The sequence below is a fragment of the Haliotis asinina genome, chromosome 5 (genome assembly GCF_037392515.1).
Source record: "Haliotis asinina isolate JCU_RB_2024 chromosome 5, JCU_Hal_asi_v2, whole genome shotgun sequence".
Taxonomy (NCBI): Eukaryota; Metazoa; Mollusca; class Gastropoda; order Lepetellida; family Haliotidae; genus Haliotis; species Haliotis asinina.
In genome coordinates, this window is record NC_090284.1 from 67,202,623 (window position 1) to 67,263,570 (window position 60,948).

Genomic DNA, 60,948 nt, shown 5'->3' on the forward strand with positions numbered 1-60,948 from the left:
ATCTCACCCAACACATTTACAAATGCATAAACAATATTGCCTTGGTGAAATGACCACGCTAAAAAGGTTATGAGAGAATTTTAGTAGATCTAGGTCATATTGAGTATAAAAGAGTGGCGTGCTTGTTTCAATTGACACATGGCAAAAGCGATAGCCTACTAGACTTAAACTCAAGCTGTCTGCTCAAGCGCAACAGTCAGGTGTTGGCGATAACTAGTATGCGGCGATACCTGGTCGCTAGCCTGTAGAAATAAAAACAAGGCGAGTATTAGAGAATGCATCTTTGGTACGATTTTCGCAATAATTACCATAGTACCCCGGGGACAAATATTAGCATAACTAACAAAGGATAATTGTGTTGTTAGGAGGATTTGAATAGGCTGACTCCCGACACGCCATGTTTGTAGGCCGCAGCACAATAACTTAATTGACATCGTAGCCGACAGCGTTACGAACGGCAAGTTATAGCAATCACTTCAGTCACCCAGCAGCAGTTGTGCGCATCAGGAACCAAACTATTAGTATCAAGTGTTTGGTATAGTTACTCGATATTTCAATAACGAAATCCAGGAAAACAGAATTGTTTGCTGAACGAGCCAAAAGCACTTTCTGACATATCCGACACATCTCGCCGACAGAGAGATCCTAAATCAACTAATTGCGTAGATTTTATAACGCTTCGAAGAGGAACTGGCTCTCATTACTTCCCCTCTTTCACTCCCCAAGTATTCAGTGAAATGAATTAGATCGACTGAGAATAATCGATTCTTACAAATTACAAGCAGACGTAGACTGACATAAAACTGATTGAAACAGAACATGTAATGCTTATCCTTTACAAATTCCGAGAATACGGTATCTCTCCCAGGTCTGCCTTAGGAGGCGAATGTAATGGATGAAGCGGTCAGCCTGTGTGTCGTCGTCGTGACACGTTGCTCATGATATCAACCACTAGTACATGGCGACTTGATAACTTGCGTCTTAAGAAGACAATTGTCAGATATTTTGGTACGATACGAGGGAGTGAATTTGGAATGTTCAGATATCTTGACGAGGTTTATGCGTGCCATCCCTTTACCACGGTAATAAGACCGACGAGTATGGATGCAGCACTGACATTTTGAGCCCACTTTAGGAGACAACTGGGTTATCCATGTCTCATAATTGTCGGGATAATATTGGAGTTATGTGCATACTTGCACAACGTGCTCTTTTGAAAATGTGTATAGTATGTACACATTAAAAATGTATATAAATATGTGTCTCTAGACACACGTGCAAGTATATAAACGTTGTCAGTTATGGGAAAAGGACATGTTTAGGATCTATGCATAGTTTTACATTGAACACTTTGATAAAACCACAAAGACAAAAATAACGCTGGAGTGTTATATATGGACTCATCACTATCACTCGGTGTGGCTGTGTCTATCTTACGTTATCGGCGTGAGGAGCATGTTGGTAAGATGCCCATTACGAGAGTCAGCTTGTTTATAGACATTCAACAACTCTTGGATTGTACGGCAGACATATCATAATCATTACCCTTTCTATCACATTATGTCTCAGCCTGGTTCCCTGGGTCTGATACGCCTGCGCTTTGTGTCGGAGCGTTAGCGCAGGTGCATCAAACCCAGGGAACCAGGCTGATTATGTCCTGTCTATTGACCCTAAAGCGACAATAGAAATTAAGGTGTTTGCTGTGAGACGTTTAATCATAGTCAAATCATAATCTCTAAAATCGGAGGCTAAAATCCAAGAAGTGTCAGAAACAGAAACCTGAAAAATGTCCTACATAATTTGCCTAACAATCCAATGTTTTTTTCTAGAGCATTGTTTGTTGCCCACTAATACTAATCATAATATATGGACATTGTATGCCTATGTCAACACATTTCTGGGATATCTGGCTGTAATTGCGCCGCGTCGATTGTGCGCCCCCGGACAATTCCCCTCACAGCCGTCAACAATATTCCAGGAAAGTGACTGCTGGGGACACCAGGAATGGGCTTTGTACCCATGAGGGAAATCGAACCCGCGTCTTACGCGTGACGGGCGAACGCTTTAACCACAAGGCTACCCAACCATCAACAACAGACGATTGGTAATCGGGAGAAGCTATAGTGTGTAGCAAACGTGAGAGTGATTTAACGGACCTTTTGGCAATATTCCAGCAGTATCATCTGGGCTTCAGAATTATCAATATGACGAGTAGACGCTTAACGACCGGACTACTATATCGCCCACATATAAGGAGTAGTTAACATGACAAGGTGGCTGAACCTTTTCCTTGGGGTATAATTATGATATAAAATACATGGAAATAACTGTCTGTACTTTTTCTTTGCCTGTACCTTGTCAACAAACTGGTTTTTGACTGGTTTCAGGAGTAGAAGAAATTTTTTTTTTTCGATTTATCACTGTATCATCACTGTATCATCACTGTATCATTACTGTATCATCACTGTATACCTCCGGAGGTTGAAAGACAATGTATGGACTTCAGTCAGATGTATCCTAATCCCATTCAATAGCAGAACCAACTTTTCTAAAACTCCCATGAAACGGTGAACACACATAAACAATATTTTTAGACAAAGGGATTCAAACATTGCCTTAGATTCAATATATCTCATATCTCAAAGCTCCACTTCAGAGGCACTTGAACACGCAAGGGAGTAGATCTGACTCAGTATACTTGATGTCCGCGAAGGAACTGTGGCTAGAATATGTCCCCAACCCTGTGGAAAACCTGAAGGAGAATGAATACTCAATACTGTTGTTTGCAACCCTGTTTTGACCCCGACTAAATGTGGTGTTCAGCACTTTGTTGCATTTAGTCGCTTGCGGACCCGAGGAGATCGGGTACAATTGTTTTTCAGTAACCCATGTTTGTCGTAAGAGGCAACTAAAGGAATCGGGTGGTCAGACTCGCTGACTTGGTTGACACATGTCATCGTATCCCATTTGCGCAGATTGATACTAATGCTGTGTATCATTGGATTGTCTAGCCGGACTTGATAATTTACAGACAGCGTTCAACAACAAGCAACCAACCAACCAATCCATCGCTTCCAACGCCGTGGGAACCACAAGTTATTCAATCCTAGTTGCTTTCAACGACGTGGGTTGAAAGAGGTTGTCTGACAATTCGTAACTACTCGTGATATTCCGTTCATGACTGAGCCTTGTGTATGCGCACACCGGCACGGAGATACAAATAGTCTGGTTCTAGTTCCAAGGAAAGTGTTGTGGCAAGAATCACATTTGAGAAACACTCTCACCAAAGTTCTAGTCGTTGCAGCGTTGTATTAGTACATACGTTCAATCGTTGTGTGCAAACCGTTCCCAAGAGGTTCAGAAAAAAATCTCTTTTCTGCCATAACACAACGTGTGTTGCTCTCAACATGTCGGTCTTTCGTCTGGTTAAGCTCATGTGCCAGAATGTGAATGTTTGTAATAATGCTTTTCACCACATGCACACTTGTACAGATGTGCTTACAATTGTAAAATATCAAACGTAACTTGTACTTTCAATCATGTAGAGAGGTTAAACTTAGTGTTCTGCGAGTACAGAAAGTTAACTTTGAATGTTTGAACATGAATACAAGAATATCCCATGTCCCATGGGAAAACATGAATACTAGAATATCCCATATCCCACGTTTTCACATATCCCATTGGAAAACATGAATACTAGAATATCCCATATCCCATATCTCATGGGAAAACAGCTATGCAGTCATTTCCTTCGTGAAAATGTTTCAGTGTTGAAAGTTGCTGATCCTTTAGCTCAAAGTTTAGTTCAAAGTGCTTTGCACAGTTTAGCGAAGTTTCAAAGTTCGGGAGCCGTCATTTTTATGCTCCGAAACGCCTTTTACTGAGCGCGAATTGATTGGTTTACCACAATTCTGAGCAATAATAGCTTACTATACGAGTTTTCCTGTAGGCCACGGAAAGAGGCGAGTAGTTACGAATAGTTCAGTGGCTTAAATGTGCGAGATTCACTTAAAATGAACATCTTGTCTGATCCAGACTCGATTATTTACACTGGCCCAGACAAGATTGTATAATATGAACCCTGGTGCGGACCCGATTATTTACACTGGCCCAGACAAGATTATATAACATGAACCCTGGTGCGGACCCGATTATTTACACTGGCCCAGACCAGATTATATAACATGAACCCTGGTGCGGACCCGATTATTTACACTGGCCCAGACAAGATTATATAACATGAACCCTGGTGCGGACCCGATTATTTACACTGGCCCAGACCAGATTATATAATATGAACCCTGGTGCGGACCCGATTATTTACACTGGCCCAGACCAGATTATATAATATGAACCCTGGTGCGGACCCGATTATTTACACTGGCCCAGACAAGATTATATAATATGAACCCTGGTGCGGACCCGATTATTTACACTGGCCCAGACCAGATTATATAATATGAACCCTGGTGCGGACCCGATTATTTACACTGGCCCAGACAAGATTATATAATATGAACCCTGGTGCGGACCCGATTATTTACACTGGCCCAGACCAGATTATATAATATGAACCCTGGTGCGGACCCGATTATTTACACTGGCCCAGACAAGATTATATAACATGAACCCTGGTGCGGACCCGATTATTTACATAAAATGAACCTTTTGGTGATTATGTTTCATATCTGGTTAGGATTATAGAGTTCTAATACCGAGTGCATGGGCAGGATATGCCATAGAGACTTGGAGTCCTTGGCACTAACCGATCCATTCGCCGAAACTATTTCCGTATATGCTGATTCGTTGAATGACAGCGTATAATAGCATATTGCTACCGGCGTAAAGGTCAGCCATTCTAAGTTTGAATAACATTTCCGTTCTCATTAATGGCCGTAATGTTTGTAGACGGTTTGTTAATTGGCTTTTTAAAAATACTTTTATAGGAGCGTTTTATCTCTGACGAAGTGCTAAATAAATAATAACGTATTTTTTTCGCTTGGTTTTGTTACTCGAATAACGCTTGTCTGTGTGGATATTTGGGGATGCAATGAATCTTTTAACAAATGTGTTAATGCAGTTTTTAGAAAATGATTATACTCCCGAAAAAAAACAAAATATTTTTTTCTGTGCGTATACATGGCTGCATTCAAATGCATACAGGAATGTGTATTCAAACCCTAAAATTACATTTTATAGAAAGTCTTTAATATCCAAACACAAACCAACGTGTTTCTTGTCTTATTGTGTATGTTAAAAGGTTGTAAAACTATTCACATGTAGCTAAAAACACTTGGCATAGTGACAGGCTGGGAGTGTATGAAGTGGGTGGGATTGTGGAAAGGGGAAAAAAAGCAATCGAATTATACACCTGCTTCTTACTCCCCCTTACAGTATGACCATGTTAGATCCGATGCATATTTAGTTTCTCCAAAGACTTGGTTGACGATATGGGTAATTAGATCTTCTCACTTTGGTCATGCTGCTAGAAGCCCAAACTGTATGGATTCAACAATGGAATCTGTTGATCAGAGAATGTTGATCAATGCTCAGAGAATGTTGATCAATGCTCAGAGAATGTTGATCAATGATCAGAGAATGTTGATCAATGATCAGAGAATGAACACGTTTTAAAGCTCAACATGTCAACATGTATTAAAATTTATATCTTGACTTTCACAAATTTGGGGTTAGTCTGACACTAAGAAGATGGTTCCTGGTATATTTGGCTGGGCATACAGTACAAATACAAATTGGGCCCAACATTTATTTTGTTTTCAGACTTGGTCTCTCTGCTCGGTGTTTTGTTTGACCGTCAAGGAAAACACAACCCCACTCAAAGGTGATCCAAATATGTCATGGTTATTTCAGATAATGTTGAATATGCTTTTGACACACGTCCACTCATGTTTACTCTAAGGAATGGGCTAGGTGGCCGACTTGTAGGTCACTTCACTTAATTGAATATAACGCATTCTCACAGGAAATGCCTTTTTCAAGGACACGTCTGTTGAAAGTGTCGCCAGGAACCAAACCGTGATGGTATTTTATGTGTGTGTAAACGGGGAATACTAGAAATTTCCAATAACTGACTGTGTGAAAGATAAAGTTATTAGGAATATGTAACCTAATCTCTCAGGCAAAAGTGTGTCATTCATATCTTAATCGCGAAAACAATTTGTGTTTATCTAAGATTCGGCCAAGTCACATGACGTCATATCTGACTACAGTCAGCCATATAGTATTATACCAAGCCCTACAGTAACACAAATCGTACTGTTTCTGTCATGTTCGATTATTTTAAAAAATGACATTTGCTATGATGATGTAATGATGTTTTATGTTTTCAGCGATAGAGTATTTACACCACGGTTGTCTGTAATATACGGATTCAGACCAGGGACACCAGTGCCTGAAAGAATGAACAGTGATCGCCCATACTGGTTATGATAACATCGTCCACCGGGACACTAACACCGAATGACTTGATGTGATGCTGGTCCGTTTTCCTGAACCTGGGCAGATTCAACCAATCTGCCAATATGGCGCTTCCCAGAGATCAACATTCGCATCCCTGTATCTCATCAAGTATGGTTTCAATTGTGTTATGACATTATCATCGATCCAGTTCGTGGAGGGATGATGATACAAAATATATGATTTTACTGGACGTATGTGCTAAACATGTACCAGTCTACAAACAGAGTGATCTTTCAAAGACCGTAACTCCTCACAACGATGTAAGATCACCGTAGAGCAAAGACCGCTTTGTGAATCACAGGTACATGTTTGGAACATTCGTCTACCAATATGCCTTTTGATCCATCCCTCCCTTGACGGGCCAATGAACATATTTCGTCCTTTAATCCACATGAGGTGAGGTACAGAACTTCTGCACTATCCGGTGGCTGGACAAGACCTACAAGTCGGATGTCGATATCCTTCATTATGCAAACATTCATGGCGTTACTCACTAATATGAATGTCCATGTGCATGTTCATCATTTAAGACAATTTGTCACAAAAGAATCTTTATTAAACATGTCAATCCTTTTACACAAAAATAAATAGTATACAATGGGGCACGGCAATCAGTTCATCGGTTTGAGAAGAGACTTTCCATAGCGGTCGACACATAACGTATTGCCGATGTCGAGGTTGTACTGGCACACGTCGTAGCCCAGGTTGTGGTGGTAGGCGCAGATATGTGCCATGGGGCACACAGTGCTAATGTTGCACATCTGGTAAGGCATACAGATCCCGTCTACACAAATTCCATCCGGGCAACCGAAGTTACAGTGCGTCTTGGGATAGCAGATCTTGTGGTATGCGCAGTACTCGTGAATACAACAGCCCTCCGAACAATATCTATACTGAAACAGGAAGCAGAGATTGTTTGAGTATTGTTGTAAAAAATATACTACTCACAAAAAGGTTAAGCTGAGCAAAAGATGATTTATGATATTTTACTATGGAATGTACTCCTCTTTTGTCCTTTGTTTTAGCATGAAGAGGATATGGAGCTGGTGAAAGTTTCAACCTTGAACCTTAATTCTAACGAACCGGATTCAATCTCAGTGAAAAGGAGGGTTAACTTGATTAAATCTATGAGGAATATTTGAAAACATGTTCACGAAAAGGAGCGAATATACAACGGCGATCAGAATGTATGTCTCACCAAGAAAATGATGCAAATACAGTTATTTTTATGTTTCATTTTTCTACACATTATCTGTCCCCCTCAAGCAAATTGGTTATCTTATGTTTCAGTCTCACGATCCCCATTGCGTTTGACCTTTTATCGTATACTCTAAAAACTTGCAATAATATTCCATCATAAACTTCAGGAAACAAAATATGCAAGAGACATTTTGTGAGTCTGTGATAGATAGAAGTCCGCTAGAGTTAAACTTATATAATAAAGCGCACAATAAAGTAATTTGAAACTACAATCGCTTGTTACGACTCCTCTCTTCATGTTTGCTGAAAGAGCTTGTTTGGAGACAATATCTGGACACAATGTTTTTGAAAGATTAACATAGGCGTGTCCTTAATAAAACACCTCCGATAAAAAGTCATCCAACACTACACTGAACTTATTTCATATATGTGATATCATCTGAGTGCATATCGTTATTCAAGAGGTACCAAATGACGGATCGTTTTTCATTTCCATTCGTCAACAATGTGCCCATGAGAGTGCCGTCTGTCGACTTGTTGGTGACTGGGCACATGAGAAGATCATGGATATCCGAATGAGAAATTCTGACATCAACTAGTTGATGGGTGAGTACACAGGAAGATCTCAAGGCAGTGGATAAGCAAATATGAAGATCATCCGTCTACAAAGTGATGGATGAACGCATGAGAAGATCGTCCGTCAACTGGACGGGTGAGTTCGCAAGATCGTCCGTCAACATGTGAAGTGTGCAGTACTACCCCGACCACGTCATCATTGTTATTTTGATCTGTTATCTGCTCTATAACGATATCAGTTTTCTTTCTAATGAAGGAATGTGAAACAACTCATGTAAACCACTAGCAATTTTCTTTGTAAAGACAATAACAGGATGGGCATACACATTGGGTGTGAGTGACGATTTTTCAGTTCCAGGTTCCCAGTTTGGAAATAAGGAAACTTGCCACATGTTTGGTCATAATTGTCAGGGAAGTAGACGAATTCGGCATGGCTCTTCATAATAAAGTTATTAACTGCATTGCTTCCACTTTACCTAACCTGTAAGCGATCGAAGACTGCGAAACCTCCTTGGTTAATGTTCAGTATTATAGATGTTAATATATTAATATTATTGATGATAAACCGTCCACGCAAATCTAATGTTACTTTCAGGACACCTAAGTCCATGCATCACATAACCGCAGTCCAATATGGTTGTGGCATTTACACCAGTGCACCAACACTACTGCCCGCTATAGGTCACTATAGCTACAATACTGATGAGCTCGCGTTTCTAGAACATGTCACCAGATATCGAAGCGCATCCAAGTTTGCTAAGGTATACACAGAAATATGAGGTTTACTTCATAATGAAACCAACCTGCAGCACCGTAAGTATGGTAAAATTGACCATGAACTATACCTCTTGCCAGGAGGGTCTGCCTTCCACCTCATTGTAACGCCACCCTGGTTATTATCACATATACCCGCTGGAAGATAGGTGCATTATAACCAGGATGGACTGTATTCAGAACCATTCGTAACTACTCGTGTCATTCCGGCAAGCCGGATGGCCTTCTTGTAAGTCACGGAAAGAGGCGAGTACTTACGAATATATTCAAAACATCACCAAAGACATTCCATTGCACCATGGCGGCTGCTGGTTTGTTTCAAACACTAATGCCGAAGGGTCTACTCGTAATTACGGTAATCAGCAATAACAAATACCACACTCGTAGTTCCTGTTACATCGTTATTGACATCCGATACTATCTTAATTTTCAAATGAATATAGCCTATATACCTACTAGAACCTTCATTTGTGATACACTACTCGAGCCATTCATCAGAAGCTCTTTATCATTTCGAGCGAAGGAGCTATCGGATTTCCCCTTTATACTTACTTTAAAAAGCCGATTCTCAAATGTCATTAAATATGATACTACTGTCTTTATTGGATTGCAGCTAGATGAAGATATCTTAGTTTCTCAAACCAAATCTCATTTTGAGTATTTGAAGTTATTTTCATTTATAGGAAGAGTAATTGTAGTTACAATATCAACTGTCATGACGGTACCGGAGAGAACCAGTTCAATGCCGCTGACAGAAACAATGCTCTCCGTCACTTTGAAACTGTTATGTCGCCATCTCGGCAATGGTGTATTACTATATATAACTACACATCAGGTATGTGTTAGCTGACCCTCTTGTAAACAACAAATGGTATAAACAGCCGGCAAACTGATTATTCGTGACTGAAAGTGAAAGGAACAAGAAATAGATATTAAGCGGCGATGGATGTAGCACGTGCACGGGGAGGGGTGGGGGTGGGGGTGGGGGTGGGGTGGGAAATGCAACTGTTCCTCCAATACAATTACAGGAAAAAATGTGAAGGGGTGGGGGGTGTTGGTGGAGGGGGTGGTGAGAAGGATGAAGAGGTGCACACGGTGAGGAACCGGTTATGACATGTATACTATTATATCTGTGGCCTTGGATCTGAAGTTTTGCTGTTTTTCGGTGACAGTCTCCAGCCTAGTATCGTTTTGATGACTTATATGATAGTTATATGTCAGCCCGTATTTTCGCTGCTTTGTTTGCTGAGTGCTTTCGTTCTAGCGCCATGGATTTGTATCAGTGTGACAGAACGACGTCATCAATATTCAACGACACTTAGCAGCAACACTTAAACCACTGGATGAGAGGATCCACTGGCCAGTAATCTCAAACACTGTGCATGTCCAGCTCCGGACATATGAGGATTACTGGAGCTTACAGCTCAGACTCACATGACATGGCCAGATGTCACGATTTCACCTAGATTGACACATTAAAATGAACCATTCTCTCTACTAGGTGAAAGATGAAGTGTTCATAAACTGCTGTACAGTGTAATCAGTAAGAGAGTATAGGCATAATAACATGGAAGTATTTGAATCACTTACCCTAGTGTTATGCGATATGTGAAAGTATCGCAACGCCCGCGACCTGTAAGCCTAACATGTTTGTCTCCATGATTAAACTACGGTTTCTCCCTTTTGTGCGTTTCGATTTGCTATGATCAGTTAAACATACTAATATTATGAAAACTATAAGGTGTTGCAAATACTGTTTCCTATGTGTACATTTCAAAGGAAGGGGAAACCGATCGAACGATATTGGCACTGTGTAAAAATACTTTTTTGTACACCCGTGACAAAAAATTGAACTGACACAAAATCGAAGCATCGATGTTATGATCAATATGGACCTATATTATTTTCGGATGGAAAAACAGCAAATCGAACAGTATCACAGCGCTGTAACTGTGACGATAAGATTATCTCTAGGTGGCAATACATCGATAAATCGTTTAAATCCACAATGAACACTCTATACTGTTGTCTCAATTGTTAGTCAATGTTGCATCAATCAACACATATATGTTCCACAATACAATATATAAATTCAAATCCAAACTTATAGGCTGAACGGTCAACCTGTATAAACCGCACTGCAACGACCAATGGATAGACGACAAGTCATATCAATATCCCGCGAAAATATCGATTAAATACAACAATCAAAGAGAGCTGTCAGCAACATGTGTAGGTACACAAAGGACATTCCCCTGTATATATTTCAATCCAAAGGTCACGTTGTTTGTCTAGACACTTTCATAATGTCAAACCAGAGCTATATCCTTTACTCTCTCGCGGTCATTTCGAGTAGAGTATCAGACAAATGCTGCAACTGACCGAGGGTTGGGGATTCTAATGTCTTTGACTCGACTGATCACGTGGGATTGTATCCCGAATATCGTGGCTCGTTGTTCATACTGTCACTCCTTGGATTGCGAAAGTGTTGGAATATCAAAACGTTGTCCTGTGATCATGTGAATCGCTATGGTACGTCAGGTAAACGTAAGACATCTTAACAGAAAGGATTGGCCACGCTTCAGCACAAAGACGTACATGTACTATGTAGTAATACCACGACCTCTGTACAGTGACATAGGTGTGTTCTTATCCTAACTCAAACATATGGTGACGTCTTCTGTTACTCACCTTCTTTAGAGATACAAATATAACAAGTAACATTTACATACATCTGACGATAACAGGCGATAACTCTCCCTATTATTACAGGTAGATAAAGACATTTGTTCCAATTAAACAGTATTTCAAATTTATTCGATATATTATTTCTCTAATAACATAGGGTGTCCTTGGCATAACGATGCTGTCTGTCATAACAGGACTAAAAAGTAAACGTTTTATGATCTAAAGAGTGGAACTTTACCAGAAATCACTCAGATTTCTTTTTAGTTGAAAAGATATCGAGAGTATTGCTATGCACTAACACATTTCGCCTTTGTATATGTAGTCAAGTGTATTTAATACGAATGTGATTTTATTAGTGTTTTCTTTTTATTTTATTATTTTGCTATTTTCTTGAGCAGCAAAATAACTCATAAATTAGACTACATAATATATTATATTTACAATTAATGTTTACTGAGTACACATGAAAAGACACCACTTGAAAAAAGTCAATATTTAAGTTCAAATGAACTTCAATATAATTTGTATACAACAACAACACTACAGTGACGTCACCCGACATGCCAGGTGCGAGAAATGCGAGAATTTCATGTTAACTGTAACGCTAGGCAGTTTTTCGCAAAAACGCAACATTTTGCACGCACACCACGGGAAAAATGAATTTCACTCTGACTTTGTGCACACATTGCCTGTAAAAGCATGTGAATCCGAATAAATTTTCACTTCTTCACTGACACTTGTGAAACGCCGACACGATGCCACGACTTACAGCCCCTGAACGGGAACGTGCCATGGGCGTGCTTCAAAATGGCGCCAGCACCAGGGAAATTGCCAGACGACAACACTGCGCGCACACAACGATCGCATGACTCCATCAAAGGTTTCTGCACACGGGGAGCACTCGGGACCGTCTTCGACCGGGTCAACAACGTGTGACAACGGCACGTCAGGACCGTCAGATCGTACGGGATCATGTCCGAGACCGAACACCTCCAGCGACAAGAACGGCTGCTCAAGTCCAAGGACGACGTGGATTCATTCACCCCAACACCGTACGGAACCGTCTGCGAGCAGCAGGCCTGCGTGCACGACGTCCTTATTTCGGCCCCATATTGACGGATCGTCACAGAAACCAGCGTTTAAAGTGGGCAAACAGGCGCCAGAAATGGCGGCTACGACAATGGCACGGTGTCAACGTTTCTGACGAGTCACGATTTCACTTAAGGAACGCAGATGGCCGTATAGGTGTTTGGCGGAGACATGGTGAACGTTATAATGCCGATTGTGTCGTTCGGTCGGACCGTTTTGGTGTGCAACCGTTATGGTGTGGGGTGAAATAAGCTACCGTCACAGAACCCCTCTATATATCTGCAGAGGAAGGGTGAACGCCGTCTACTACCAGGACCAGGTGTTGCAGAACCATGTTGTGCCAACACCACGATGTCCACACGTTCCAACAGGACAACGCTAGGGCACATACTGCATGGGTGCACAGCAGAACATCCCCGTGCTTCAGTGGCCAGCTCTGTCACCCGACCTCTCCCCTATCTTATGGGATGAAATTGGACGACGTCTTTCACGTCGACGCCAGATGAACAACATCCGAGAACTTGAGGTTGCCCTTGTTCAGGAGTGGAATGCTATCCCTCAGAACACTATCCAGAGACTCCATGCGACGACGATGCACCCGTTATTGACTTTCCTGTTTGACCTCTACACCAGTTAAGCCTCTCTCGCACATTAACATTATCGTGAATGAAATTTAATGATGTTTACATGTCTTCTTAAATCATTCATTATCTCAAATGCATCATAAGTATATACTTCACACATCAATCCGTGGAGCTATTCCAGATTTCGTGAGTGGTGCGTTTTCATATGGATCGAGTATATTAGAAAAATATTGATGTTACTGCTGCTACAGGAATGGCATTGTGTCTTCGTGTTGATTACTTCAATAACTACTCATAAATATACTGGACATCATTAAGCCTCAAAAAGCTACTCAAGAGGCCTACACACAATTATAAATGTCCATACATTGAATGTACAATAACAACAATAATAACCATGATGACGATAACAATGGTGACAACTATTCTCTTTCCATCATGCACAACAGTCATGATAAGGCAATGATGATAAGAATAATGAGTGGGTGAGTGAGTGAGTGAGTGAGTAAGTTTAGTTTTACATCGTTTGTAAGCATTTTTCCAGCAATATCACGGTGGGGAAACCAGACACATTGGACCCGTGTCGGAAATCGGACGCGGGAACACGCTTTTACCACCAGGCTACCCCACCGCTTACAATGATGAAGACAACGATGAAGACAATGATGATGACAGTGATGATAATGAATATGTCGATGGCAGTGATGACGGCAATGATGATGATGACGACATATAAATTTCGTTCTTGTCCCACACACCAATCGGACATATTCAAATCACATCATCATTTCTACCCACGTCAACGGATCAGTGTATACTCGCCTTTCATCTCATCTCAACCGCCCCCCTACTGCTGGAATATTGGTGAGTGCGGCGTAACACTAATCTCACTCACTGTTAATCTCATCACCATGGAGAGTATACAGCCCAGTTGTGAGGCGGCAGTAGGTTAACCGTGACATTAGTCTAATCCAAACACAGTACCGTAGTTTGTATGCAGATTTGGTGAAGCCATTTGTGATCATGTTTCCCCTGCCCCTGAAAATGCCGCCAGTCCCCGTGTCTGCCATCGCCGGACTGTAGTTAACTATAGTCATTAGGACTGGTGTATCGATTCATTACAGGGCCGAATGTGAAGTGCCAACCTCTGACGTATAGAGTACATGAAAGATTCGTGAGTAAGTTGTATGGATTCCTTGACATTAGCGTGTTGCAATCCGAGCGTCGCCATACTATCGCTTGCAATTTGCAGTTTCTTGTGATTCGTGAGTCCACGCCATCTTGTGTGATGGAGGAAATGGTCTAAGTGCCGACTTAATCCACGCCGTTCTGTCAAATCTTTGATCATAATGGACACAGAGTAGTATTTTTACCATCAAAGCTCCGTGATGCAAATAAAAATACATTATTAGGACTATATAGTTATGAATACATTTCACGGGGAGGTGACATTAAGGGTTCACATCACGTGATTCAACAATCCCGGATGAATAATCCTGTTAAGATTCCATCCATGTCGGATGAATTCTTGCCATACCCTATCTCTGTGTTTGCCTACCTATCTTCCTTGAGTTTATCCAATTAGTTCTTTTCATTACCATCCCTCACTCCCCTACATAACCACATCTGTCTGGGACATACATTGTGTATTGTGTCTACGTAGTATTGATATTATCTAGACTGCATGACAATGTATCAATGACAATGACAATGTATCTCCGGTTAATCCTATCAAGTTACGTGTAATATTACGTGTACTTTCTCATCTGTAGGCTCGTCATTAAGTGTTCGTAGGTCACCGAAGGCTCGGGTTCGATCCCCCACGAGTACATTGATCGCGAAGCCCATTCTGGTGTTCCCGGACATCACATAGCTGGGATATTGCTAAACGTTGTGTGAAACAGTCCTCGCTCACTTACTTGAATCATATACCAGATTTCTCGCAACATAATCTACCATCACCAGAATCACTTGTTTAATTTAACAGATTTCCTCAACAGAAACTATAATCACAAGACATCTCATCTACCATTTTCCTGCAACAGAACCTGCAGTAACCAGAAATACTTGTCTTATCGACCAGATTCCCACAACAGAAACTACAGTCACTAGAATTACTTGTCCTATCTGCCAGATTCCCGCAACAGAAACTACAGTCACTAGAATTACTTGTCCTATCTATCATATTCCCACAACAGAACCTACAGTCACTAGAATTACTTGACCTATCTGCCAGATTCGCGCAACAGAAACTACAGTCACTAGAATTACTTGTCCTATCTATCATATTCCCGCAACAGAACCTACAGTCACTAGAATTACTTGTCCTATCTGCCAGATAGTAATGGAGTAATTACTTGCCCCTTTTTTTCTACCAGATTTTGGCAACAGAACGATCATTCACGGCTATCCCATCACTTCACCACTTTTACGTTGGTTCGGCAACTGACCATTACTTAATCCTCACCATTCCTTGTGTGTATACCATTCAACCATATGACATTATCAACTTGACTCTGCTACCCTCTAGTCTTTATAAGGTTTCACTAACCTAGTGATTACAGCATTAACCCGTCATGTCGAAGGCGCGGGTTCGATTCCCCACGTGCGTAAACTGTGTGAAGCCCACTGGTAGTGTCCCCCGCCTTGGCAATGCTGAAATAAGCGACGTGACGCCTTACAAACACACCCCTACGTACGCTGTGGCATGTGAATAAACCAAACAATCACGTGATGGATGAGAAAAATCAGTGATGGCACCTTCCTGATTTTCTGGAACAAAAAAACGATGTTAATTTTGAAATACGTCTGTGCTGAGTGCAAGTGATTCAAACAGACCAGTGCTCGAGCATGTAGTTGTGCTGAAGCGGTGAAGTGCCATGTAAACAGTGAATATGACATCTATTATTTATTGGTGCGTTACGTATCACTGTTCAGGCGTTCATCCATCCGGCATCATGTCGACGGTATCATCAGCGCGTCAGTCATAGCCGACTTCTTCGTCACAGGTGGAAGAGAGCTCTCTGTGAAATGTAGACTCTGTTGCTAGGTTACCAGACGTCTGACCTGATTTATTCAGCTTCACAGTAGAAGTTTCCTCTTAAATATATGTTATTTTCTAAAATCGACTGGGCTCGCCCCGGGACATTTTGGCATGCACGTACATCGAAGGAAGAAGGTGAAACATCGCTTAATTTCATCCGTACAAAACGACGATTTAAACATATAAAATGAGTTGCGAGAGGGAAGACATTTGTTACAATATAAAATTACTCAAACGGACGCACAACAACCGAAATCAGTTACCGAATGAAAAGTGGTGAAGGTGATACTAGGTTGTCGAAATTTGATTTCCATTACAAGATATAGCCCTGATTCTTGTATCGACACATCTGCATCAGTGGGTGCGACCACTTAAACACCCCCTTAACCATGTTTAAAATCATGCTTAAGAATATTGGAAAATGGGGGATGGGGTGGGGGTGGGGTGTGTGTGTGTGGGGTGTGTGTGTGTGTGTGTGTTATTGATGTCACGGAACTTTGTATATAAATTTTAGAGGAGGGCGGGGGTTGGGGGGCTGGGGCGTGGACCTCGCGTTGTTCATGTTTCCCAAAACAATCATCATCACACCCCCTAGCGACAATTTATGAACGTTACCTTACGCGATGTTTTTAGATTGCTCTTAGAAAAGCAGGGCATTCTCCTTTTCAAGAACACCCGGTGTTTCAAATAATTTTCAAAAATATTTCACAATTGATACCGATCATTTGCCGTCCATGACCTGTATCTGTTTTGTTGGATAATAGAGAATGATTATTCTTTAGCATATATAAATATATTTGTATTGTGTATGCTGCTGATATGAGATCAATGGTGTATGTGGATATTTAAAAACGGATACCCTAAGGTTATAAAAAAGGATGTTGCTAAACCTTTTTCCTGCATATAAATATTTATGCATGCATTTATAAAAAAGGCATGTCAGCGTTTTTATCAGATAAACAGTTACCAAGGTAATTGGAACTTTCTGCAAGAATCTGATGTATTGTTCTGTTGTTCTTGTTCTCTCCTCAATACATCATACATCAGATTAAACCTTCAGTTGAAGTGTCTCTAAACCCGTCCTGAGCATCTGCTCCGTCTCTGATTCGAACCTCCCGTCCCGATCGAGACCATTCATCACCATGGCTCACAAAGAACCAACAGCAATAGTGTCAATCCCGGCCGGCAGGTGGCGCGACAGTACACGGAGATGAAGTCGTATTAGACTAACTACTCGACACACTTGTTATATCCTGTTTGGAGCCGATTCTAATCAACGAGTGTGATGCTTGTGGAATGTGTTGCCCAGGGCGCCGATAGGTGGCAGTGTTGTCAAGTTTATAGGCACTGGTTGTAATGACGTCATGACCATGTTCCCATGGCATATGTCGCTTGGGGTGGTCAGTTTATCACAAGATCCTCTTTTGAGCATATATTGGACCCTAACTTGATCAAAAAGGCCCGGGTTCTTTTTCCAACTGTTGTGGAGCCAATTCGTGACATTGCCAGTCATGATATATTGCAAACACGTGATATAAATTTATCAGCCAAAGGATTCCAATACTAGTGTGTCAGTCATGCTAATAAAGTTTACACATGTCCTCGAATCCCAGCAGCGAAGATTAATGCTCATGCATGATGTTGATCACTGGATGTTATGGTCCAGAGAATATTTACAGACCCACCATACGGACAGAATGTTGCTGATTGGGGCGTATAACAACAAACGAATTTAACAAACAGGAGGTGTTATTAATGGATAGACAGTTTAAGCTGCAGGAAATATAGACTGCTATACTTAACATAACAGATAGTGATCGACGGAACGGAAATTGATACGGTTCATGTAATACGAGACATCGAATTGTTTCTGGCGCCATTCCTATTTTCTGCTGAAAATGAAATAACAAAACCAATTAAATCTGGTAATAGGAACCATTCGGTTAGGTGTAAGTGTGATTACACGGTCTTACTATCTCTCTCCATATTGGTAATAGGATTGTAATTTTGTCATCTATAGTCTCGAAGCGGCAGGAGAAGGGTGCGTTATTGCATGCAGGAATACATTACGCTCACGTTGATGTCGTTACTTGCCTTGACGACGCTAATCACCGAATACGACACCAGCAGTCGCCAGTCAGTGATATACAACATGCGGCTTCACGCGTTGACAGTAACGACATCAGCGACATCGGTTCATGAAACACCAAGGAACTATTGACTATTTGGCGGTGAGAGTGTGTGGTTCCATGTAGCGTATGTACTTACGAAACAATATATTTCATCGCAGTATGTTTTACAGTGAAGACTTCTAACACGGGTCTGTCCACGTAATGTTTCCTGCATGCCTTCGTGGCCTATACATGCATATTCAGTGTCGTGCTCATGCATATGTTATGTTCTTGCATGGCTATTACGAGTCTAGAAAGATCCGCTTTGGGAAATGTGTCCCTAATTATGTACCGACCACGCACGTCCGCCGTGCTCTTTAGTAGCTGGCCAATCTAGCGACTAGTACCGTTAATTTCCATTATCCAAAGTAGTCATAATCTCTCTAAACTGTAGTCAGTATATATGATCAAGGCCCGTTGTAGAAACCAATCGTAGCGCTACTACAGACGAAAGTCTATGTTACGGTACAGGAGGTACGGCAATCGTAGCTCCACGACAGGTTTGTGAAACGGGGCATTGGTTGCAAAGATTTAAGCCTAAATAAGTATCCAAACTGTTCAGTATCTGCTGACACAAAATGTTAGTGGTCGTCCAGGCACATGGGGCTCCAGGACAACACCGAAATTACAGGAACTCCAGGAGCCTACACCCTCGATCAAAACGCTGTCCAGGTTCAGGTGGCCAAAGCATCAGAAATCGTCTGCTGCCTCGGTGACTGCGTGTTGTAGCGTCGTTAACAACTGGACACATTCTAGCCACCCACATGGGTGTTAGAGAAACCACTGAAATAGCTGCTGGACTCGTGTAATGTTTTCTGATGAGTTCATTCCTTGCTTTCCGTATAGGCGTGGTCGTGTCTTAACGAACGTCTTCTTGAGCCATTATGCCGGATTTAGGCGTGGGTCTGTAATGGCTGCATGCGGAATTAATTATAAATAATTATAATTATTATAATTAATTATAATAATTATTGCTGTCAGGAACCCTCTATACCACATGGCAGGGACATGGAGCAATACTGACAAGACAACACATTCCAGCCAAATATGGTGCCATCTGCGCGCTCTGCTGGACTAAACGAGGCATAGTCTTTCAACACAATAACATTGCCTCGTCTATGAGTCGAGACTGTCGAAACGGACCTCCAGCGACAACACATCAAGGTAATGCCATGACCAACGAGACTTACTGCTCTTTCCCGTCTGGGACATGACCGACAAAGACATGACCGACAAGGACATGACCGACAAGGACATGACCGACACATCCAGCCACTACCGGGCCAGAATCTGAGAAAGAGGTGGACGAGACTCTCATCAGGATTTGACCGTTCCATGCAGTATCAACAAGTCTGACAAATCGTAGGGGACATGATCCGCTATTGATCAATTAATATCAGGTTCATTTATCTTGCCGCCACCAGCCTCTCGGTCATTTACTGTGTGGTTTGTTTACATCCTTACAATATACCGGTACCAAGTTTTGACAGAAAGCTCCCCAAACAATATATCAACAATATAATGTAAAGACATAACAACTTTCAGCAGGAAGTCCTTCCGACTTTGATTTGTCGTGATGGTTTAACTATGTAATGTGGAGTGAGGGGTGCGGGGGTAGGCCAATGGTGAAAGCATCCGCTCGTCACGCTGAAAGCCGTGGGTTCGATTCCCGATATGGGTGCAAAGTGTGAAGTCCATTTCTGATGCTCTTGTCGTGTTATTGCTGGCATATTGCTGAAAGCGGCGGAAAAGGATTCTCAATCATGTTATATAAGACTGCATAAAGCTAAACTCTCTTAGTAATATGGAAGAATCCTTAAATTCGTTTGAGTGGTATATTATAAACCGTGATGTCATTTTTATAGGTAAACAACTGACTCATTGTTGATTTTGTTAACATGCATATTTTTTCTATTTTCGAATGCCATAACAACATCTCCCTCTGTTGCCATTTACATGTATATTTATGAGAATCAAATCGAAAAACAAGGCCCTCGTCCTTCAGTCTGTAACTTGCCACTCCGTGTAAACCATTGCCGGCAATTGTCATTCCTGAAAACGTATTGCGTGTACTTATATTCACAACCAATCGATTTAGTCACGAAATGTATAGACTGTTATGAAAGTTGAACTAAAAAAAAAATACAATGTCGTCGACTGCATTATCAGAACATATAGCATGAAAATATTGCTATTCTGCGCTCTATGGTACGATGTTTTTTGAGAAAATAATGAATTAAGAGGTGATTACAAATGCAAATATAATAATAGAGGGTGTCTTACTGTACACAAAACGTGACAGAATTATAAAATCGGGCTCTTTGAACGCAAACAATTATGTTACTTCACAAAATGAGTTAGTAAACTGGTTTCTATGACGCGTTTGCCAATAACCCAGTCACAAAATGGCGTTGTACTCTACCGAGGAAATGTACTAAACTCATCATAGCGCCATGGTGGTAAAACTACATAAGTCTCATAACATTTGGAGACTTAATCACATCCGGCACCAAACATATCCCAGGAGAAAATCAACTGAGGTCAAACATATTATTATTCTGCAACCCGTCGTTAGTCAGTGAAATGTACTTGTAAATAGTACCGGTGGCAGGTGACAAGCTGTCAAAGTCATGTGGCGTATAGCTCCGCTTCTGACAGCGGAAGGGCGGTTTTGTTCCTGCTCGGAATATCCGAGTCGCTTAGAGAAAGCCGGTAGGTCAGAACAAGCCAAGTCCTTCACCTAGCACCTATGGCCATTTATTCCGTAGTAACAAACAGCGCAACGGTCATTGTCTCTGTAATAACGTTTTCGCTTTTTGTCGTGACATCCAATTACACTTTTTAGATACGGGTTTTCTGGAGTTAACGTTTTGACAGAATGCTTCAGTCTTGTGTCCGACGAAGAGGTCTATTCTTTTAATTTGGAAGACATCTCTCGCACAACAGCAGGTGAAAAATGTCGGTTTAGGGGGAGTTTTCAGAAACACATGATAAGCACTCGTTATGTGGTGTCACCAATCCATGAATCCATTAAGCATGTAAAAATCTTTTTGATTAGCATTTTGGAAGTTGGTGAATAATTAGCAAGTAAAGGACAGTTAATCCTATTATGTCTTCTCGTACTTGTAAGTATTGACCCCTAAATACACACCACGTTTGGCTGATGCAGTCTGTTGTGAAATTACATTGTCAGCTGAGAGATAGAGTCAATTTGCACTAAAAATGGATCGGATTTGAGTTGTCGAAATGCGGAATAGAGGGATGTCGGATTAGAGAGGGGCAAATTCGGAGGTAACTTTGGCAGAAAATAACTTCTTTTTTATTTATTTCGGATTTGAAACCCATCATGACCCTTTATGTACCAGTTGGTCAGTGCTACCAGAGTCGCACTGGCCACTTCATCTCATGTCTCAAACTGACAAACCGTGATTTATATTCCGTACGTCTCAAAGGGCGATAACCCAGTACACACACGCACTGTTATGCTTACATCTAACCTGAAAGTACTTGTCACCTATAAGTGTTATATTTTCCAGGGGCCGTAGGGTATGTAAGTGGTGAAAGCACTCGCTGGTCACACCGAAGACACGGGTTCGATTTCTCAGCTCTGTTCAATTGTGAAAACCATTTCCGGTACACCCCGCCTTCTAATTGCAGGAATAATGCTAAAGACGGCGTAAAACTATACTCACTCACTCATGTTTTCATGTTCTACAAACGCAAAATGTTAAGACAACAGTTTTCAATAGGAAACTAATCAATACCTTTGTGCACCAACTGTCCACATCAAAATGTTGGGCAGTTGCACTGTAATATTTCCCTAACAACACAACAAAGTTGATAGTTGTTACAAAGTCATATGGTTATCACAGATGTAGGGCAAACGCCAGTATTAGACGGAGAAGTGTTCCAAAGCGTTTATCAATTTTAGCTCTTCTGCAGTTATTAAAATGCCTGAACAAAGTGTGTTGTAGACTTATAATTTACACACAGCGACCACATCGTAACCGTTATGTCTTGCTGTAGAGTCAATAAACATTTGCCAGGCGTTAGTGTGCAGGTCAAATTGTGACGTTCGGTGTCTTGCTGCTAAGGTCAAACACATTTCATCAATTAGTATTACTCATATTGCTGTCTGTATCATGCTGTTGTCCCAGACACGGTAGCAATACAACTCTCAGGTGGGTGTGACATATTTCCATAGTGAGTCATCTTTCAATTCTGGATGTGAACTTTCATATCTCGCATCTCAAAGGATTTCTTGATGTCGTCAAGCAGGAAATGCTACATCATAATATATAGTTTTTTTAAGTAAACAGTAAATGCGGATCTTAGTTTTAAATGAATATACATTTGCAGAAAGAAAACTCGACAGCTTCACATTGTTTCATAACCACGGTAAATGTAATTAATATTGGATTCGGCAAGGGTAAACAAAGTAATACCACTGACCTAGACAATAGGGTGTCTACCCGTCTTGCTGTCATAATGTCCAAGGCAATAACGATGACCTATCCGTCTTGTTGTAGCGATGTCCAAGGTAATAACGATGACCTACCCGTCTTGCTGTAGAGATGTCCAAGGCAATAACCATGACCTACCCGTCTTGTTGTAGAGACTTCCAAGGCAATAACCATGACCTACCCCGTCTTGCTGTAGAGACGTGCAGGTAATAACGATGACCTACCTGTCTTACTGTCATAATGTCCAAGGCAATAACTATGATTTACCCGTCTTGTAGAGATGTCCAAGGCAATAACGATGACCTACCCGTCTTGCTGTAGAGATGTGCAGGTAATAACGATGACCTACCCGTCTTGCTGTCGAGATGTCCAAGGCAATAACTATGACTTACCCGTCTTGTAGAGATGTCCAAGGCAATAACTATGACTTACCCGTCTTGTTGTCATGATGTCCAAGGCAATAACAATTACCTACCCGTCTTGCTTTCATGTTATACAAATCAAAACGGTGACCTACCCGTCTTGCTGTCGTTATGTCCAAGGCAATAACGGTGAACATGAAGAGGACCTCAACTGTCTTCGTCAGAGTAAACATCTGTATATGGTGGCGGACGGCGCTTGGAGAGGAGAGGAGGCTGGCTCATCCCAGATGACGGCGTCAACTCACGTATCTGTAACATACCATCATCATCATCATCATCATCATCATCATCATCAGACCCGTGAAGACCCGGGATAGAATATGTCTTCAGCAACCCATGCTTGCCACGAAAGGCGACTGTGTTTGTCGTGAGAGGCGACGGACTATTTCGGGTGGTCAGACTCGCTCACTTGGTTGACACATGTCATAGGTTCCCAACTGCGCTGATCGATGCTCATGCTGTTGATCACAGGATCGTCTGGTCCAGACGTGATTATTTACAGACCGCAGTCATATAGCAAGGGTGCAACGTGAAACTAAACTAATTCACTCGCTTATCATCATCATTTGAGCGCACAACAGTCGCGTTCAATTATGAGACTAATAGCAAGTAAATAATGGACATGGTACCTTTACAATATATTTCATGGCAATGGTGTGTGACATCAAGCAGGTGAGGTGTGTGTCGTGACATCAGGCAGGTGAGGTGTGTGTCGTGACATCAGGCAGGGGAGGTGTGTGTCGTGACATCAGGCAGGTGTGGTGTGTGTCGTGACATCAGGCAGGTGAAGTGTGTGTCGTGACATCAAGCAGGTGACATGTGTGTCGTGACATCAGGTAGGTGAAGTGTGTGTCGTGACATCAAGCAGGTGAGGTGTGTGTCGTGACATCAGGCAGGTGAGGTGCGTGTCGTTACATCACGCAGGTAAGGTGTGTGTCGTGACACTAGGCCGGAGAGGTATGTGTCGAGACATCCAACAGGTGAGGTGTGTGTCGTGACATCATGCAGGTTAGGTGTGTGTCGTGACATCACACAGGTGACATGTGTGTCGTGACATCAGGCAGGTGAGATGTGTGTCGTGCCATCAAGCAGATGAGATGTGTGTCGTGACATCAGGCAGGTGACATGTGTGTCGTGACATCAGGCAGGTGACATGTGTGTTGTGCCATCAAGCAGGTGAGATGTGTTTCGTGACATCAGGCAGGTGACATGAGTGTCGTGACACTAGGCAGGTGAGGTGTGTGTCGTGACATCAGGCAGGTGAGGTGTGTGTAGTGACACTAGGCAGGAGAGGTGTGTCGTGGTATCAAGCATGTGACGGCTATGTCGTGATATCAGACAGGTGGTGCGATTGGCATGATATCAAACAAGTATGGCGTGTGCCTTGAAATCGAGCAGGTAAAGTAATGGGCATGACACGGAGCATGAGGTATATTGGGCAACACGTGGTAGGTAGGTGCCTGGTGAGAGATGCAGCAAAATGGTAGGGTGGTGGAGATTAAATCCAACAGGACAGGTGAACGGCAGGTGAGAGTCTTTGAGTGTCATTTATGACACAACCAACAAAAGGCGCCATCTTAGTCAAAATATCACAATGGTCGCGTGAACATATTAAAACTGGTATTAAAGAAATAGAAACTGCTTTACGTGCATTTTCTTGAAATCGTTTTGAGGAGGACTGACACATTAACTCAATGAACTGGGACTTGTAGATTGTCTGGAAAACAAAGCTCCTTTCACACCAGAAGACGTCTCAATAAATCATTCATTGCACTTTAATTCTCCAGTCGCTACTCGCCCTTGAATAAGACACCTCCTACGAGTCAAGCGACAGAGATGGGTGAGAGGCAGACACAGAGATGCACGTACAACTGTAGCTGTTTTTTTATACAGAAACAAAGATGCAATAGAAGAAATTGATTTTATCATTTTTATCTTGGGAGTTGTTTGTATCAGCATAAAAATATCAATTTTTGAGCACTTGTCTCACGATGCGCTGCCCTTTGATAAATCATATGTCTGAATCTTGAACGCAAACACCCAGGGTCGGGGTAACATTCATTCTGAACGGTATTCAGCGTGGTGGGTCTTTGGGTTAGCCTGGGTGACAACAGGGATGGTTTCAAGTTTACAGTTGTCAACTTTCTTTTTATTCCGAGCAGTTTTCCATTAGCTACCGCATTCTGTGATAATATTTCAGAAGTTTTGACGTGCTATCAAGCATTCTGTTTTTGTGAAGATATCTTGTTCAGAAGTTATCAAAGTTACAACATTCAGTGACTCAGCAAAGTTCCCATACACTCAGAAAAAGGTTGTATGGGACACATGGTGGGACACAGTAATTCTAACGCGTTAGTGACAAAAATGAAAATCCTGTGTAATTCCTTATTTTGTCTTATCTTTTTCAGTTTGAAGGGGTGGGGGAGGTGAATAATTGACTACCCTTTGCATACGTGTATTACGGGAGCCATGAGTGCGGCAGGATGCACCCTGATACAAGAACTGAAGCAGTATTTTCTCATATCGAAATGGATATCAATTATTAGAGTGAATTAAGCCAGGTAATTGGAAGGCAGATTACATAATTTACTTATCATGTCACCAATCTTTTCTTAACACACGAGTTGTTGCTTTTCTACCAGAAAACTGTCTGCCAACTGGATAACCCGATCCGTGGTAATGGTTAAAACGATCAATGATAAGTAAGACTGTGTTTGCTTTTCTGATGCATAAATATCTGAAACTAATGGTTATTTTTTATGTTTCAGGTCCATCACTCACATTCTCCACCACTTTTTCGAAGTTAAATGATGAATGTAGGTGTAACGATCAAGAGTAAAAAAATTCTCCTCCTGGTCACATATCACCGGAAATGGCAGTTATCTCGGCCTTGTGGGTTGCAGCCAGACATTTCCGAGTGTACAGTTCTTTCTTTTATACCACTAACCAATCTGTTTTATCAATATGCTGGACACTGATGGATGGTTCATCGCTAGGTTCGACAAAACAGACCATGTAACATGCTGAAGGCACACATCCAGAAAAGCTTTTCCTATGAAACAAATTTACAGCCAATGCTATCTGCTAGATACCTTACTTGCACTTACCTACATATTTAACCGAATCCCATGTGATGAGTGTGACGGTGTCGATTCTGATTCCGGTAGCACGGATTGAGAATGTGAACTGTTGGTAGTGACATGGAACAGATAAGGTGCTTGTGGTGACATTGGGCATGTGAGGTGTTTGTGGTGACATTGGACAGGTGAGGTGTTTGTGGTGACATTGGACAGGTGAGGTGCTTGTGGTGACATTGGACAGGTGCGGTGTTTGTGGTGACATTGGACAGGTTATGTGTTTGTGGTGACATTGGACAGGAGAGGCGTTTTGGTGACATTGGACAGGTGTGGTGACTTCGAGATGATAAAGAGTTCGTGGAGAAACCGAGCAGGTAAGATGGGTGTGGTGTCATAGAGCTGGTTAGTTTCTTGTCGTGACACTTGGCATTTGAGACTATGAAAGTGATTCGTGCAGGTGAGACTATGGGGTGACATCGTAAAGAAAGTGAGATGTATGGAGTAATGTTGAGCAGATAAGGTGCATAATGTGACATCGAGCACGTGACACATAATAGGTAACATCGAGCAGGTGAGCTGTTTGTGGTGACATCTTGCATGTGTTATATAAGAAATGATTTCGAGCAGGTGAGCTGTTTGTGGTGACATCTTGCATGTGTTATATAAGAAATGATTTCGAACAGGTGAGCTGTTTGTGTTGACATCTTGCATGTGTTATATAAGAAATGATTTCGAACAGGTGAGCTGTTTGTGGTGACATCTTGAATGTGTTATATAAGAAATGATTTCGAGCAGGTGAGGTGTTTGTGGGGACATTGCTATATAAGAGGTGATACAGAGTAGGCGAGGTGTATGGCATGACATTAAACACAGATGAAGGAAGGCATGAAGGAAGGCTTGACGTGACGTCCAGCATACAATTCATAACCTATGTATATGTAACACTTTCAAATGTATGACTAGTTCCGAAAAGTTTGTAAAATATGTGTTCGCGGTGCCTTTAAATCTAAGCACTGAACTTACACGAAAGAGATGTAATTCACTGTCATATGAATCCGGCAAATAACTGTCTTCGAAAAGAGTACCTCAATTTGAAACTTAAAAATTTTAAATCCAACCTTGTGTCCTTGATCCAAATAAAACCCGTAAAAGTAGGCGTGCACGTCAGTTTTAACTAAATCAATTTTAAATTGCAACATTCCCACTAGACTGACCACGTAAATGACGCCGTCGTTAATCAAATAACAGTTTGTCAAAGCATCGCCAGAAAACAGCGTGTTCCTCAAATCACCGTAGCATAACCCGATCTATTCTGAAGGTGTTTTGAGGGTAATTTCTCTGGCGCTCGATTGACCCCAATCGACAGTAAACGATGCCTTTTAGGTTCATGCTCTCTAATATAAGGATTCATTACGTTGATGTGTTCCCTTCCACATTTTTATGTAAAATATATAACTGGTTAAATCTAAATTCGTGTCAGGCGAGGATGCAGGACCAAGATGGCAGTTAACTGTAAGGTGTCTGGAAAAGGGGTGGAGTGTCGCCCTGTCCCCTCTCTGGATCGATTAGTTGGGGTAGCTTCAAAGTAAGCATAGTCTTTCCCTATAAGAAAAAGGGACATAATGTTCAATGATAATAACAACAAGTATGTCTTTTGTATCCCGGCAAAAGTAAGTCGACACATAGATGGTATTGATATGAGTAATAAGAATAATAGTGTGTAGTGGCTATTTCGGTTTGCGTTATCAAATGTTTAAGAAATATTTTAAGGGATCACCAACATATTGCTATGACAGTATCATGTTGAACAGTGCTGTAGGTCTGACATCATGCTTCTGTTACGATTCAGCAGAGGGTAAGCACTGTATTCAGACTAGGAGTCACAAGTAACGCTGAAGCCATCCACAGAAGCTCAGGGTAATCCGGCTTACCACTGACATTCCTGGAGGCCTTTTCATATCTCTCAGAGGACATGCGCATGTCAGTATAATTCAACATTACATCAAAACAAGCCGTTGTGTAAACACCATTTTGTCCATCTCTGATATACAGCAGATGCCTATTTTCGACGCTTCACCATTTTACTGCTGAGAGCATATTATTATCACTGACCTTAATGCTGTTGATATTTATTATCCTGCCATCGCAGTCGTACTGGTATTGAATTTTGTAAAGCTACTCAACTGTGCTATATCATTACTTTGCTCTTGTTTCTTTTGATTTTCAGATGTAGTTAATTTCAAAATAGAATTGGTAATTGTATAACATTTTTTTGGTGTTTGTTGGTTTCACAACGATTTCTGTTGCGTACAGATTGTTGTCTTTAATGTGTTGTTTCAATCTGGACACAGACACGTAACAGGCTCTGTAATTCGGACGTAAAAGAACATTTGAAATAATCGATTCATCTCTGAATGAATGCTTTTCAACTACGTATGTGTGAAATTACAAGAAACGTTTTGAAATGCGTTTGTGTGTTGCCCTAAAGGCATGAAATCATGAAATGAACCGTGCACGGGCAGTTTAAACTCTCTCATCACAATTCGTTTCATTATGCGCGAAAAAATACATTAGCGTTTCGGCTGCAAATTACCATGTATTGCTCGTACCACAACGGAGCAATTATGCATATTTCCTGTGTTTTAGATCATTACGTGATCAGCGAGCACGGTCGCTTTTCACAAACCTATTGCTGGGCCATGCACGACGATCCTACAGTTTCAAGTCCACATCGTAAATACGAATGCCTCATGGCCTAAACCTCCGATTGATCAAGTGGAAAATGTGTTTACGTGCGCAACTTGCGAAAGACGAACTTAAATTGCCATGTGAGAGAGCTACCCTGGCAACACCACATGTCAGTGGCATCGAGATCAGCACAATGTAAGACTATTCAAGAAGACGAACTTGCCATCTGAGAGCTACCTTGACAACACCATACGTCAGTGACATCGGTCAGCGCAGTGTAAGACTATTCGAGTAGACGAACCTGCCACGTGAGAGTTACCTTGGCAACACCATACGTCAGTGACATCGGTCAGCGCAGTGTAAGACTATTCGAGTAGACGAACCTGCCACGTGAGAGTTACCTTGGCAACACCATACGTCAGTGTCATCGGTCAGCGCAGTGTAAGACTATTCGAGTAGACGAACCTGCCACGTGAGAGTTACCTTGGCAACACCATACGTCAGTGACATCGGTCAGCGCAGTGTAAGACTATTCGAGTAGACGAACCTGCCACGTGAGAGTTACCTTGGCAACACCATACGTCAGTGACATCGGTCAGCGCAGTGTAAGACTAATCACGTGTCTTCTTTGGTTGGCACACGCTACTTACTAATGCTTCGAACTTTCATTCGATGCGTTTCCTCGCGATTAAATAAATACGCATTTGACGATAAGCGGTGCACTGTGTACTTGGTGATGAAGTGTTTTGCCAAGATGTTAGAAATATTGTTTACTTATATCATTACGGTACGTTATATTTTTGTTTTGTTTTGTTTTGTTTTATAGTGGACTATTACGCTCCACTGTCTTATAGTGTCATGTTAACCATCCTTGTTTTATTGTGTTATGCATGTGGATGTAGTTGTATAGTGGATAATTACATGCATTTTGAATAAGGTACAAAATGACAAGCATTTTATATCCTATTAAACTGTGATATATTATCTGAGCAATCGACCATCTTGGCGAAAGCATGAATGTTAGTGGACATCTCAATGGTAACCTGTGAGAATCAAACTATCTTGCTGTTTTTCTTGTTCTTCCTTGCTGTTAGTTAGGTTGCCGCGGTGTAATTCCCTTTCTTAATATTCACAGGGAGTACATTTGAACGTTTTGTCAAAATCTATTTATTGGAATGCGAGGCAAATCTTTTCGAAGCCATCGTAACATATTGCAGACGACACACACACAAATTTTTTTTAGAGTTATCTCCCTTCTACCGATTTGCATTCACAAAACATCGGTAACCTCCGTCCATGAAGTGTGGTTCAATGTTATTAGAGATAAAGAAGTACTTCTACGAAGTACCGAATGAGTTGCCAGCAGGGTATGTTGCAGTGTACTTCGCTTGTAAGTAGGGTACATTGGAAATAATAAAAGAACGTTTAGCCAATCAGAAAACAACATTTATGTGTGAGGTAAGATAACATGTAATAACCAGGCGATGTTGAAGCTTCACAGATATTTTCAACCTGTCGGGCTGTTACGAGTGTGTATTTTCTGTATGTTTTGTTATTAATTAAGTAATAATTATTATTGGGTCACACCGTTTAGTGTTTTGAATAATTATTATGATGGGTCACATTTCGTATAATAGATGGTCAGCACTTTTAGGATCTTGGCAGCAGGCTTTCCGGAAGTACTTTAGAGTAACCTCCTCTTGAGTTTGTTTTGATTATTTGCTGACTTCGAGGACACTACTCGAGGGCATTCCATGTTAGTGGCGATGGTCGTAAGTCCTCGAAAGTTCTTGAAACTATGACAGTTTATATAAATTCTAGTTGCCGTGTGAGACGGACACGGACACTCATTACTGGAGTATACATCATCAATATCCGTCAACGTCTGATCTACTGCAGTCTGACCACTCGCTGAGGTACATTCTGCATAACTGTTTCTCTCTCGCACTAAGACTTTGGTGAGTTTGCTATATATTTTGTGACCCATTGCCGTAGGTTTTATTTCATTTGTATTGTATTTGAAATCGGTATTGTGAAATTGACTTGTGACTTTGTATAACTTGCTCTATTTGCTAATAATACAATATTTGAATGTTTTAGATTTGTCTTTGTTCTGTTTTGCTGGTTCATAGGGGATTTCTTACACCTTTTCAGGGCAAATTCTTAACCGTAACAACACGTAAAACATGGCTTGCCACATGGTTTTACTATGCTTACCTTAGAGACGTACGATCACCTTTATGCTTTGTGAGGCTCAGGTCACAACGGTGCTGCAGTCAGCTAAATGACTCAAAGTGTAGTCCAATACCCTTAATATTGCACGATCTACAGATATGGCACCACCCAGTTAGTCGCTCGCAGGTTCGCATGTAGCCGTTCTAAAGCATGACTCATATAGGCGCCTTATACATCTTACTGTGTTAATTCAATATCTCTTGTACTGCAGCGCTCTATGGGTTGTGTGACTACAAGGTGGCATATGGACTGTGCTGTTGCTACGGCAGCAGAAAATAACTATAATCCAATCTGGCCAAGAACTCAATGTTTATATGGCCCATCAAGTCGGGATGTCACCCTGTATGGTCAGCGCTCGTATGATGAAGTCAATATTTGGTTCGTTATGCACACCGAGCACTGCCACGTAATTGTGTTTGATGTCGGTATTATCGTTCTCATAACGTGTGTGTTTACGAATGAATTGTTTGACGAGAAATGTTTTCTTCGTTCTGACAGTTCGGTCAATATTGCCAATCAGTTGTACGCATATAACCAAATATTACCATTTAGACGGCATTGTCGTTGACTTTCATGGTATAACTGCATGCATAACTAATTTGATTTATATTCTCGACTGCAACCGAAACGTTTGACAATTCATGTGTTTCATGAAAATTGAAATCTTTGATGTGAGAATACCATGCTCACGTGTCTGCGGCAACGCTTTTTCAGTTGCGAAAGTCCAAGGACACTAAAGCGATTATTGGCCCCGAAAAACCGATCATACAACGAAAACGTTTCAGAAAACGTTATTAGAATTATCACTTGAAGCAATATTTGCATTGAACTTTACCAACACGTTCGTGTTTGCGCTTGTGACACGAAATGTGGATACAATGCTGACACGCGTACAGGAGTAGTCTCATTTTAGAAGTCATCACGATGTAGCTCCTGTTAACTCTTGACTTGCTTTTTCATGTGTTTTGGGGTATCACGACGAAATGGCAGTGATTTCTTATGATTAATTGGTTTGCTGCTTTTGTGGTAATATTTTGATACAAAGTTTTAGTTTGAGATGCAAAGAAGCCGTTTGGCCGCAACTTGCCTGTATATTTTTCTACGGACGTATCTGCCTTTCCCCGTCTACATCGCCTGCACTTAAGCTATATACTGTATTTTACATATACACATATTCCGAAACATATCTGAAATCCTAATACACATTTCAAAGATTATAAAACACACAGTTGCATCTGTTCTGAAACATGTCTGAAATCTAAATACACCGACACATGCTCTTAAACATGTCTGAAATGTATTCTGACGCATATTCTGAAACAATTCTCAACTACACCTGTTTTAAAATATGGGTTGAAACGTCTCAATACACCGATACATGTGTTGAAACAAGTCTAAAATCCAAATACACATTTCTAAATGATAGTGACCTGTGAAGGTCCGGGATAGAATAGACCTTCAGCAGCAACCTGTGCTTGCCCTAAAAGGCGACTATGCATGATGTAAGAGGCGACTAACGGTATCGGGTGGTCAGGCTCGCTGATTTGGTTGACACATGCCATCGGTTCCAAATTTCGCAGATCGATGCTCATACTGTTGATCACTGGATTGTCTGGTCCGGTCTCGATTATTTACAGACCGTCGCCATATAGCTGGAATATATGGAGTGCGGCGTAAAACTAAGCTCACTCACTGTAAATGATCGTACATCTAGATATAACCACAGTCAACACTAATGAAGCGATATGACATTCACGGTAGTTCGGTTAGCATTATGGTCGATCTTGAAAACTGTATGCTGAATAGGCCATGTATACTAACATAGCATATTGGTGTTTAACATTTACACTTCAAACTACGACAACGCTACAGTGTTAAACAATGTTGAGGTGACACACATGGGATTTCAACGAGAAGATGAAACGAGACGAGGACCGAATATGATCTAACATAAGATTTGGGTTTTTTTTACATACACGTATATCCATGCGGTAACTACAGCTGACCAGGGATTTGAGTTTTATGCTTTTATGTGCTTTCATCGACTTCAGTTTATCTGAGCATGTCCACAGTGGACTGGGAGCACGTGCTATTCGGCGCGGAACTGTTGTTTGCGTGTTAGCCACCATTATTTGTGCTGTGGAACCGGCACCATATAATGTGATATAATAACTAATCTATTTTACACATTTGACACTGCATTTCAACTCGTGTCTTCGACTGAGCTTACACTTTAATAAACGGCCCATGATCGGCAATCCATGAGGAGGACTGCAATCTTGATTAAGTTAACTGGGTAGTTACGGGTGAATGCCATTCTGTGTTTAACGAGATCATGGTTTAAGAGATTACAAATACAATTTCAATTACAAAAACACACTCAGTTTAAAAAGACTTCTCTAGGGAACTACTGTAAACCTGGCTAGCTATTCTCGAACGTTCGTAGCCCTACGAACTTCTAAGGCCTGTTCTTAACACATTGGGTACGATGAAAGTTACGAATTCTTAGGGCTACGAACTTTTCGAGAATAAGAGCCCTGTTTCGCAGAAAGTTTGGAGCAAGTTCACGAATGTTTTCATGACTTTTCATGTCAGTTTTATTCTGGTACACATTTGCGCATGTTATTGTGGTTTAACGGATATAAGTTGACTTGTCAAACCCTCTTTTTGAGTAGTGCCTTCCGCTACGAAGGTAGCATTTAGGCGTGATTGAGAGATTTAAGTCAATACTTGATATTAAGCGAATGTTACGGACATTCCGACCTCAGTAACGCCATATCTTGGATATCAACATGACATTACGGATAATTGGCACTACGGCTATTAACGACATTTTATCAATATGTGTGTTTGCATGCGGTGCCGATGGAGTAATATTACTCACAGTTATCAGTCCAAACGAGTCAAGTTGTCGTAATTCATGTTCGTGAATGCCGATGTTCCCCTTATAGTCCGGTTGACAGACAGGTGAACCAACAGGTGACAGACAGGTGACACCATTCAATCAGCATCGACAGAAATCTATACTGTCGCATGTCTAGCACATGATACAATATGGAGGCGGTCGTGTGCAGAACGTCGACGTTCAAATTGGTATATCTTTGTCACCTTATCCTAGTTTATGCATCATCTGTGTGCTCCAGCATGTTACGGAAACTATACGTGGAGGAATGCATTGAAGCCATTCAATGTCATCATTGTTGACCGAATGGGGAGTAGCCTTACAAAGCGGGTGGACTCGGGTACCCTTTGGTATAGGCTGGTAAATGGACATCATCGATGAAGAAAACCAATACGATAGAAAAACAGGTCCATTTATTACAGTCGCAAACTCATAATCATAAAATTCCTCTAAAAGGCGGACTTCACTTTCGGGTACTGACTATTTCATGTGCATGTGTGTCTTACTCGTGCAGATCCGGGTTACAATTGATCTTCAGTGATCCACACTTGCCGCAGGAGGCGAGTTACTGGATCTGGTGGTCCAGTTCGATGATTTGGTTGACACATGGCATAGATCGATGATGCTGATCACTGGAATGTCTGTACCAGCCTCAGATCTTTACATTCCGCCGTCATATATCTTTTGTAATATTGCCATGCGCAGCATTAAACAAACAACAAACAAAAGCATTTACTTGGAGTCAAGACCAAACGCCGTATTTGATCTGCAAAAGATTCGCACGATGGGGAGTTGCACTCAGGTATCATTATTCTTGCTTATAATACATACTATTGTTTGAAATGCTTTGTTTGTTTTTCAACCCTATGATAGAAAAGCGTTATTTTTCATTTGAGTCAATAGCAAAATGTTCTTGATATTTGTTTTACCAAAACTAGACTATGTATTTTGGGTGATTTGAGGGTTGAAGGAGCAGGAGGAGCAGGCCTGTGATTAGTTTTGCTGTCATCTATATATACACGTTTTATGATAAAACTAAATAAAAAATTTTAAAATCCACCCACATGTAAGCATCAGCGTACATATATGTCAGTCATGCAACTACAAAATAAAATATTTAAACCTTAATATTACTCAAAAGAAAAATTCAAGATATTATCTCTAAACTGCAGAGGCTTAATGGCACTTTAAAGGGAAAACAAACATTCATGTTTTTGAAAAACGAAAAGGCCCAGATATACTGTTTGCAAGAAGTACATTTTACAGCTGACCAAGAACAAACACTAAAGCAACAGTGTGGCTATAAGGAGTGCTATATCTCTCCCTTTAAAAGTAACCCACGAGGAACAGCCATCTTATTTAATAATAATTTTGAATTCAAAGTTGTTGGTCCCATTACAGACCAAGAAGAATGCAATTATGTGGCACTATGTGTCCTCATAAATCAAAAGATATATACACTCATAAATATATATGGACCAAACACTGATAAACCAGACTTCATATAAAACATCAAAAACATAGTGAAGGATTTTGAGGGAGAACAAATCATAAAGTGTGATGACTGGAATATAGATACTGATCCAGATAAAAGACACATGTCGCTGTAAACAAGTAAATAATTCAAACACATGACACAAGTTGTTAGAGACAATAGATGATTTAGATCTTAAACACCCATGGTGAAAGACCAACCGATCAGTTGAAAGATTTACATGGCGACAACCTACACCGTTCAAACAAGCCCGGCTGGACTGTTTTCTAGTTTCGCATAACATTCTGTATTCAGTTACTGATACTTACATACTTCCAAGTATACATTCTGACCATTCCTGGGGACAACCAGAATCCAGAAATTTTCTTAATAAATCTATTTCAAAACTTGAAAACAGTGATGGAATTGTATTGAATACACAAGATGATATTATCAGAGAAGCTAAAAAGTGAAGACTGCACACAAATCGATTTAGAAAAACTTTTTCACAGAGATATCAATTCCAATACTATTTATTTATTTATTTATTTATTTATTTATTTTTGATTAGGTCTGCAAAATTACCTTATAAGTGCATTAAACTAAGCGCTTGATAATGGTTCCTTTTCAATAACACAAAGGCAAGGACAGATAGCATGTATTCCAAAATATAATAAATCTAAATTGTATCTGAAGAATTGGCGTCCAATCTCCCTTCTTTCTACTTCATACAGCAATCTGCAGCAATATCAGACAGAATAAAGCACGTATAACCTTTGATAGTACATGAGGACCGAAGGGGATTTGTAGGTGGTAGGTATAATGGTGAAGTAAAGAGGATGGTCTATGATGTAATGGACCATACAGAAATACAGAAATCTACCACAAAACAGACTTATTGCTTCTTGTCGACTTCGAGAAAGCCTTTGGCTCGGTGGAAAGAAAATTCATGCAAAATGTTCTAGATTTTGTCAACTTTGGATCTGATTTTAAAAATTGGTAAACATACATTTTGCAGATACTGAATCATGTGTTTTAGTAAATGGACATGCAAATCCATTTTTCAAAGTTTCAAGAGGTTGTCGCCATGGCGATCCAATATCACCATATACATTTATACTGTGTGCAGAGATACTAGCAAATATGAATAGAAGCAATGGAAATATCCATGGTATGCAAATGGGAAAAATACTATCTCACCCAATTTTCAGATGATACAATGAATACTGTATCTCCTTTTGCAAGATTTTCTGAACTAAAGGTTCTTGCTGAAAAAACTCAACTGATCTGGATTGAGTCAAAAACGTAACAACGTATAAGCTCTTTAAAGAGTGGAAAATGGACTGGTCACAGATTAAGTTTCGATTACGTGGTATAGAATTTGATGTTGACTTAGATAGTGTGACAGGAATGAATTATAACTAAAGTTATAACATTGAGAAAGAAATGGTTATGTGAGCGAAATAACGCTAGCATCGTTGGGGAGAAATGCTGTAACTACTTCTTCCCAAACTTGACCATTTGTCTAGTAGTACCACCAGCCCCTCTAACAAAACAGTGGACGATTTTCAAAAGAAATGCTACCAATTCATTTGTAAAGGTAACATTGATAAAATCCAAAGAATTATTAATCTACAGCAATGTTGTCGGGACAAAGCTGGTCCCAGAATATATCATAGATTTAAATGTACTTTATTTAGCAGATTCCTTTTATATTACGCAGGACATTATTCCCCACATTCATAACAGGTTCTGGGAGGAGGTACTCTCCTCATGGAAATATACTTGTACAGCTGTGACAAGGGTGAAAACAGAAGTGGTAAAGAAATCATGTCAGAATCCACTTGATATAACAATACTATAAGAATTGGGAGCAAACCTCATCAGCAATGGCATAAAAAAGGGTGTGACATACTTTAGAGATATGATTGATGATGGAAAAATATACGACTATGGAAACTTTGTAAAAAGATATAATATCAAAACATACTTTCTGACTCATGAGGGAGTCAAGAAATCAGTGTCATCCTTTTCACCCTTCCAACCATCCAACACCGACCCTTGTGTTGACCACAGTTCTAGACATATTCTGCCTTATAACATGTCAACAACAAGCAATAAACAAGGCTGTTTATCGTTCTATATTAGTTTATTTTACCCAACGTTTACAAAGTCTAAAACAGTGTTGAAATGGGAAGGCCATTAACAAGAGGAATGTACTGATACAGAGTGGAAGAATATTAATCTTATTGCAAACCGATGTACATAAAGTAGTGAACTGAGATGGTTTCAGATGGACAAGTTAAATCCCCAGCATGTTCTTTATGTAATGAGTCACTTGAAACCATTGTACATGTTCTATATTGCTGTTAAAATGCCAAAATCATGTGGAGAAACCTGTCAGAATGGCTTGCCAAAATATACTGAAAGAAACATCGAATTGAATTAAGGGAATGTATTGTTTGGAGTTAAGGGTATGCATAATGTACCTATTCTTATAACACAATCTATGCTTCACAGATTTACTATTATTAAAATGAAACCACAATTCAAAGCTTTACAACAAGACTTATGTAGATACTGCCATGCGACACAATTTACTGCATTCTCAAACTGGAAACAAGCAAGCATATATGCCGTTCCGGTGTCTCTCCACCTGCTTTTCAGTAACCCTGTGCAATACCTTAATATGGCATTTAATTGATCACAATCTTGTAAACATTTACAAAGCCTAGGGTAGGTCGTCTCTCTCTATGTTTTTCTCTACACACAGGTTGAGTCTATGTATGCTTTTCAGTGCATTTAAACGAGCAACAATCCTGTGTACATCTATATGCAACATGTATGATACTGTAGCAGGGTGTGGTGTATAATGTCCAGCCACTGGGCTGCTAGTCACAACAAGCACAGTTCTAGATGAGTGATGAAATTTATTGCAGTGTCAAAGTTGGGAGGAAGGCTGAAAAGAGAGAACCTCCCTCCTGTAAGAGTTCACGCAGAATGCATCATTTAAGCCAAATAATTTTAAAACTGGTGAAGCACATGGTTGAAGACCATGTGCTCAGTCAGAGTTACAATAGCTGGCAGATATTTAGGTAATGAATGAAATAATATTGTAATTAAATATGTTTTTTTTACAATTATGAAGCAGTGAGATACCTTTTACTAAATAATGTTTGTTTGCAGAACAAAGTATACAGAGATAAGAATACTTAAATCTTCCTCACCTGAAAAGAGAGAACCTCCCTCCTGTAAGAGTTCATGCAGAATGCATGAGGAGGGCAGGTGAGGAAGGAAGTTAGACAAGAGGACAAAAAGGCCAATCAAAAGACAGGTAGCATCTGACAGGTGTCAAAGGAAGTCAGATGATAGAAAGTTATGTCAGGTGGTGAAAGTTTCTAAAAGGGGGGAAGTCCAGGTGAAGCTGGAGACATAAGAGGCTGCCAAGGGTATTGAAGATTGTAGATGTTAGTGGCTGACATTCAACTGTAGACAAGGACAACATAAAACAGAATGAAATGATGACAATGACAATATGTATGACAATATATATACATAATTTATGGATATGATGAAACTGTGGGGGGGATTATGAGAGGATGGTATTTCTGTGATTACAACTAGTGGTTATATCCACCACCCTGCCACAATACGTATATGTATTATTGTTATAAAATGGATGGAAATGTAACCAAAAAGTGAAAATATTTTTTTTTAAAAATCAAACATTGATGATGTCGGGTGTTCACGAAACAAACACACGCAAGTTCAAGTCAAATGTTTCACCTGAACACTGGACACCTAATATCATAAGTCACAATAAGGAATTTCAAAAGTCAAAAAGAAGATCTTACTCAACCATGCAATAATACATAATCGCTTAAGTCGTCTACGTTACGTCATGCGAACAGGAAGTACATAGAGCGGTACTGGTCAATGTGTCTTTATTCAACTCCAGCAGCGCTCAATGAAAAGCAAGACCAAGCCACAGCAACGTTATCCACAGTCCTGCTGTCTAGCATGGCCCGTCTTATTAGATTACGCTACAGTAAATGTGATCTCAGCAGCTAGATAACAGACATTAATAAGAGCTAGAGACGATAACGTCAAATTATTTTTCCCGGAGAAATGACATTTGATCGTGATGAAGTGATGTTGTACAACCCAGATGGGTACGGTATACATAACTATGTGACATTATCGATTGTTCGAGGTATTTTTAGCCCAATGAACGGAAGCATATCGCGACATGTTATGTGTCACCACTTGACGTGGCGCTTCCCTCGTGCTGTACAAACCGGCGGATACCAACAACATTGTAATGGATCATTCATAACTGGAACTCATGAAGATCCGGGATAGGATCGATCTTCAGTAACCCATGCTTGTCCTAAGAGGCGACTAACGGTATCGGGTGGTCAGGCTGGCTGATTTGGTTGACACGTCATCGTATCCCAAATGCGTAGATCGATGCTCATGCTGTTGTTCACTGGATTGATCACTGTTTTTTACAGACCGCCTCCATATAACTGGAATACTGCAGAGTGCGACGTAATACTAAACTCACTCACTCACTCACAACTAGATCGGCATCATATTTCTGAGATGGGTAATGGTAGAAAAGGGCGATGTAGACATAAGTTTCAATCTTCTGAACATATTTTCATAAGGCTGGGCGTCGTGTGAAGGATTCCCCTGGCAGCCACCCTCAGACGGCCAAGATTGGAGTGAGCTTCAACACCAAGGAAGGGATGTTCGCGAGTGGCAGTATATCGTGTTCACAGACGGAGCAAGATGTTCTCTCCTGTTTACTGATAGCAGAATACATTGCTGGCTGGATACCAGGGCAATTCTAGACCACGATCTGTGTGCAGACGGGTGTCATGTCTGATTTATCACATATCACAGGCAAACTGATCTTTTTCATTGTGAATGGGCTTTTGATTACCCAGTGATATTGTGACGGAATATAGAGTCCTGTCGTTTTTCCATTCTCTAGATTTACGGGAAGATATTTTGAATTGCAAAATGACAATGCCAGATCATATCGACAAGGGGTCGTCACCCGTAATCTCAAACCAACATAGGCACACCTACTGACACCAGACCGCCTAGCGAAGTTCCCTGACATTTCAAGATATTGGGACGAGCAATAGCACAAGAGGCCATTAGCAAGTTAATCAGCAGAATGCCATTAAGGTGAATGTATCAGATATTGACCTGGCGTCCGATATTGATTTTACAGACATTTATGGAGATCACACCTTTCTTCACTATCATATCACAAGTTCCCTGACGTTGTTAGACGGACACCTGACTCTCGTACACCTTCCATTATACACTTCTAGTGGAAGAACGCACACCAGAGCAGTCGTCCAATACAAGTGTTATCTTCCCCAATTAACTGCCACAGAAAGCAAAGATCCCAGGAACATGCCAGTTCAATTCAGTCATCTTTCTTCATTTTTGTTTCAAAGTGTTTATACAATTTCCATACCATGTTCACTATAAACATTTCAGTATAATAGAGATGGCATTTGATGAATGACAGTGTATCCCTAAAGAATGGCAAGATTAAACCTTATTCAGCAGTTTTATTCAGCATCTATATTCTATTTCACAATGTAAGGTAATTTGTAGAAACGATGACGGCAGCTCCGGTCGGAAAGTCCAGCGCCGGGTGCATCGGGCCGGCAGTTTCAAATATTTGCAGGCCTTTGTGGCCTTCAGTAAACTATCTGACATTTCTTTTCAACTGGAATCTTTCCCATATTTGCTTCTTTATTAGCTTTCAGGAAGCATCCATAATCCATCATGTCCCGATAACTTACTGTTTAACTCCTTGATATTTCAGTGCTTTACGTATGGGAATGACAAATAAATAAAATCATCTCTGTGTCTTAGGCTTCGCTAACTGATTTAGTAGCATAACAAAATGGGAAGGCAGGTACATTCAGGGCCTGTAGATTTTAAAGCCTGCAGGTGCCAGCAGGCCCAGATGGCCAAATGACAAATTAAGAGTCTAGTTGTAATGACCCCTGTTTTCAACGTGCTGGAAATGCCAGTTGACCTACCCTTGTACTCCGTAACGAGTCAAGACCACTAGTGCTCTATACATTGAAGACACTGGTCCTACAGGAAGACCCTGAGCACATTTCAGTGTCTACATTATTGATGTTGCAATCTTTCGTTCAAGCCCACATAGACTAATAAGTCATTAGAGATTCAACTTCCCTGCAGTGCAACCTGACTGGCCATTCCTGTGGCATATTTTCACACAGTTCAAAGCAATATTTTTTTTCTTTAAAGGCAAATTAGTCGTTCAAAAGAGGCACTCAGCAGAACCTAGTTCTCTTCCGTGACATCACCACGAGACTCCGGAAAACCGTGAGAACGTCCACCTGACAGACGAAGCAACAAGACAGTTAAAAGAAACCTTAATTCTCTGTAAATAGGCATACGCTCTCTTTCAAATTTCCCTTAAGATCCTCAAAATAATCTAACTCCGGCGGCCCCCCAATTAGTGATTCCAGCCTGGTAGCGACTTGACCAACACAAAGACACTATCACTTCCTTCCAAATGGCTGAAGTAGGGTGGTGAGAGGCTAATTGCCCGTTTGTCGGTGTGAGTCACTGGCCTGCTCTCGCCGCTTGTATGGCGAGTAGTTATACTAATCCCTAACGCGTGAATCACTAGGATTACGTGCATGTGCTGCTGAATCAATACTCGTGATATCTCCCGCTCTCTAATCCCAGGTCCTTCAGTTTCAGCAGGTAATGCTGACGAGCTTAATCATGTAAATATTTCATCGGTTCCGGAAACGCTTTCTGATCCAGAGTGGCTGATTGCTTGATTTGGTTTATGAATGCTGGTGCGCCATGTGTGCCTGCTGGCTTGAGATGAAACGAAGCTTTAGTAGGTGTTACTCTCACAGGAGTTGGTTCCTCATGGAAGCAGGTTGCCAACATGTTTGATTAACGAGAATAATAATACTGATATCACGTCTGTGGATTGTTGTAATGATTTAATTCAATAATGATGTGTGTGGGCATTTGTCCCTCTGTGGACATCGTGTGGACATAATGACACCACTTGCAGCTGGAATGCTTTTAGCTGTTCATGTTGAGGGATTGCACTGACTTCAAACAAACCTCGAGTTGTACTGTATCCTCGTCATTTCATATAATGATCGACTCTCAGCTCTCTTGGCCATGATATTCTGATGTGGGTGTGGGCGTGGGTGTGGGTGTGGGTGTAGGTATGGGTGTAGGTGAAGGTGTGGGTGTGGGTGAGGGCGTGGGTATGGGTGAAGGTGTGGGTGAAGATGTTGATGAGGGTGTGGGTCTGGGTGAGGGTGAAGGCATGGGTGAAGGAGTGGGTCTGGGCGAGAGTGTGGGTCTGGGTGTAGGTCCAGCTGTGGGTGATGGTGTGGGTGTGGGTGATGGTGTGGGTGTGGGTGTGGGTGTGGGTGTGGGTGTGGGTGTGGGTGTGGGTGTGGGTGTGGGTGTGGTTGAAATTCTGAGTCACTCTCTGTGTCTCTTCGAGTGGTTAATGGGAGAATTTATGTTAAAGGAATGTCTTTGTCAGAAACAGAATATTATAAGCTTCAAGATATGCAAAATGTTCTCAGATAGAGGAGCAAGATCGTTTCTAGGGCGTCGTACTTTCTTTCGAAATCCTGAGGCAAATCATTACTCCTCCCGTAGTTTCCAGAATACCAAGCGTTCTGTCGCCAGTTGGCAGTAATTGTGAGATAAGTGCCGCGTGTTCCCAACTTCAGTTCGACACCCTTACATTTCTTTTGAAACCGAACACGACGGCATGAGGTTTCTATTTTAAGAAGTTTATAGGCATCGAATTTACCATAACACAAAGGGTAAATAGGCACTTTAGTTATTGCGTAAATAATTACTGATGTTTCATCGGTCCAGTAAATAGTTTCAGTAGACTGATAGGCCGAATTCAGAGGTCAATGAAGATCGGTTTCAATCTCCATATGTGTTTGCTTTATGTGCACTCAATCCATTATTTTCCGCATTATATATACACGACTTATATCATGTATGCAAATATACTGTTAGAATTATTCAAACTGACATCCCCAGAGACAATGAATCGACGCTTGAATGTTTCGCTCTGAAGTATACGCAACTAAACGTCAGGCAGTCCTACCGATTTAACGTCTCAGCATTGCCGAGCATTGGCACACCACTGGCAGTATAGACATGGCTACATGGCGCCGAGCCGCGCTGGTGATACTCAACCGTTCTCAACAGAAGACGTAAGATTGTGACTTGAATTTACCAAACGGGCAGGTTTCGAGGTCACCGGTAACGTAATGTCTATAGTAGAATATATAATATTACCATGAAGCAATTATGGCTAGTGTGAGTGATTGAGTTTATTTATTTTGTTATTAAAAGAGAATAGTACAGTCTTAACTTAGTGAAAGTGAATAGTACAGTGTTGACTAAGTGACGCTGGCTTAAGTGAGTGGTACAGTATGAACTAGGTGTTGACAAAAGCAAAGACCATATAATAGATTGTTGTTTTATTGTTTCTGCTAAAAGTAAAAGGCACAGTATTAACTAGTTGACGCTGACTGTAAATGAATGGTACAGTGTTAAATAGGTGGCGCTGTCTGAAAGTGTGCGTATTTAGTGGCTCATCGAGATGTTGTCATTTGTAAACACTGACATTACACAATTCGATTGTTTTAGATTCACCAGTGTCAAGACCCGTGAGGGCAGTTCTTTCGCAAACGTTTTTTCACTAAAGAAACTAAAAGTACCAGCATAAAAAATATGAACCGCTTCACAGTCCGTACCTTCGCAGTGCTACCGTGCACTTGCTGGGAGCTGATGATCAGCAGATGAATTTTTATTGCGGTCTTCCAGATAATGAAGGAATCCGACAATGCTTAATAATCTACTTTCCATTTTTAAATCGCATTGTAGTCGGCTAAATGTAATGTTCATTGATTGAGTGGCGATTAGTGGGGAATCCGTCTCTCCCCTACAACGGTAATGAGCTGTAATTGTGATTTTTATGATCACGACATTGAGCTTTTCTCTGATTTTCAGTGTGCATTTATTGAGATAAAATAATTTGGCAAAATTAGATTCGAGATGATTGCGTGTTTTGTGAAGAGTATGGACCGCGGCACAATAACATACTGGCTCCTACGGATCTGAAATAGCCCGTGCAATTACTAATGTCCTCTTGAAACGTTTAGAATGGTAGAATTTTTGCATCTATTGAATTACAAATAACTGACCTGAATTGCTTGCATGATTCTACCAGTTCCAAGAAAACAGAATCCGGCGAAGAAACACATATTGCAAATAAGACCTATCTGATCAACACACTGAGTAGACATACGCCTTGAACATGTACTAGCTGCATGGATATCTGCGCTGTATAAACATCCTTTAATAAAATAACACACCACAAAGATTTGTTTCATAAGTGTCGCCTCATGGCGATTTTAGCTCGTACAACGGGACCAGAGCAAAGCTAAGATGAGTGAGTGAGTTTGGTTCTATACCGCTTTCAGCAACATTTCAAGGCTGAAGACACCAGAAATCGGTTTGTACATTGTACATATGTGGAGAATCGAACCCAGACCTTCGGCGTGGCGAGTAAACACCTTAACAACAACCTCATGAGCTAATGTAACGGATGAATCCATTGCATTGATCAAACTAGAATGGAAAATGTACACTATACATCCATGTATGCACTCCATCATTAAGTAAAACATGAACTAGTCTGTCATACAGACTCTGAAGCAAATATATCCAAGAAAGCCCACGCAAGTCTAGAAAATGTGGCAAGTCTAGATTTCCACAGCTTTTGAAAATGAAGAAAGTTTCAGGGGCTCAGATACACAGGGACTCATATGACTCATGGTGTTTGTCCCGCGAACCCAGCTTTGCGAAAACCAGGTCTCCATGCATGTCCCTACAGGGCGACTCCCCATGTTTCTGACCCGCCGCGGGTGTAATATCTCGGTCCTGCAGTTCTAGCCAGGCAACATATTGACAAGGTTATCTCGTACAGATTAATAATTTAACAAAGAACACTGTGTAAACAAGGGAACTCAGTTGCTGGGCTATCCTGAAGACTAAACATATCAACAGAATCTTGGGAATTAATGCAATTCGTCATCATCATCATCATCTCATCCTCATCATCCTCATCATAATCATCATCATCAACAGCAGCGGTAGAAGCATCACTGTTACCATCTCTGTCGAGCAGTTCCTAGAATGAGTGAATTTAGCATCACGATGGGGGAACACCAGAGAAGGGCTTCACATCATGGACCCATATGGGGAATCGAACCTCTACCTTCGGCTCTAACCACAAGGCTATCCACCAGTACAGTAAGGTATTCCAGTCAATATACTGTGGCAACAATTGGACCTATACAATGAAGTATTGCAGTAAAGCGACGGTGGCAGCAATTTGACTACAGTTAACAGACTGTGACAATAATTGGATCTGTATAATAGGAATTGCAGTTAATTGACTGTGGCAACAACTGGACCTGTATAGTAAGGTATTACAGTTAATAGACGGTGACAGCATTTGGAGCTGTATAGTAAGGTATTATTGTTAACAGAATGTGACAATAGTTGGACCTGTATTGTAAGGTACTGCAGTTAACAGGCAGTGGCAGCAATTGGACCTTATAGTAAGGTATTACAGTTAATAGACAGTGGCAATAGTTGGATCTGTTTAGTAATGTATTACAGTTAATAGACTGTGGCAATAGTTGGATCTGTATAGTAAGGTATTGCAGTTAACAGACTGTGGCAATAGCTGGATCTGTATAGTAAGCCATTGCAGTTAACAGACAGTGGCAACGACAATAAACTCATGGGCAAAAGAAAGTGTACACGTTTTATTTTGAAGTTTTGAACCACCGAAATTATGCCACGGCTAACAGCGCAAGAGAGAGAGGGGACCACAGGTACGAGGCAGATGGTCGCCAGCAACAGCCATATTGCAAGGGCCCTGAACTGTACACGTAGTGCCATCATCAGGCTGTTCCACCGTTACAGGCAGGCTGGCAGCACTCAAGACAGGCCACAACCAGCAATGGCTCTGGGACATGCCATCAGTCGACGAACCGTGCTAAGATGTCTTCGTGCAGCAGGTGTCAGAGCTCGACGTCCTCTGCATGGAATGATGATTAACCAAATGAGAGGAAGTGATGTGAAATGGGTTTCAACGTTGTACACAAACTGATATCACAGAGAGCGACCTTCATGCACGTATATGTGACTACTTGTGCTGGTCTGGATATGTTCCAGCTTTATAGAGCTGGGATACCATGTCGCAGTTTAACATGTTTGCCCCAGCTTCCAGGCACATATCACATTCCGAGATGGCCAGTGCTTGATTCACCTCCGAACGCCGAACTCCAGGCAAAGTATCAAGGAGCACCACGTTTTAGCGTCTTTTGATATGTAATTGAACCAACAACCACCTACCCCTTCAGTGGTCCAATTGCTGCCACGATCTATTAACTGTAATACCTTACTATAAAGGTCCAGTCATTGCCACAGTCTATTAACTGTAATACCTTACTATAGAGGTCCAGTTGTTGCCACTGTCTGTTAACTGCAATACCTTACTGTACAGGTCCAGTTGTTGTCGCTGTCTGTTAACTGGAATACCTTGCCATACAGGTCCAATTGTTGCCACAGTCTATTAACTGCAATACCTCACCACACAAGTCCAATTGTTGCCACTGTGTCACAACTGTAATACCTTACCATACAGGTCCAATTGTTGCCACTGTGTCTTAAGTGCAATACCTTACCATACAGGTTCAATTGTTGCCACTGTGTCTTAAGTGCAATACCTTACCATACAGGTCCAATTGTTGCCACAGTCTATTAACTGCAATACCTTACTATACAGGTCCAACTATTGCCACAGTCTGTTAACTACAATACCTTACCATACAGGTCCAATTGTTGCCACAGTCTATTAACTGCAATACCTTACCATACAGGTCGGAGACTGTGATTTGTTTCTGACGGTATTGCACACGTGATACTAATGCTAATTCCGGCCGTTGCGTTCGATTGAAACTGTACATTAAAATCACCCCGCATTTCTCTTCTGAATTCTCTTCAGGACGTTTATGCGATACATGTATTTGAAATTTCTCCGTAAGCTGAACAAATGTGAAAATCAATTCATATATTTTCATCCTTGTTACGTAAACTGAAGGATGTAGACACGATTTGATTCATTTGGCTGGACTTCATCTTCACGCTGACAAACAACTGTATCAAGAAATATACGTTCATCAAACCATCATATGTATGTTTAAACTACTCTGCGGTGAAATCGTTTGAAGTTTGATGACAACAAACAGACCACGATGATATCATTAGACCTGACACCATGTAAGTCGCATAGCGCGTCGTCAAACACTCACTTCGTTTACGGGATGTCAAAATGGCCGACACAACGTGGACCGTGGAGATTTCAAAAATTGCGAATGACCCTGTCGCGATTAGGAGTTAGCCATCAATGATGAAATGGCCGATCATTCAGACGTTAATTAACGATGTGCCAAATATGCGCCTTGTTCATAGACAACTGTAGAATTTTGGACACTTGTCGTGCCGATGGACTGTGCCGTCCTCTACTTTGCTCACTTGGATGGGTCGTGGCGAGGACATTTGAACAGCCATGCTGTCGTTAACATTTCCCAAAAATGTGGAAAGATCAAAGTGCCAACGTCACATTAATGTGTTGTTTGTGTCACATCAAGAACAGAAGTAAGAATGTCAAAGAACGTAAAACCGTCCAAAACATAATTCGTGTAACTAAATTTTATGTACCCTTATGGACGCATGTTACCGGTTTCTCGTATGGTTGAAAATTGTATGATTGATATATCGTGAGGACATTTCGGCTAAGAAAATGTAAAAGTCTAACCGAAGCACTAGGCCTATTGGCAGGTGGGGTAATCTAGTTATGGAAGCCTTTGCTCGTCACACGAAAGAGATGGGTTCGATTCCCAACACTGATACAATGTCTGAAGACCATTTCTTGTCCCCCTCCCTGATAACGTTGGAATATTATTAAAAGCAGCGTAAAACCATATTCGTTCACTCAATAGGCCTACATCTCAATGACTTACAAGTGGCGTTTCCTTAACAAATAGTCCATATAAATAGTATTATATTTCATGCACATATGGCTGGTTTACGTCCTTAAACAAACACCTTGAATGATAAATATGTACAACGCAAGTTAAAATAGAATCCGTTTTCAGACAGTTTCATTCAATGATAATGAAAACGAAAAGGACTGCATTTATCTCTTTTTATCTGAAAATCTGATATCTAAGTGAATTTCATTTGAAACTAAACTACTTTTGTCTTGGTCTTAGTTAGTTGTGGGAAGTTATTAAGATAAATATGTCATTATCTGCCCAAGTTATCATATTGCATTGCTTATTAAGCCCGTCTGAGACGCCTGAGGAAATATCAGAATACGGAAATGTCAATATATGTTCAGCATTTCTATCTCCTTAGTCCTTGATGTTGGTGTTTTCTAAACCTGTTGGAGAGTCTAAATTCTGAATCCTCGTGGCATCTGGAATTTGAAATTTGCTCAACTAATGTTTTTGCTTTCTTGATGAAAGATGTTGTTGATCGGATTGGCATTTGATTTGTATCAATTTTCATTTGACATTAAAAGTGGTGGAACTGATATGGTAACGCATCTTAATGTATTATGGCTTCCTTACGGATGGTTGTCTTTATCGAAGTAGCCCAGGTTTCGTTCTGGTAGTAACATTTTTACCTATGCATTCAGTCAGTCAGTAATATCATTAAACGTTTTCATTCTTATTACTATTTGCTGCCATCTATCCCTAATGTCAAATATCTACGTTCACGACAAGATGTGAAGAAGATTTCTAAAATGAATACGAGTAAACATTGCCAGACACAAGAAAGTATATACTAAAAGTATGGCTACTACGCACGAAACAAGCATGAAATCAATTGGACGGTAATGCATTTGATATCATCATATCAATACTTACCTCACGACACCCGTCACGATGGCTTCTCAGAGAACATGGGTGGGGGTAGTTTCAAACTACACAGGCGTGAGTGAAATATCTTCTATCAGTTTAATACATCACGTGGTTGTTATTTTTTCTAAAAATGCAGTTATGTATCACTGGTTCCCTCATTTCTCAGGAATTCATCTTTTATAGATTATTCATTTCATCTATGCAAGAAACGACAAAACTAAAAGAATGAATGAGTGAGGCGGGCCGTAAGCCAGTATGAACGCTATTTAATTTCTATCACAACGTGTTATCGTGATGTGAGGAGGAAGTGGGAACTGCACAAGTCGTCATCACTGTGGTGAAACGATCAGGAAGAATACAAACATCCCCCGCCTTCTTTGAATATGTACAGCTTACAAAACACAGCAATGGTAGTCACATCGTGGGGACTTTAATGCATTTGGTTTGGTGTAGTTGTAACCTTAATAAAGATGCCATTGTGCCATATATTTATCACATATGTGATGTGTGATTAATACGACATATATAGGACAATAGACGATAGATGAAAACAGAACTGAGCAATACTTCAAGGAAACAACGATGCACATCTAAATACATACAGTTGTACATTTTCCACAGTATCATTTGAGTGTGTATTGAGTATGGCAAGTAAAACAAATCAGGTTATGTATTGCATATGACTGAAGACTCACCTGTGTGTGCTGGTCAACGTTGGTCAGTACACTGGACAGCACGATATGAGAAAGGACGTCCACAGACTGAATGATGACAGAACTCAGGCGTGTGATTCCTCAGTGTCCGGCAGCTGATAAACTGTCGATGAAAGCTTCGCATGAATCACCAACCTCTGCAGCCAAGAAAGACGTACAGACGTAAAGAGTATCTCAGACACGTTTGCAGTTTTCTGTCAGTTCCAAATAATGTCCATGTAAGTTGTGATTATTTCACAAGAAATCCTAATTGTCGTCTGATTCTGGCAGACTAAACAGTCTCATAGCTAGACACACCGCCAACCCGTCTGTAAGACTTGACGAACTGTCTGGAAGCAGACGACAGTGTAGAACAGAAGACACCTTCGGAATAAGCGTTTCCGCGGTCCTCGCTGACAATATGCCAGAACGGTTGGGCTGTGGTTCTGATCGTCTGCGTCTGTTGCTGAAAGCGGCTTGATTCTTATCAGTCAGTTTCTAAAACAATAGTCCGTCAATAGCGCCATCACTTTCCTACAAAACAGTTATCAATAATTAACCAATACAGACAAGAACTATCGAGATGCATCCACGCAAACTTCATAGACTATCTCTCTAAGTGTATGGCACCACCCTTGGGGCGATGATTAATGCTGCATGTATTGTTAAGAACATTAACGCGAATGATCTCAACCCTGCCACGTAGCATCATACTGACCTATGAATTAATCAATACCCGTTAATAAGACTTTTTATCCGATGTGAAAGAGAATGTTTGCTTTGCAAACAAATTAGAAAACGATATCTTAAGAAATGTGGCACAGGACATCGATCAAGCGATAACAGTTGTTTTTTTCAACTTTCGCGTCAAGTCACGAGGAAATTCTTCGCAAACATGCTTTAACAACTCGATATTTTTCGGGGAATGTCAGTGTCAAACTTCCAAAGATATTTCCGTCTCCGAATTCCCACCAATTGCTATCTCAAGTAGTCTTTGTGCGCGTGGCCTCTCGTCAGCAGTCGTTGTCCGAGACAATCCTCTCTTAATAGGGACGGATTCATATCGGATCTGGCCAAATTTCCCCCGTGACGTATGAGATCAAAATATAGTGATGTTTGATAAAATGCTGCTTATAGGCTCAGTGTGATGTCGATGAATCTCGAATTACTATTTTCTGAAACTTTCAAGTGTAACTTTTCGGCTTTGTAACGCTCAACATGAACTACTAGTGAGTGTCTGGGGGTCTTCGTGCCCTCTTAACCGTTCTTACCTCCGAGACAGGGCAATGCTGACTCGGGGGGTAAAAGAGTTAAATTGCCAAAACGGTAATTCGATTGAACTAACAAAATATAGGTATTACGATGAAAGCTTTCTGCTTAATCATCACTACACATCCTCAATTAGCCAGTGTTTCATACAGTCGTGCAATATTGAATCATGATTTAATGCGATGGATAACTCGCTCTGCATTTCTACGTGTGTTTTAACACGATGTCTAATCCGACTAACCCACGGGAGTGTTTGAAACCTGTATCTCATTGCTTGGCTATCTGTGACGTCTGAAGATGGGTTGAAGCTCAACAGACCAGGAATAGGTCCGTAGGCTTTGGTTTAGCTCGATAAACAACATGTGAGTTTATAGCTTGTGGTGTAGCTCGCTAGACAGACATGTGAGTTTATAGCTTGTGGTGTAGCTCGCTAGACAGACAACATGTGAGTTTATAGCTTGTAGTGTAGCTCGATTGTGATTGAGTAAGGGATCGTGCTGAAAGCTGAAAGGAAATTCTCCTTTTTATCATGTTTCGAGACAAGCTATGCTTCCAAACACTTTGTTCAGCATCGTCCTTATGTGCAGCGTATGCCTAGCGTACACGTTACAGTCAGATTGTGAAATCAGTCGTTTCGTGAAATGACTACAAATTTCAGACATCTCGTGAAACAACGAACAGGATCAGCCATTTTGGGTCATAATGTGTATCAACAATCACTACACTTCAGTCATTTCATGAATTTCTATTTCATTTGTATTTGATGGACAGGGATTAGTGATTTGTGGCTTCTCTAGACACAGCAAGTGTCAAACAAACCGGTAAAAATGCATCAAAGCTAAGGTGAAGTGCAGCACTCGTTGGTACAGGAGTGTTAACTGTTAGTGATAGCAAGTGACGTTAAAATTGTGATGCATTTTGCAGATTAAGTCATTAAGTGAAATTTCATGAAATGACTGAAGGTGGTTGATTATTGTTCCACAAAGTGACACGAAATCGCTGACCCTCTTAGTCACGAAATGACTAAAGGTTTTAGTCATTTGACGAACAAAGAATTTCCTGTATTCTTTGCCATTAGCTGAAACTCTACAAAGAGGCATCTAGTGTCTCCAATATACACGATATGCGACGTCCAAACATACACCTAAAAACACGCATGCACGCACATATATATACACACACGCGTGCGCACGCACGCACACTATCACGCAATATAAAGCTGACTGATAGGGACTATTAAACGACATGAAAGTGATATTCAAAGCGACGCTTGTCTCAACTGGACGGTGGTATAATCTTCATTTTCAGTCTCATTCAAGCTAATGATGATTGAAATATGATGATGGTTATTTGGCATGTTTCATGATATCATACTAGCCCCCAGCTAATATGATTTTTAAATTCTAAAGTTTCTGAATCATATGGTGTCCCACAGTACAGTGATATAGCTGACTCAGCTTTAACAGGTAATCAGCAAAACGTACAAAAAATATAGTAAATATCTCATTGACGTTTAATCATAATTTGTTTGAAATGCTCCATCAACCCAAATCTCATCATTCTTAGAATATAATTTACCTTTGTTCTTTCCGCCAAGCATACTAACATTTCTGTAATTGAAAATAATCAAAATCGGATAGATTATAAGGGTTATTAGCCTTTCAACGTCTTCAACCAATCTAAAATTCATTTTCTGTCGATTTCTGGTTTCATTTACAAAAACAAGTACTTTAAACCGTATTGCTTTTATTTCGACCTTCGAAACTTTTCAGGTTTCTTTTCAAAATACACTTAAACCAAGGACAAAACATGGACGGCTGACTGACTTCAAGAGACCTCAGTTCGGAGACAGTCGTAAATCCCTGTCTTAATACAGACAAACGATCGTTAATGTAGTGCTAAAATGATTTTAACTCAAAATACTTTAACGCAGACAAACATTCGTCATTGTGGAGCTAACATCCCAGTACCTTAACACAGACAAACAGTCGTTGGTGTTGCGCTAAAATGATTGTAACTCCCAATACCTTAGCACAGAAAAACACACATCATTGTGGCGCGAAAGAAATCGTAACTCCCAATACCTTAACACAGAAAAGAAAACACTCGTCATTGTGGCGCTAGAATGATCGTAATTCACATACCTTAATACAGACAAACAATCGTTACTGTAGTGCTAAAACGATTGTGATTCCCAATACCTTAACACAGACACACAGTCGTTATTGTGGCGCTAAAACAATCGTAACTTCGACTGCTTTAACACAGAACACTCGTTATTGTGGCGCTAAAACAATCGTATCTCCCAATACTTTAACACAGAAAAACACTCGTCATTGTCGCTCTAAAATAACCGTATCTCCCAATACCTTAACACGACAAAACATTGTGGCGCAATAGTAACTTCCAGTGCCTCAACACAGAAGAACACTCGTTATTGTGGCGCTAAAATGATCCCAATACTTTAACACAGGAAAACACTCCCCATTGTGGCGCTAGACGATCGTAACCCCCAACACCTTAATACAGACAAACGATCGTTAATGTAGTGCCAAGACGATTCATATTCCCAATACCTTAACACAGACAAACTCTCGTCACTGTGGCTCTAAAACTATCGTAACTCCAGGTGCCTTAACACAGACGAACACTCTGAAATGATCGTAACTCCTGATACCTTAACACAGACAAACACTGTCTGTGTAAAGGTAGAGGCGCTGAAACACAGCGTTAGGTGTAAGTCCGTAACTAATTATGACAAACATACAAAAAACAATGTTCATCTATTCCTCACTATAGTGTCTATACAATGACCATATCAATATGTTTATCAGTTCTGAATATAACTCACCTGTGAGCTGATGTATTTCTAGCCGGCATATGAAATAAGAGAACTATTATCTCTATACTGGGAAAGTAGTCGTGTTTTTTGTTGTTGAAAAGCAATTGCTCATCGTAGCTGAAACATATGCTGAGATGAATTCATACAGCTGATATGAAAAATTGCACGTCAGTGTCCTATTTTACATGAATCCAATTTCACAGTTACAGGCAGCTAATATACATCTTTGCTACTTTCTGTAATAGGCACATCGGTTTTTCCCCAAGCGCCGTCATGAACAATGAAGAGGGTCGAAAAATGTAATTAAAGGTCAATAAAATCGTCTCTTGGTAATAAGTTTAGATAAAATTGCATGGAATGCTATTTTTTCATCGCGTTGTGTTAAGATCGCTTGTTCACATTGTTTGTCTGTGAATGAATTGAGTTCAAAGCTGTTTCGAACATGTAACCTGCAGCTAATGTGAAATCTGCTGCTGCCATGTATAACTTGTCTTGGGTAATGTGTAACCTGTCAGCTGTAACGTGTAACCTGGCAGCTGTAATACTTAACCCCTTAGCTGTGAAGTGTAACCTGGAAGCTATGATGCTTCATTCCTCAGCTGTAAAGTGTAACCTGGAATCTGTGATGTTTCAACCCTCAGATGTAAAGAGTAACATGGCAGCTATGATGCTTCACTCATCAGCTGTAAAGAGTAACCAGGTAGCTGTGATGTTTCACTCCTCAGATGTAAAGTGTAACATGGCAGCTGTAAAGTGTAACACGGCAGCTGTGGTGTTTCACCCCTCAGCTGCGAAGTGTAACCAGGCAGCTGTGATGCTTCACTCCTCAGCTGTAAAGAGTAACCAGATAGCTGTGATGTTTCATTCCTCAGATGTAAAGTGTAACATGGCAGGTGTAAAGTGTAAACTGGCAGCTGTGGTGTTTCACCCCTCAGCTGTGAAGTGTAACATGGCAGCTGTGATGTTTCACCCCACAGCTGTGAAGTGTAACCTGGGAGCTGTGATGCTTCACTCATCAGATGTAAAGTGTAACCAGGCAGCTGTGATGTTTCACTTCTTAGCTGTAAAGTATAATATGGCAGCTGTGGTGTTTCACCCCTCAGATGTCAAGTATAACCTGGCAGCCGTGATGTTTCACTCCTCTGCTGTAAAGTGTAACACGGCAGCTGCGGTGCGGATGGACACACAAAGTGATACAGGGTCATTCTTTGGTGAGTTCATTATGCATGGTACTGATTAACGAAAAATCTTTACCAGATGTCGAAACGCCCAAAGAAGGCAACTTTGATTTTTCGATTTGAAATTCCCAACACCTCAACACATGAAAGAACCGCAAAATAATCGGAGGATACCCGACAAAATGTTTTGTTGGAAGCTTGAAAACCAAAAAAAAAAAAACATAGAAAATATACAGAAAGGCAAAGGAACGTCGTGATATTGGAAATCACATTTAAACATCAATAGAGTATTTGAACCTATTTTGTTTCAATATACACCGAAAGATAAGTCTAAGGAAAATATAAATCGTGGTCGTGTAGCCTGTTTTGCCCAATAAAGTATTGTTTGAGATTCAAGTCAAAACACTGATTACAGAACATTCTCGTTTCCTGTTTCCTGGGTTCCTTTTTGTGCAACTTAGTGCGATAACCATTCCAGAATTTTTGACTATGTCATTTAACTGGATGCATGAATATTAATCAATACGATTTCATAAGTCTCAGCACTTGTATATCACAACAGCACGCTCCTTCTAATCCTAACAAACACGTAGTGCAGCGTACCCTGTCGTATAGTGAGCTCTGACAAATGGAATCATGGAGCTCTCAAAATGAGGCCCTGCCGCTAGGAAAGTTTGGCGGTCTGGTACGGAGCTGATATTACATCATCATGCGTTACAGAACCACACTGAAACATCATGCGTGCAAAAAACACACAACAGGTTTAACCAGTGAGCCAGATACATTGTGAATCATTTTACGACCTCATCACATAGTTTATCAAGAGTAACTGTTATTTGTTGAGTCTATTTTCACTTTTACTCGAGAAAGTTCGAATCGGCTGAAAAGTAGGTCATTGTCTGAATAGGTTAATGAGACTTATGTTTCAGTATGAAGGTTAGAAATGTTTTTGTCTGTGGAAAGGGATGTGTTCGCACAAACACAACATTGAAATCGAGAGGCAATTGCATCATGCATGCCTTCAGGCATAAATGGTAATCGTTCACTTCCTTGAGAGAACTGTTCTTCTTTGTTAACTGTTACAACTCCCTCGAAGCTCTCTTAGCTCTAAGGCAGTGCCATACATTAAAATTAACTTGCGACTATCTTAGGGCGGAGAGAGCTGGGAAAATTTAGGCCCTGTTACTTGACTGCTGGCTGTAACTTGTGTTGCGCAGTTCGAATCCATATAGGGCTTTACGTGGTGTAGGTGGCCAGTACATTCTATAATTCTTGAATGTTTGCCTGAAAATATCACCATCGCCGTCAAATGTGCTTGAATCGAAGATCAACGTCACGTTGCCAGGTAACAGACAAAAACACACCTATAGTTTACCATTTGCATATATACGTATCGGAGAACAACCACAGCATGTGTCTGATATGATTCGTTTAGATAGTGGATAGATAAATATGCCATAAGATTGCGACATAGCACAGATTGCCGTTAGCATTGATATTTCATTTCTAGTTTTACAAGGACACAATACACAGCAAATGTTAACTTGCTCATCTGACATTTTTCAGTCATTGTAGACAAGAAACTGATAGACTTCCAACCAAAGCTGAAAACAAGGCACATAAAATAAACTAAATTCGTCAATAGCCCACTGTGAATTCGGTGCTAGTGATGTACTCAGGAGAGGTATGATGTATCAGTGTCGTACTCTGGGTGTCTGTGTCTTTGGTTGTGTCTTAACTAAACTAACACCAAGGCTCTGAAATGAGTGAGTGGGTTTAGTTGGATGATTACGTTTTCTGGTTCATCGATGTGGATGTGTTCAACCAGATAGCTTGAAGATATTGTCAGTCGAACAGTTAACAAACCGTACTACAGGGACGTGGAAGTCGGCAGCACAGTATATCCTGTGCACCTTCATCTTCCTTCTGCTATGAAAGAGACTGACAGTATATCCTGTGCACCTTCATCTTCCTTCTGCTATGAAAGAGACTGACAGTATATCCTGTGCACCTTCATCTTCCCTCTGCTATGAAAGAGACTGACAGTATATCCTGTGCACCTTCATCTTCCTTCTGCTATGAAAGAGACTGACAGTATATCCTGTGCACCTTCATCTTCCTTCTGCTATGAAAGAGACTGACAGTATATCCTGTGCACCTTCATCTTCCTTCTGCTATGAAAGAGACTGACAGTATATCCTGTGCACCTTCATCTTCCCTCTGCTATGAAAGAGACTGACAGTATATCCTGTGCACCTTCATCTTCCTTCTGCTATGAAAGAGACTGACAGTATATCCTGTGCACCTTCATCTTCCTTCTGCTATGAAAGAGACTGACAGTATATCCTGTGCACCTTCATCTTCCATTGTGCAGCCAACCAAAAACATGTCAAGAAGATATCACGAAAACATGGACCAAAGGACTAGTCAAAGGATTAGCATGATTCCCCACAATATCCGGCCCATTTCATGATGGTTTCAACAACATTAAGAAGGGTTGCTGAACTGCGCCATCTGTAAAACACTTCAAGACAACACCGAACCTCACTCTTGTCGAAAAGAAAACCTCCAAGAGTTCGAGGAACAGCCAAACGTTTGCCTTAATCCACACCGGAAGAAGCATTGTCGGTCGACAAGACGACATGACCACCTGTCAAAAGTTTAAGAAACATTCCAGCAGAATACCAGACCGCAAACTCATGTCAACTTGAAACACATCAAGACACCTTTAAGCAGTACTACAATCATTCCGTTTTACATTCGCGTACAACCTCCCCATTACCTTACTAGCATGAAGATCGATGAAAACCCGATCAAAGCCAGATTTGTCTGTCACTGAGACTCTGTCTTCTTCTGGACTGCTTCATAACTCACTAAAATACTTTCACATCTCTCGAAAAAGATGTAGGCTATAGCGTAGACTCCGCACACCTTTGTTAAAAGCCCCTAGCATTTCGCTGAACCTGACCAGATCTTCGACAGTTGTCACTTTACCAACGACCTTCCAATAAACCCACTGAAATCCTCAAGCTGTGATCTCCTCATCAACGTCACCACTTTAAATCCCCCACTTCGAACCTAGATCAATCACACGACATCGACCAATTCAACAAAATAATCGAACTCTGCATCACCTCAAAATACACCACATGGGAAGATTACGTCCGAGGGATATATTCTCGGAAATCTACGCGACTCATTTTGAAGAATCCCTCACCCCCAGGGAGGTTTATCGTGGAGACATTAAACAACCAACACCCTCCCTCCAGACGTCGATCCAGAGACAAGACCCACACCACCGTCTTGGGGACTAGGATACGTATACCCTACATCTCCGAACCACCATATCCACTGGCTCCTCATTCCCTAGAACCATCCTCAAAGCTAATGGCAACAATTATCTGATTAATTGTGACAGTGGAGATTAGTGTTAATTTTACATTGGTGAAAACTATGGCCCCGTAAATGTCTGCATCCAACAACATCTAAGACTTGATGTTTACCTGCTCTGTTGTTGTAAATGCTGACCTGCTCGGCTGCTGTAAATATTTACCTATTTGTTTTGCTGTTGTAATATTTACCTGTTCTTCTGCTATTAATGTTTATCTGCTCTGTTGTTGTTAATGTTGCCCTGCACGGCTGCTGTTAATATTTACCTGTTTTGATGCTGTAATATTTACCTGTTCTGCTGCTGTTAATGTTTATCTGCTCTGTTGTTGTTAATGTTGCCCTGCACGGCTGCTGTTAATATTTACCTGTTTTGATGCTGTAATATTTACCTGTTCTGCTGCTGTTAATGTTTATCTGCTCTGTTGTTGTTAATGCTGTCCTGCTCCCCTGCTGTTAATATTTATCTGCTCTGTTAATGTTGTCCTGCTCCCCTGCTGTTAATATTTATCTGCTCTGTTAATGTTGTCCTGCTCCCCTGCTGTTAATATTTATCTGCTCTGTTAATGTTGTCCTGCTCCCCTGCTGTTAATATTTATCTGCTCTGTTAATGCTGTCCTGCTCCCCTGCTGTTAATATTTATCTGCTCTGTTAATGTTGTCCTGCTCCCCTGCTGTTAATGTTTATCTGATCTGTTAATGTTGACCTGCTCTGCTGTTAAGGTCTATCTGTTCTACTGTTGTTAATGTTTATCCCCCTCTGTAGTTGTTAATGTTCACCTGTTCTGTTGTTAATGTTTACCTGATCTGCTGTTGTTACTGTTTACCTGCTCTGTTGTTTTTAATGTTTATTTGATCTTTCTTGTAGACTTTAATCAGATGGTCATAAACACACATCAGTTGGTAGAAATCAGGTTTGATAAGACTATACTTCGAAACGTCACAGGAATAAACCAGAACGTGTGGCTCATAAACTGGTTTCTTTCCTTAGTAACTCACCGAGTCCTTGAATGCTAAGCAAACATCATCATAGTCGTGCTAACGGAGATTTCCTGGTAACGAATAGGAAATGCAGGAGTGCAACAAAGACAAATGGTATTTACAATGGGGACAATTTCATTTCAATTCACATACATTTGTGCGAGGAACTAAAACTGGATATATAACGTGATATATCTGAGTAGGCTTTAATTCAACTACATGACATAAAACCAAGAATTAATCTTGTTACACGACTGATAGAATTCGATATCACGGCCATCAGTACGACGTCTTGACTGACTTACAGCAAGCTCTGTCAAGGCCCTCCCATCAGTGCTTCGTAAATCTTTCTGTTGCCATGGAGACATAAGTAACAGTAAAGTTCACCATCAAATTGAATGTCATAGGGATCAGTTAAATGTTTGAGGATTAAATTTACTCGAAATTATTATGACTTCTGTGTGATAAAGACAGAGAAGAAACCTGAAGAAATATACAGATTGGTTGCTCTGTGGAGGAAAAGACATATAACAATTGATGGACATATAACATATAACAATTGATGGACATATAACATATAACAATTGATGGACATATAACATGTTAATAACAATTACTGAGCAACATATTTTATGTGTGGGATTACACTCAGTAAA

At 40.8% G+C, this 60,948-nt stretch overlaps 2 protein-coding genes across 2 annotated transcripts; one reads left to right on the plus strand and one right to left on the minus strand.

Annotated features, from left to right (window-relative positions):
• Nucleotides 1-7,054: 7,054 nt before the first annotated feature.
• LOC137284546 (uncharacterized) lies at nt 7,055-51,089 on the minus strand. Its single transcript, XM_067816389.1, has 3 exons — nt 50,640-51,089; nt 23,586-23,739; nt 7,055-7,373 (listed from the first exon to the last, which is right to left on the minus strand). The coding sequence occupies exons 2-3, from the start codon at nt 23,661-23,663 to the stop codon at nt 7,092-7,094; spliced, it is 360 nt and encodes a 119-aa protein (XP_067672490.1). The 5' UTR covers nt 23,664-23,739; nt 50,640-51,089; the 3' UTR covers nt 7,055-7,091.
• A 4,313-nt stretch (nt 51,090-55,402) lies between these two features.
• Nucleotides 55,403-55,987, plus strand: LOC137283991 (uncharacterized). Its single transcript, XM_067815657.1, has one exon. The coding sequence runs from the start codon at nt 55,403-55,405 to the stop codon at nt 55,985-55,987; it is 585 nt and encodes a 194-aa protein (XP_067671758.1).
• Nucleotides 55,988-60,948: the final 4,961 nt, after the last annotated feature.

Excerpts from the sequence above, each read along its gene's own strand:
- LOC137284546 (XM_067816389.1), bottom strand. The coding sequence starts at position 23,663 with ATGTTTACTCTGACGAAGACAGTTGAGGTCCTCTTCATGTTCACCGTT. Across the intron at positions 7,374-23,585 it reads ACATAACGACAGCAAGACGG|TATAGATATTGTTCGGAGGG; the intron begins GTAGGTCACCGT and ends TTCCTGTTTCAG.
- LOC137283991 (XM_067815657.1), top strand. The coding sequence starts at position 55,403 with ATGGCAGCTATGATGCTTCACTCATCAGCTGTAAAGAGTAACCAGGTA.